Source organism: Lampetra fluviatilis, chromosome 49 (assembly GCF_964198595.1).
Source record: "Lampetra fluviatilis chromosome 49, kcLamFluv1.1, whole genome shotgun sequence".
NCBI lineage: Eukaryota > Metazoa > Chordata > Hyperoartia > Petromyzontiformes > Petromyzontidae > Lampetra > Lampetra fluviatilis.
In genome coordinates this window covers 3,101,417-3,162,364 of record NC_136323.1, presented here as the reverse complement: position 1 = coordinate 3,162,364, position 60,948 = coordinate 3,101,417, and the positions used below count along the sequence as shown (strand labels likewise).

The window sequence follows — 60,948 nt, the reverse complement described above, 5'->3', positions numbered from 1 at the left end:
TCAAATTTTCTTGCTGTGGATTTCACACCTGATGATGATTGCTTGTGTTGCAGTCGAAACGTCGTGAGAATTTTTATTGTTTTATCTTATTTTATTATTTCCCTTCTACGTGACTTTACCGAAAGAACCAAGAATATGTGCAGTCCCGTTATCAACCACTCTACCTCTCCGCTGGCCAATGTACTGTGAAGAAGGGCCATTGCCTGAAACGTCGCCAATTATATATAAACAAATCAGTGTAAGGCCATACAAACAAAAACAAAACAAAGATCCCCCGTACAGCCTTAACAGATTGTTGGGGCAAGTGCTGTTAGCGAGCACCTATGAAGGCCGGCAGGGCACACGAGGAGGTGGGTGGCCAACACCACGCCCGGCCGCCTTTGTCTCCCCAGTGGCGATGTTTACACATCGCCCCAGGTACTCATTTGAGGCCGAGTCGACCTAGCGGAAGCCCAAGGACCGCTTCAGATAATCGTCACTGGGTGTTTGGCCGTGAACGGGAGTCGAACCCGGGTCGCCAGGTTCGTAGCGCAACGCGCTAACCGCTACACTACCACATCGCCACAGACACACACACAGAGACACACACACAGAGACACACACAGAGACACACACACAGAGACACACACAGACACACACACAGAGACACACACACAGAGACACACACAGACAGCGACACACACAGAGACACACACACACAGACACACACACACAGAGACACGCACACACGGAGACACACACACACGGAGACACATACACACACAGACACACACAGACACACACACAGAGACACACACACACAGAGACACACACAGACACACACACAGAGACACACACACACACAGAGACACACACAGACACACACACAGACACACACACACAGACACTCACACACAGCGACACACACAGAGACAGGCGGAGTTGTTCGTTAGAGACACCGGCGGAGCGTGTCAAGTGGTTGTCGCGTGCTTGTGCACCAGGTAAGGGGGGGAGGAGGCAGGGAGGCTGCTGCGTTTGCTCTGCCCAATAAGAGAAGTGTGTGGCCTGGAGGAGGAGGAGGATGGAGGAGGAGTTATTGTGACTCCCAGTCTGTCGCAGTCAGAAGTTACGTCTGTGTGTGTGGAGGTGTGATTGTGTGTGCGGTGGGGAGACCGAGCGAGTAGGAAGTTAGCGCGGCGAACACAGACGACCCGCGTTCGACTCCCGCTCGCTCACGGCCACAGTGACGATTTATCTGAAGCGGTGCCGGGACTCTCCTAGGTCGACTCAGCCCTTAAATGAGTACCCGGCGCGGTGTGTAAACATCGCCACTGCGGAGACGAAGACGGTCCCGGACGTGGTGCTGGCCACCCCAACCCTTCGTGTGCCGTGCTGGTTTGTTTTTGTACAGGTGCTCGCTAACAGCACTTGCCACGAAAGTCTGTCAAGGCTATCCGGGGGACCTTTATCGTTTGTGTTCATCCAGCCGGGGAGTGGGGGGGCTGTCGATCTGGAGCTTTAGAAACTTTGATCGTCAACTTCCGAACTCCTGGCACGCGTGGTCTCGCGACCGGCGGTCCGTCTGCCTCGTCATCATCATCATCCTGGCCACGGTCACCGACCTCGGCGAGGATTGTGCTACGGAGCGCGAAAGCTGCTAACTCGGCAGTAACGACTAAGAGCGACTTTGTCGTAGCAAAGACGAATGTGCATGTGTGTGTGCTTAGGGAGGTAGTGCAGTGGTTTGAGTTGACGGTGTGAGTGTATTTGTTTTAACTGGGGGGGGGGGGGGGTATTTATACTGACGGGAAAACCCGTTTCTTTTTATTTATATAGATTGTGTGCTGTGCATAGAACCTGGGCCAGAGATTTAAATCAGGGCTCTCAGTTGACACGCATACACACACAGCGCATCATCATGATCATCATCATCATCGCATAGGTACACATAGCACACCTAACAGGCAAAGCGCACCCGGGTAGCCTACGTAGTGCTGTCGGGGCAAAGTGCTGTACACGAGCACCTATCACAACACACAGAGAGGACGTCACACACAGAGGGCACGTCACACGCGCTCCCGCGAGAGGCTCCATCCAAGAGTGGGAGACCCATCTCTGAAGAGGACAGCGCCAGTCACCATCCTCAACCATGAAGAAGAGGAAGTTCAGATTCCAGGTGACATTCGACTTGGACGAGTTGACGTGCGTGCCCTTCGTGAACGGAGTCCTCTTCTGCAAGCTCCGTCTCTCCGACGGGGGCAGCTTCACGGCGCAGTCGAGCAGGTGAGCCGGTGTCTGTGTGTGGTGGTGGTGGTGGTCGGGGAGTGGTGGTAGTGGTGGTCGGGGGAGTGGTGGTGGTGGTCGGGGAGTGGTGGTGGTGGTCGGGGAGTGGTGGTGGTGGTGGTCGGGGGAGTGGTGGTGGTTGTGGTAGGGGGAGTGGTGGTGGTGGTGGTCGGGGGAGTGGTGGTGGTGGTGGTCGGGGGAGTGGTGGTGGTGATGGTCGGGGGAGTGGTGGTGGTTGTGGTAGGGGGAGTGGTGGTGGTGGTGGTCGGGGGAGTGGTGGTGGTGGTGGTCGGGGGAGTGGTGGTGGTGATGGTCGGGGGAGTGGTGGTGGTTGTGGTAGGGGGAGTGGTGGTGGTGGTGGTCGGGGGAGTGGTGGTGGTGGTGGTCGGGGGAATGGTGGTGGTGATGGTCGGGGGAGTGGTGGTGGTGGTGGTCGGGGGAGTGGTGGTGGTGATGGTCGGGGGAGTGGTGGTGGTTGTGGTAGGGGGAGTGGTGGTGGTGGTAGGGGGAGTGGTGGTGGTGGTCGGGGGAGTGGTGGTGGTGGTCGGGGGAGTGGTGGTGGTGGTGATGGTCGGGGGAGTGGTGGTGGTCGGGGCAGTGGTGGTGGTGGTCGGGGGAGTAGTGGTGGTGGTGGTCGGGGGAGTGGTGGTGGTGGTGGTAGGGGGAGTGGTGGTGGTGGTGGTCGGGGGAGTGGTGGTGGTGGTGGTCGGGGGAGTGGTGGTGGTGGTGGTCGAGGGAGTGGTGGTGGTGGTGGTCGGGGGAGTGGTGGTGGTGGCGTTCGAGGGAGTGGTGGTGGTGGTGGTAGGGGGAGTGGTGGTGGTGGTGGTGGTGGTGGTAGGGGGAGTGGTGGTGGTGATGGTCGGGGGAGTGGTGGTGGTCGGGGCAGTGGTGGTGGTGGTCGGGGGAGTGGTGGTGGTGGTCGGGGGAGTGGTGGTGGTGGTGGTCGGGGGAGTGGTGGTGGTCGGGGCAGTGGTGGTGGTGGTAGGGGGAGTGGTGGTGGTGGTGGTGGTCGGGAAAGTGGTGGTGGTGGTGGTCGGGGGAGTGGTGGTGGTGGTGGTCGGGGGAGTGGTGGTGGTGGTGGTCGGGGGAGTGGTGGTGGTGGTTGTGGTAGGGGGAGTGGTGGTGGTTGTGGTAGGGGGAGTGGTGGTGGTTGTGGTAGGGGGAGCGGTGGCGTCGCTGCGCTACCAACCTGGCCACCCGGGTTCGATCCCCGCTTACGGCCAACGCCGGTGACGATTATCTGAACGGGTCATGGGCCTCCCCTAGGTCGACTCAGCCTCAAATGAGTACCTGGTGCGATGTGTAGACATCGCCACTAGGGAGACAAAGGCGACCGGGCGTGGTTGCTGGCCGCCCACCCCCACGTGTGCCGTACCGGCCTTCATAGGTGCTCGCTAACAGCACTTGCCCCAACAGTCTGTTAAGGCTACACGGGGGATGTTTGTCTTGTGGAGGGGTGGCGCAGCGGTTAGCGCACTTCGCTACGAACCCGGCGACCCGAGTTCGACTCCCGCGTATGATCTATAACTTGTCCCGGGCCTCCCTCAAAGTCGACACGATCTCACCTGAGTGCCCGTGGCCTCACCTGAGTGCCCGTGGCCTCACCTGAGAGCCTGCGGCGGTGTGTGAACATCACCACCGGGGAGTCAAAGGCGGCCAGGCGTGGTGTTGGCAACCCGTATCCAGTTCCGGCCTTCATAGTCAGCGGCACCCTGGAATGCATTGCCGCCACCCATCCGAGCACTGTCCAGGCTCAACTCAGCTTAGCTCGTGAGATGTGTCGTGATAGGGCGCAGTGCTGTGCGAATATCGAGGGACTGCAAATGAATTTTACGAGGTGTTATATCCAGCGCTGTATATAATAGGCGACGTTTCGGACAGTCACCCTTTTGCATAGCACACACTTCATGGATGAGCTTTATGAAGGAAGGGCTATTGCCCGAAACGTCGCCTATTGTTTTTTTTTATAATTGTACATCGAGCTTGCAACTGTGATTCGCAACTACGATTTAATAACCGTGCATTTGCAATCGTCTAATTTGCAACTGAGATGTTTTTTTTTAATTGTCGCTGTTTTTTTTTGTTCTTCAAAAAATGTAGGTGAGTATGTTGTGCCGTGGAGTTCACGTTCGAACGAGTTCACGAGCGAGCGATTTCGCACGTGGACGAGGTCACGAATTGAGTAGTTCATGGGTCCACCCGTGTAACTTCCTCTCAACATTTCCACTGTCGATGCCCCCCAGCTGTGGACTGGAGAGTCGCGCACCAGATTGCGGGTTCATCCAGCCTCTCTTATCGCGTGTCCCTATCTAACCCCCATACATGTGTCGCTTCCCTTATCGCTGTCTCTCCACCGCGCGCGCGCACGGGATCAGTTGACTCATGCGAAGGTGGGATTCGCAAGGCTGATGTTATCGGCCCATCCATTTCGATGTCACAACCGTGACAATCATGAAACATCACACAAACTCATCACCACCGCCACCACCACCAGTGCTGCCAATATCTCAACTTTCTCCCTTTGATGATGCGCGCGAGTCTCCTGACCACGTCCCGTGACTTTCGGGAAACACGCCACGACTTGCACCCCCTCGTGTTTCCCACGGTACAACTCTCCGCCTCGATTCCTGCCGGTCGTGGCCCGCTAAAACAGGTGACGTTTCGGGCAAGGGGCCTTCGTCAAAGCACCTAATTATAGAGGCCAGAGCGACGGTGTTCCAAGAGTTGGATACTTCACTTTACACCACGGGGTCTGATATACAAGCAACGGGTTCCCCCCCCCCTCTATTCGTTTCGCGGCTATGCGGATAACCCATTTCTACCCAACATCACTTGCGGGTTGAATTCACTCAGATGCGGCTATGCGGTCGGACGTGGGACATTGCGTGCGTACTGTGTGTGTACTGTGTGTGTACTCTGTAAGTACTGTGTGTGTGCTGTGTGTGTACTCTGTAAGTACTGTGTGTGTACTGTGTGTGTACTGTGTGTGTACTGCGTGTACTGTGTGTAGTGTGTGTGTACTGTGTGTACTGTGTGCTGTGTGTACTGTGTGCTGTGTGTACTGTGTGTACTGTGTACTCTGTGTGTACTCTGCGTGTACTGTGTGCTGTGTGTACTGTGTGTACTGTGTGCTGTGTGTGTACTGTGTGCTGTGTGTACTGTGTGCTGTGTGTGTACTGTGTGCTGTGTGTGTACTGTGTGCTGTGTGTGTACTGTGTGCTGTGTGTACTGTGTGCTGTGTGTGTACTGTGTGCTGTGTGTGTACTGTGTGCTGTGTGTACTGTGTGCTGTGTGTGTACTGTGTATGTACTGTCTATGTACTGTATCCGTATCCTCGTGCGGTTTTGCTTTGTGTTCCTTTTTTTTGGAACGCATCTACTACCGCACACAGCGAGGGGGATACCTGTAATCAGGGCCCACGGGCCATTGCTAGAAACGTCTTTGAAACGTCAAGTACCTGGTGAGGTTTGTATACATTGTCACTGTGGCAATGCTTAACAAAGGCGGCCGGTCCTGGTGACCCAGCCTATCGTGTACCCTTCCAGCCTTGGTGCCAGCTAAGAGCACTTGCCCCAACAGTCGTTTAAAGCTATCCGGGTATTGACACGTGTCTATGCAGTATATTATATTATTGAAAAATAAGAATACCTATTTGCAAAAGGTATCGATTTGGTGTTTGGGCATCTTAGCACACCTGTTGTATTGCCAGAAAGGGTAAAACCTATTCTTATTCTTCATACTTTGATACTGGCGAAAAGGTCCCATCTAATGTTATTATAATATATTGAAGATATTGCCAAAATAGCATCGCAACGATGGGGATGCCTTCATCCAACAGTGGATTGACCATGGCTGCTGCGGCTGCTGCTGCTGAGCTTTAAACACTTCCTAGGTGGGGGGCACGGTGAGCAGAAAGGAAAGGGGGGGGGGGGTGCAGCCTTGAGTGGCCTCATTGTGAGCGAGCGAGAAGCGATGCGGTGCCAAGAAACCCGACCCCAAGTTGCGGCTCGCCGTTCCGCAGGTGCAGGGGAGGAGAATGCTGATCGCAGCGCTCCCACCAATAGCAGCGGCCAGTCACGAAGATGTTGGCATCGGTGGACTTGTTCTTCTTGGTTCTTTCGGTAAAGTCACGTAGAAGGGAAATAATAAAATAATAAAAATAAAACATAATAAAATCATTCTCACGACGTTTCGGCCACAACGCAAGCAGCCGTCCTCAGGTGAAGAACAGGTCTGTCGGAAAGACAGCGTCTTCACCTGAGGACGGCTGATTGCATTGTGGCCAAAACGTCGTGAGCATTATTTTATTATGTTTCATTTTTATTATTTTATTATTTCCCTTCTACGTGACTTTACCGAAAGAACTAAGAAGATGAATCCCTGCAGTCACGAAAGTTTTGAATCGAAATAAAATAAAATAAAATATTTTCTTATTATTTTATTATTTCCCTTCTACGTGACTTTACCGAAAGAACCAAGAAGATGAATCCCTGCAGTCACGAAAGCTTTAAATCGGTAGACTTGTGGGGCAAGTGCTGTTTACCCAGCACCTATGAAGGCCGACAGGGCGCGCGAGATGGGTGGCCAGCACTACGCACCCACGATTAGCCCGATTGGCGACGTACAATGCTCTCACTGTAAGCACCACCATCATCATCAAAACTGGTATCATCGTCATCATCTTTACTTTACTCATCATCATTACTGCTGTAATCATCGTCATCCTCGCTGTTAATCACCAATAACATCCTAATCAATATTGTCATTAGCTATTTCAAGTGTTGCAATAATCATCATCATTGTCATCATCATTACAATCCTAATCATCATCACTCTTGGGGTCATCTAATGCCCTTTAAATAATCACTTCTGTCATCATCATCTAATATTTCAACACGCTTCCCACGTCATTGGAACTGCTTTTTGTGTCTAGTTTGTTGTCCTTCCCCGCACCTCCGATTAGCACGGTTGGCTACGTACGGTGCGAAAGAAGTTAAACATACACACATGTCCGGCCGCCTTTGTCTCCCCAGTGCTGATGTTTACACATTGCACCAGATACTCATTTGAGGCTGAGTGGACACGCCGCACCACACAGGCAAGGGTCCCCCGTGTAGCCTTAACAGATTTTTGGGGCAAGTGCTGTTAGTGCAGCAACGACACACGCGGGGGGGGGGGGGGGGGTGACCAGCACCACGCCATCGCACGAGGTCCAGGACTCATTTCAGGCTGAGTCGACCTAGGGAAGGAGGAAGGTGGGGGGGGGTCACTGCCCTGGAAGAAGGTGGGGGGGGGGGGCTCTGCCGAGTGAGAGGTCACGTGGGCAACGCATTCCTCACGGCCGGCCACGGGGGGCGATGACCGAGAGGGAGCAAGGGGGCGAGGGAGAGAGATTCGCTCGCTGCAGCTGAACCATTAATGGGCAGCGGCAAGAGCCCCCGCTTCTCGCTCTCACTTCTTGTTGGGATGTCCGCTGCCGCGGTTGGAAATAAATAATGGACCCCGAAGTGCTGAGCGGCCAGCAACAATCAGCGCCGTCGAAGGTGTTACGGTTCGGGGTGGAACGCGTCTCTCAAATCGAGCGAGGGCTATTGCTGTAAGTGCTTTATAGAAGGCGAAGGGACTGCGACGGTGATGACAATGGGATGAGGGATGTGCAGAGAGGTTGTACAGGTCGAGGGAAGCAGCAGAAAAAGAAGTGTTGTGACCTGCAGTGTGGTGAGTGGCTGGGTGAATGTGTGGGTCAATGGGTGATTAAGTGTGTGAGTAGGTGAGTGAGTGGGTGGGTGTCTGTGTGTGTGTGAGTGAATGGGTGGGTGAATGGTTGAGTGGGTGAGTAAATATGAGAGTGTGTGGGTAGGTGAGTCAGTGAGTGGGTGGCTGAATGGTTCAGTGGGTGTGAGTGGATGGGTTAATGGGTGGGTGAGTGGGTGTTTGTGAGTGGATGAACGAGTGGGTGGGTTAGTGGTTGCGTGTGTGAGTGAGTGGGTGTATGAGTGGATGGGTGAGTAGGAGGAGCGGTAGTGTTGCGGTTAGCACGCTTCGATACAAACTTTGCGAGCCGAGTCGATTCATGCTCACGACCAACACCAGTGACGATTATCTGAACTGGTCCTGGGCCTCCCCTAGGTCGACGCAGCCTCAAATGAGTACCTGGTGCGGTGTATACACATCGTCACTAGAGACGACCGGGCGTGGTGCCGACTACCCACCAGCTATTGTTACGTGCCGGCCTTCAAAGGTGCTCGCTAACAGCACTTGCCCCAACAGCCTGTTAAGGCTATACTGGAATCTTTGTTGGGTGGGTGAGTGTGTTGTTCTGGGAACACGGTGTGGAGGAGACGAGATGGTGGGTGGGCGAGTGTGTGAGTGGGTGGGTGAGTGGGTGGGTGGGTGAGTGGGTGGGTGAGTGAGTGGGTGAGTGTGTGAGTGGGTGAGTGAGTGGGTAGGTGGGTGAGTGGGTGAGTGTGTGAGTGGGTGAGTGTGTGAGTGAGTAGGTGAATGAATGAGTGGGTGAGTGAGTGAGTGTGTGAGTGGGTGGGTGAGTGTTTGAGTGGGTGAGTGAGTGGGTGGGTGAGTGGGTGTGTGAGTGTGTGAGTGGGTGAGTGAGTGGGTGGGTGGGTGGGTGAGTGTGTGAGTGGGTGGGTGAGTGTTTGAGTGGGTGAGTGAGTGGGTGAGTGAGTGGGTGGGTGAGTGGGTGGGTGAGTGGGTGAGTGGGTGAGTGGGTGAGTGAGTGAGTGGGTGAGTGGGTGGGTGGGTGAGTGGGTGTGTGAGTGTGTGAGTGTGTGAGTGAGTATGTGAATGGATGAGTGAGTGAGTGAGTAGGTGAGTGAGTGAGTGAGTGGGTGAGTGGGTGAGTGTGTGAGTGGGTGGGTGAGTGTTTGAGTGGGTGAGTGAGTGGGTGAGTTAGTGGGTGGGTGAGTGGGTGGGTGGGTGAGTGGGTGTGTGAGTGGGTGGGTGAGTGTTTGAGTGTGTGAGTGGGTGAGTGTGTGTGTGTGTGAGTGAGTGGGTGAGTGAGTGAGTGGGTGGGTGAGTGTGTGAGTGGGTGAGTGAGTGGGTGAGTGAGTGAGTGGGTGGGTGGGTGGGTGAGTGTGTGAGTGGGTGAGTGAGTGGGTGAGTGAGTGAGTGGGTGGGTGGGTGAGTGTGTGAGTGGGTGAGTGTTTGAGTGGGTGAGTGGGTGAGTGAGTGTGTGAGTGAGTGAGCGGGTGAGTGTGTTGTTGTGGTAACACGGTGTGGACGAGGCGAGCGAGTCAACTGGGTCGACCGCCGCGTGTCACCGGCTGCTGCTTGTCGTGGCTCTGGGCGGGCTGCAACAGAAAGAAGACCTGGCACAGCACCGTGAAGGCCACGCACCTTGGACATAGGCATTGAAGCCCTCGGGCCCCTTGGCGTGCCCGTACAACCGATGGCAGTGGGCAGGGCCGCTTCCCAACCCAGAGCCAAAACCATCAATCGCCATGCCAGCCATGCGTGGACTTTGTTGTTGTAGCAGCCAACGTAAAGCGTGCCGGCGTTGCCGAGTCTCGGAAGTGGAAGCCAACAATCGTGCTTACTTCAAACGCGCCGCGCGACTTTCTGCTGCTCAGGTGATCACTGAGGCATCGCCGCTCATCTCGCGTTTACAGCCCTGGAGCAGTGCGGAGGGGGAGGATGAATTCCACATTTCGATGACGGGGGAGAGTCTATCCGCAGGACATCCGTTGTTTATTTTTTCACAAAGTGGTACTCATTTTAGTGATCCCCCCCCGCCCCGGAGGGAGGGATGATGAGCTGGGTCAACCCTCACGTCTGGGCCACGTGTTTATTTCCCCACAAAGTGGTACTCATTTTAGAGACCCCCGCCCCGGAGGGAGGGATGATGAGCTGGGTCACCCTCACATCTGGGCCACGTGTTTATTTCCCCACAAAGTGGTACCGATTTTAGTGACTCCCCCCCGCCCCGGAGGGAAGGATGATGAGCTGGGTCAACCCTCACATCTGGGCCACGTGTTTATTTCCCCACAAAGTGGTACCTATTTTAGAGACCCCACCCCCCCGGAGGGAGGGATGATGAGCTGGGTCAACCCTCACGTCTGGGCCACGTGGCCGGTACTTGCTGAGCCACGCGCTGTCGTCTCGTTTCAGACGTCAGTGCACGCGCACAGCCCCTTTGTAAATCCACTGCTGGATGAGGGCCTCCTCCCAGGGTCGTGGATGGGGGTGTTATTTGACCATACTTCCCCACACCGGCGGTCAGTGCGGGTGGGGGAGGGGGGTTGTTAAGCCCCAAACACGGTTCAGATATCACTCGCCACTGATGTTAGCCGTGGCCAGGAATTTTAATTTAAATGTTGAATAATATTAAGAATGCATGATGTATGGGCGTATTTAGTTCCACCCTTGCATAACAGGTGTGAACAGGTGAGCCGAGGCGCGCTGCCAGTCCGTGTTGTACATGAACAAGAGACAAAGTGATAGGTCCATACATCCATGACGATGCCATCATCATCATCATCAATCACCACGTGTGACCACCACCATCGCTACCCTCACCACCAGTGCCGCCACCGTATCGATGTTCTTACCAGTGATGGTTACGGATGATAATGGCGGTGGTGACGATGGTGATGATGATTCAGGGCTAAGGAATGAAAAGGTTCTATGTAGACATATACTTCATGCCTTTGTGTGTGTCTCACAAAGACAAAGATCCTCAGTGTGGCATTAGTAGACTTTTGGGGTGAGTGCTGTTTACCGAGCACCTATGAAGGCCGACACGGCGCACGAGGGAGTGGGTGGCCAGCACCACATACCTCCGATTAGCATGGTTAGCAACGTATACTGCGAAAGAAGTTCAACATACATACATTCTCGGCCGCCTTTGTCTCCCAAGTGCCGATGTTTACACATTGGAGCAGGTACTTGTTTGAGGCTGAGTGGACACACTGCACCACAAAGATAAGTGTTTACCGTATGGGGCATGTTAGCGCGCACCTATGAAAGCCGGAACGGCACACGAGTGGGTGGGGTCAGCACCACACCCGGCCACCTTTGTCTCCCTAGTGGCGATGTTTACACACCGCAACCAGGTACTTATTTGAGGCTGAGTCAACTTAGGGGAGGCCCAGGACTGATTCAGATAATCGTCACTGGTATTGGCCGTGAGCGGGAATCGAACTCGGGTCCCCCGTCCTAGCGCAGCGCGCTAACTACTACCCTACCACTCCCCCACACCGCACCAAAGACAAAGATCCCCCCGTGTAGCCTTAACAGACTGTTGGGGCAAGTGCGTTTAGCGAGTAGCACCTATGAAGGCTGGTACGGCACACGAGGGTGTGGGTGGCCAACACCACACCCGGCCGCCGTTGTCTCCCCAGTGACGATTTTTACACATCGCACCAGGTATTCATTTGAGGCTGAGTCGACCTAGTGGAGGCCCAGGACCAGTTCAGATAATCGTCACCGGTGTTGGCCGTGAGCCAGAATCGATACTCTTTGGTCTTTTTCGGAGGAGTCACGTAGCGACCCGGGTCGCCAGGTCTGTAGCGCTGCGTGCAAACCGCTACACTGCCGCACCACACACGCACGCACGCACATACACGCGCGTACCGACACGCTGACGAAACACGGTGAACACGGAGCATGCGTTGCCGCAGGGGAATTCTTCCCCGCGTCGCTCCGCGCTCAGAGACGAGCGCCCCTGGGGCCCGGCTGGCATTGGAATCTGTGCCGTCCTGTTCGTGAGGAGCAACCTCTCCGAGAGCCACATTCCTGCGGAGCATCCTCCCAGATCCGCGCGATCACGATCCTCGTACAGGTAGATAGTAGTACTAATAATAATTAATTAAATTTGCAAGGCGCATTTCATCTGCAGATCCCAGCGCGCCGTGTATGGGCGGCAGAAAATAAAACCGAACCAGGGCAAAACGGCCAGAATGCCGGGGGGTAAAGGTCAATTTGAAGAGGTGAGTTTTCAAGACAGAAATTCAATCGTACCCCTCGTGACTGATTGCCCCATCAGCGAGGGCAGAGCGTTCTTGCACCGTCCGGGAGCTGGGCTGGCAGCAGCGTGACCTGCCCAGTGACAGGGCCTCGACCTCGGCGGTCCTTCGAGTAGAAGGGGGTCCGAGGTTGGATGAGCGATACAAACATGGATCAGTTCCTGCAGCCATCGTGGGCCGAACCCATGGAGAGCCTTGAAGCTTCAGCAGCAGCAGGAGCAGCAGCAGGAGGATCTCAGTGTCCACTCGAACCCCGCCTGCGAGCCAGCGGTGTGAGATCCCAAACAGGAATGCGTTGCAGGAATCGAGAGGGAAGAACTCAAAAGCGTGCGCCAGGTCTCTCCTCCATCTCTCTGTAAGTCAGTAGGCGACAGGAAACAGCGCGGCCTGGCAATGTTTCTATGGCGGAAGAGCGAAGTTATAACCACCCTGGGAGTTGAGATGACTGCAGAGGGGGCCCCGATGAGCATGGTCTCAGCGTTGTTGGCGTTCGGTCAAAATAAAATGTCACTGCAACCCAAGATTTCACGAATGTTGATGATGTAAAGGTGAGGCTACGGCAGCAGCTTCCCTGCAGGATCTTATACGAGTAAGGGAGGTTGTAGATTGCACGTGAGTTGTTGGCAAGCTGAGAAATCGAGACCCGACTTTTTCAAACGTGATGTCGAAGTTGTCAGGGACAGTGGAGAAGTGCACATTTATGCCTTGCTCAGAAGACGACTGGCGGTAGAGAACGAGGTCCGGGGATAATTCTTCCTCATCGCAGCACAGGAGGAGGACTTTGCCGGTGAGATGTCGGTGGAGTGGGCACGGAGTTGCAATTACCGAAAAAACCTAAGAGTATGAATCCTTGCAGTCACGAAAGCTTTAAAATCTGGAGTTGCAATTCTCCGTGAGGCTTGCGCAGCCCTGGCACGGCTCACTCACCGCACTGCTGGTGGAAGGGGCCTCTTCACCCAGAGGGAGCTCTAGCGCAGGGGTCCCCAACCCAATGGGCCGCAGACCGGTACCGTTCCGTGGCCTGTTAGGAACCGGGCCGCACAGCAGCAGGAGGTGAGAGCGGTGAGTCCGTGCGTGGCCCGCCCCCATTGTTCTATTATTCACCACTTCCATCCGTGCCTCTTTCCCGCACTGCGCGCTTGTCTCAGTCACAGTGTTGGTTAGCCCACAAGCTGCTAACCCCTAGTAGCCAGAATGAGTAAAAAACAAACGTCGCCGGAGAGCTTCTTTGAAAAGAGGGAAATACCCAATGATGACCCCCCTCACCCTGGTCCGTGAAAAAATTGTCTTCCACGAAACCGGTCCCTGGTGCCAAAAAGATTGGGCACCGCAGCTCTAGAGGGCCCCGTCTTAGAGGGTGTTTGACCTTCCCTCCCACCGCAGCTCTAGAGGGCCCCTGTCTTAGAGGGTGTTTGGCCTTCCCTTCCACCGCAGCTCTAGAGGGCCCCGTCTTAGAGCGTGTTTGGCCTTCCCTTCCACCGCTGGCCGGGATGTCATGAAAGAGGTTGGAGTGGAGATTTTACATTTGGGGGAGATGAAGGCGCAGCTCTGCAATGGCTTGTTCACGCCATTGCTGGTAGAAGGGGGGCTCTAAAGAGCTCAACTAGAGGGTACGTTGGCCTACTCTTCCAAACTGGCCAGTACGTCCTGGAAGAAGTGGGAGTATCCACACTTCAACCCACTACACGCGACCAGCCCGATCATAGACTGTGGCACTCGAATTCAGTCTTGACGGGTGGAGAGAGGCAGTGAGGGTGATTTAAGAGTCAGACAGAAGCCAAGTTTATATATATATACCTCGTATATATATGCACACTGTACGTCAATCTCACATTTGTTTGGCAAGCACTGGAGTGGGATGTTGCACACTTACACAGGTGTGTTGTCAGTGCCCAGCAAAGCAAAGGTTGCATTGTTTAATACAAACACAAAAACTCCGCCTTGCCCTGGAGTGTGATATCTGAAATATAATACTGGTAGGAACCTCCTGGTTACACCAGCCCACAGGGGATTATTGTGTCCGTCCGTCGTGCAGGGAGGGGCTGGGTGGGGAGGGAGGGGCTGGGTGGGGAGAGGAGGGTGGGGAGGGGCTGGGTGGGGAGGGTGGGGCTGGGTGGGGAGGGGCTGGTCACCCCGTGGTGCCCTTATAAAACTCAACGTTTAACCTACTCACGCCGGCTTGTGCCCGCCCTCACAGTCGGGCATATTTGCGGAATACACCACGCCGCAGTTGACCCTGGCCATTGACCGAGCAACCCAACGCTCCTACCAGCTCCCTCCGCAGGAATGTGTTCCGGTGTGAGCACAACTCCAGTCCCGTGTGTCCACAAGTAACTAAAACGCGTTTTCGTCCATCAGCCAAGACGTCCGGCCAGCGTGGAAGAGTAGACCAAGTACTCCACAGCTCCTTCTAGCGGAGAGGCCCTTCCTCTGCCAGCGGTGGCTCGGGGCAGCTGCACGATGTCGCGTTGCGTGTGAGCCTCGATTCCCGCTCACGGCCCCCAACACCAGTGACGATCATCCGAATCGGTTCCTGGGCCTCCCCTAGGTGGCTGTAGCCCAGAGACGACGATGTAGGCTGACTACCATGCCCCGGCGAGGGTTTGCCGTGCGTCCCCCGGATGCCGGCTCGCCGAATCGTCGAATCGTCGTCGAGTCGTCGTCGCTCCGCGCCGCAGAACTCGCGCCGTGGGCCGTGCCCCGTCCAGCGAGGGACGTGTCACGCCGAGTCGAGCGCCAGGGTTCAGCCGCCCCGCCTCGAGTCTCTTGCCTGCAGCCGCTTTCGTCCCGTGCGCGTAAAAGACCGGGGCCCCGGTTGCTTTCGTTGAAGGGAAAAGCGAGATTGATTAATTTTTTTTTTTATATAAATAGATTTCAACTACAGAGGGGCGTTCGGAGTGATTCAGCTGAGCTTGCGAGCCTCGGGTGCTTTGAGATGCTGGGGCATCTAAGCCACGTGCTGCTGTGGGGGAGGTGAGGGGGTCCCTGCAGGTCAGGAAATCCCAGCGACGGCTCGTTCGCCGCTCGGTGATGAGGTTCGCAGTTCAAATCCGGCGGCCACCCCGGTTAATACTGCGGTGTGTATTGACTGCAATGATACTATGTCGCGCCTGCGTCACTCACAGCGGACGTTAAACGAACCCGTGGCGTCATTCGGCAGGAGTTGGGCCATCGTGTGCCACTGGCGTTCGCGTCAAAATGAGTACAAATTCGAAAATGTACACCGCAAATTACTCAATTGGCATCACACAGCAGCAGCAGCAATCATGGCCCCACTGCTGGCAGAAGACTCATGCCCCAGGTCACAAATGAGACTCATCCTGGCCTCTTGAGTTCTCACCTGGTTCAATACAATCAACTTGACACTTCTCGGTGAGCACGGGAGGGCTGCCGGGGCCGGCGCGTGGTCGGTTAACGACGTCACACAGCGAGCCGATAACTGCGATGCACATTGAGTCATTTATCGCAATATACAACTATACATAATCCGAATGATGTGGGGTGGGAGGCGGGGGGGTGAGATATATTCATTATAGATTTGAAGCTTTCGTGACTGCAAGGATTCATATTCTTAGGTTTTTTTCGGTAAAGTCACGTAGGTAAAAAATTCAAATTAATAAAAGTAAAATATAAAAAAATATAAAAATCACGACGTTTCGGAGCCAACACAAGCTTCCGTCTTCAGGTGGAACCGTCACAGCACGACTGCTGCATGTGCACAGATAAAAAAAAAACGCAAAACCCTACAGATGTGGCTGTGAGAGATGGCATCGAGTTCAAGATGTCAGCGAGTGACGTAGGCAGTTCGCCTGGCCTTGACGTCACTGAGGCTAAATAGGGGGCTGGAAGTGGCCGACGTTTACCCTCCAATTCCTGTGCCCCCCCTCGCCCGCACCGCACGGCGCCACGTGTCTGCTTGGACGAATCTCACGGAATGTACAGAGTGGCGGCCCAAACAGCTAGGACACACACGGTTATTTCATTAATGTTAACATTGGGATGAAGGAAAAAAAAAACATCTTTATTTTTGATTCGTTAATATTTCATCCATTGGCGTTATTCATTTATCTCCTTCTTCCTGTGGGGGGTCACCTCGAATTTGTCGTTTGCGAAACTCGATCAAGAACCCGGAGTGAATTGAGACGGCGAAATGTAACCGACAGACGTTCAAAGATGACACCTGTAGCCTTTCATTTGGAAATGAGAACGAATGAGAACGCAGTGGATGGACGTGAATGGAAGTCCGCGTGAACGTTTGTTAAAATAAATGAAATCACCCGATGTGATGTGTTGCCGTATCCTCAGACGTGACGTGAGCCCTTCGGCCCACCAATACAATCAGGGCTGTATGGACTCTACTTTGAACTTCTTTCGCACCGTACTTAGCCAAAAGTGGGGTGAGGAACCTTTTTTCTGCCAAGGGCCATTTGTATATTTATAACATCATTCGCGGGCCATACAAAATAATCATCTTAAACATTTGCCTGTTATATTTGGTCAAACGTTTAATTAACTCAACCATAATACGATGGCTGGAACTGCTTCTCTTTGGCTAGGCGCGTGATGATATTAGCTGGTGTTGATGTTGCTGCTACTCGCAACTGCTTTTCAAGGTTTGCTTCTAGATTCATTGAATTTCGAGTCCCGCCGGCGGTTGCCTTGGCAGGGCCAGACCCAAATGATTTCACGGGCCGGACGTTTTCCACCCCTGCTCTAGAATGGCAAAGTGCCCTTTGGTCGAACGCGCTCTAAGCAGAGCCCCTGGTGGCGGCAGCGTTGGGCAGCCACGAACCACGCTCTGGCAGAGATGGCCTCGGCAGAGGTTCAATGAACCCACGGGCTCGATTCCCGGTAGGCGGTGTCGAAATCTGAGTCGCGAAAAGAGTTACCAGTTTGTCGGCGTGTGAACATCGAGCGCTGTGGAGGCAACGGCGGACGGGGCGTGGTGCTGGCCACATCACCCCCTCGACACGACTATCGCAACCCCCCCCACCTCTTCTTCGTCTTCATCCCCCTGTAGCCCTAACTCCGTGTGCGTGTTGGGCTCCGTGGGTGGGGCGAGTGCGGGCCGGTTGGGGTCGAGTTGACAGTGCGCAGGGTTGCTGTGGGAGGGAGGCAGCCTCCTTTGTTTCTTGGAACTTTAGAGAGACTTATTTCGCTCGGAAAACCAACAAATACCTCGTGTTCCTAAGCGCCGCACACACACACAACACACACACAACACGGACACACGAATCTCTAACACACACACGACACAGACACACGAATCTCTAACACACACACAACACGGACACACGAATCTCTAACACACACACAACACGGACACACGAATCTCTAACACACAACACGGACACACGATTGCCTAACACACACACACAACACGCACACACGAATCTCTAACACACACACAACACGGACACACGAATCTCTAACACACACACAACACGGACACACGAATCCCTAACACACAACACGGACACACGATTGCCTAACACACACACACAACACGCACACACGAATCTCTAACACACACACAACACGGACACACGAATCTCTAACACACACACAACACGGACACACGAATCTCTAACACACACACAACACGGACACACGAATCTCTAACACACACACAACACAGACACACGAATCTCTAACACACACAACACGGACACACGAATCTCTAACACACACACAACACGGACACACGAATCTCTAACACACACACAACACGGACACACGAATCTCTAACACACACACAACACGGACACACGAATCTCTAACACACACACAACACGGACACACGAATCTCTAACACACACACAACACGGACACACGAATCTCTAACACACACACAACACGGACACACGAATCTCTAACACACACACAACACGGACACACGAATCTCTAACACACACACAACACGGACACACGAATCCCTAACAAACAACACGGACACACGATTGCCTAACACACACACACAACACGCACACACGAATCCATAACACACACACAACACACACAACACAGACACACGAATCCCTAACACACACACACATATACCCCCAACAAAGACAACGATCCCCCGTGTAGCCTTAACAGACTGTTGGGGCAAGTGCTGTGTGCGAGTAGCACCTATGAAAGCCAACAACCACGCCCGGCCGCCTTTGTCTCCCCCAGTGGCGATGGTTTTACACACCGCACCAGGTACCCATTTGAGGCTGAGTCGACCTAGGTGAGGCCCAGGACCGGTTCAGATAATCATCACTGGTGTTGGCCGTGAGCAGGAATTGAACCCGGTTCGCCGGGTTCGTAGCGCAGCGCGCTAATCACTACACCACCGCTCCCCCCATACCCCCAACGCACACATATACCCCTAACACCCCACACAGAAAAAGTTCCCCCGTATAGCCTCAACAGACTGTTGGGGCAAGTGCTGTTAGCGAGCGCCTACGAATTTATAGGAGCAGCCAAATCATCTAAGCGCGAGTTGATTATCAACGTGGAGGAGGAGGAGGGCAACATCCGTAGGAAATCACAACAACGCAGACATGATTCCTTGCAAAAGGTTTCAGTTTGGTGTCTCAACATCCTAACACACCTGTTTTATTGCCAGAAAAGCTAAACACCAATTACTTATGTAAGGGTGTAGCCCTGCAATTGATTGGGAGAGGCCTTCATCCAGCAGTGGATTGACAATGCCTGTCAACGACGATGATAGCGACGATGATCTGAAAGCGCCCAACACCCGCGGTGGTTGCGTTCGACAGCTCCCCTCTAATCTCTGTACCACGCAGCGCGCATTCCGAGCCGAGCTCAACGCACATTTCGCAGCGCTGCTGCTGAAGCGGCGTCACGCCATGTCCCTCTGTAATCCGCCGCGCACAATGCCGCGCGAGGAATTTGTTTCTCCCCGCTAATCCACGCGGGCCGATGTTGTCCAAGCGACCCGGGCCGCCTGGTGGAACGAGCGGCTCCGTCACGCAAAAGGTCAGCGGGTTCAAGTCCTGGTTGCGTGCCTGGGTTGACGCGACCCATCATCTCACTCCCAGCCGGGGTGGGGATAAATCGGGAACAAGTTTGCGAGGAAGATCAACGGTGCCTCTTTTACGGGGAGGCTCGTCCCTGTCATAGGAATGTGGAATTTCCACCACTGGACCTCAAGTTCAAGTTCATTTATTAGGTATAGCCCTGTGAGCCATTGGGCTCTTGAATCGGGTGCAACCGCAACAAACAAAAAAAACATGAAAAAGAATACATCTTAAAGTGACTATGTGCAAACAGAAAATCCAAGAAAAAATCACGGTACACCAACCAACCACTGGACCTGCAATGGCTGTCAACGGGAGATGTCCACCGATGCCTCGATGGTCATTCGAGCAGCGAATCACCAATGTTCACAATAATTAACACGAATTGTCGACGATGATTTACTCTTCGTTTGTAAGTCCACTGCTGCATGAGCGCCTTCTCACACCGGATGCTGATGGCGTAGTAGGTGGTGGTGGTGGTGTGACCACAGTCTTCGGCCACTGCCGTTGAGGTTTTGTTCTTCCATTTGTGCATCATCATCGTCATCATCATCGTCGTCGAGTATCACCGCATCTGCTGTTGCTGCGGCCATGGTTTGTGCAGTGGACACAAACTCACACAGAGGCACAGCCTCAACACACAACCATAGACACACCCCCCCCTGCTATGGCAATGGGACAGGGTCTGTGTGTTGCCACCACAGGCTCTTACACTTGTGCAGAGTCGTTGGGGATGGGGGGGTGTCTATGGTGCACATTTTTTTTTATAGCAGCCAAATACTCTAAAACGCGTGATGTTGATTATAATCCACGGGGAGAGCGTGCAATACGGCAGGCTTCAGCTACACGAAAGCGGATGACCAAACTTTAAAACGCAAGAGAGATGCTGAACGAAACGCTTCGGCGAAGACGTGGAGACGTTTTGGCTGAGATGCAGAGACGTCTCCGTTGGAGCGGAATGGAGTTCGGGTTTCTATCCACATTGTAAACACGAGCGGACGAGGAGGGCCCTGCGTGTGACAAGTTAAACCAACAGACAATGACGGACAAACATAAGAATAGGCTTTACCCAACTGACAATAAAACTGGAGGTGTTAAGATGTCCAAACACCACATGGATATCAAACCTAATTCAAGGCGTCAATTCTGCATTAACCAACCACACGTATTCATCTCCTTGGTTCTTTCGGTAAAGTCACGTAGAAGGGAAATAATAAAATAAGTAAGATTAAACATAATAAAATGCAATTCTCACGACGTTTCGGCCACAACGCCGTCCTCAGGTCTGTCGGAAATCGAAATTTAACCACACGAACTTGTGGCACAACAGGCACACAGACACGCTCTCCACACGCATTGTCTTTGACTCTGATTGACCCACACCAGAGGCAGCCTTCTGCAAGGCCTCGTCTCACCAGCGCTGGACCAGAGGACGATCATAAAGGCGAGGGGCACAATGCGCGTACGGATTACGGTGTTAGAACCGTAGTCGCGGCGCCCGAAATCAAGAGGCGTTCTCGCAGAGGCAGGGCAGGGCGAAGGATATCACTCGGCAAAAGTCGCCTCCTTCACAGAGCCGTCTCTGCGCATGCGACGCACGCGCCTTGCTCGGCCCAGCGGTGGCACGGCCTTCTGGAAGTGACTCAATTTGAGCGGCATTGGATTCAATACAAGAAAATCTCTGGACACACACTGCCTCGTCAGCAGAAGTCACGCTTCTCGCTTGAATCCCCTCTGGTGTGTGGCCCATCGCAGAGGCGAGGATCGCCTCTTTAGGCTACAGGGTGGCGGCGCCCAGGCAATGGCAACGTTACGAGGTTATGGCTTCCCAAGTGCGCGAGTCGGTAAGAACGGTGGGTGTGCAATAGTGTCTGTGGTAACAAATTGTGGGGAGCGGTGGTGCAGCGGTTAGCGCGCTGCGCTACGAACTCCCGCTCACGGACAACACCAAGTCATTGCACCGTGGGAGAAACGTCGTGATTTATAATTTTACTTTTATTAATTTTAATTTTATTTTTTACCTACGTGACTTTACCGAAAGAACCTTAGAGTATGAATCCTTGCAGTCACGAAAGCTTCAAATCTAGAGTACAATGATGACGGTGATGATGATAACGATGATGATTATGGCGACGAAAATGATGATCACGACGACGATGATGATTATAATGATGACGTCGATGATGGCGATAATCGTGATAGTGACGATAATTTATTCATAAACTCATCTTGCCCCCCACCCCTCTCCACCTCCCCCCACCCCACCCCCGATGTCTCCGTGACGAGCGCAGGGAGCAGGTGGAGGAGAACTCGGTTCAGTGGCGACAGAAGTTCGAGTTCCCGTGCAAGATGACGGCCAACGTCACCACGGGGGTGCTGGAGCCGTGCGTGCTCCGCGTGTCCGTGCGCAAGGTGCCCGCCGCCGGCGTGCGCTCCCTCCGCCGACCCCTCCCCCCCCCACCCGCCTCCCCCGATTGGTTTCACGGAAAGAAAAAAAAAAGCCCCCATCACTAGTTCCTGAGGAACTGCACGCATCGTGGTCCCGTTGCCTTCTTAGATTTGCCACCAAAATCAATTCGAGCAAACGCTTCCGTGGAAGCGGCGGTCGCGGGATCGCGTCAGACGCGCCCTCGTCTGATCTGAGCTTCCTTCGGCCCGTCACCCCTCACCTCGATGTTTGATCGAAGTGTCAACCCCCTGCACGTTCCTCGCCATTGACCCCGTGGCCCTCAAGGGACAAGGGTCTTCCTCTCGCTGTCTCTCTCCGTGATGTGACTCAACGGATTCTCCTCCAAGTTGCATCCAGACGTTTCAGATTGCTTACGCGACTTAATTCGCCATTTTCCTCGGCCGGCCCCTTGTACTTTTCAATAAATATAAAACGTATAAAAAATTATATAGCGTAGGTGACGTTTCAGGCTATGGCCCTTCTTCATGGCAGATTGCAGAGAGGTGCTCTACAGAAGGGTCAGGGACTAAAACGTCACCGATACACGTGATCCATCCAGTGCCACGGCGTGACTGATGATCTCGTTGCGGTGTCGTCGCTGTCCCCGCGCGAGCACCACGCCGCCACGGTTGTCTCGAGTCATCTGTTCCACTCCTCCATCGTCTGTCTCTGTGCCTCCCCCGTCCGCTGTAGGAGACCAAGGGTGGGAAGACCTACTCCAAGGTAAGACCTTGAGGTTGCCGTCTCTGCTGAAGTCCCGAGGTCACGTCGCTATCGTGCCGCAGCCGCCAGTCGATCACCCCGTGTCGGAGACTAGTCCCGGAAGTTTATACGCCAGGACTAGAAATCAGAAAGGGTTTTTTATTCGCCATGAAAGTTCGCACAGACAAGGAATTTACTTTGGCCGGAAGGTGCATACATTCAACATTGAGGAATCTTAAATCTTAAATAGGTGGTTTACAAGTCTAACTATACTAAAGGTACAAGTCTAACTAATACTAAGGAGCATGTAAAAATTGAATAAAATAAAATCTAAAATATACAATAGCTATAATAAACAATATAAAATTCGAACAAGCTGTGCATTCAATGGCAAGTCGTGTGAGTCAAAGAAGTCAAGCAAATTTCACTGCTCACGTGAGCCTCGATGCATCGGTGGTCACATCCTGTTGACAGTCCTGAGCCAGCAGTGGAAATTACACATTCCTATGGCGGGATGATGGGCTGAGACAGCCCCCCCCCCATCACTCCCCAACCAGGAATAGAACCCGCGACATTCAAATATATTAACTGCCTTGCCTGTTATGCAGGAGGTCGATCTCGATCCTGACAGTTCTATACAGTAAAACCTTGGATTGCGAGTAACTTGGTCTGCGAGTGTTTTGCAAGACGAGCAAAAATTTTAAGTAAATATTAATTTTACAAACGAGCGAGGTCTTGCAATACGAGTAGTACGTGTATACACTTTGTCTGCCGAGCGTCACGTGATCACAACTGATATTCGAGTGCTTTGATGTACGAGTGCTTTGGATTACAAACACGTTTCCGGAACTAATTATGCTCGCAATCCAAGGTTTTACTGTATTTGGAATTTGCATGTTCTCCCCGTTGGTTGCGTGGATTTTTCTCCGAATCTTCCGGTTTTTCCCCTCCACATTTCGAAACGTGGGCTTAGAGTATTTGGCTGCTCCTATAAATAAGCCACTTCGTTGAGCTATCATCCGTGGCCAGGTCGCTTCTGAAAAAGAGCCGTACAGCTCAGTGGGCCTCACCTGGCTTTAGTTTTTAATCGCGAGCCGCTCGTTCTTCACCGCTCGTCCGGCGTGTGTCAGAGGCGTTGACGCGGCCTTGGCGGAGGTCGCCGTCCGGGGGGGTTTTACGAGCGGTTCGTCGGTGCGTCCGTCGCACGGGGAAGGAAGTGTCCTCGCAACAAATCGTTGGGGCGAGGCTGCCAGTGATAAGCTTGCGCCGTGCAAATGGCGGGGTCGTTGGGGGCGAGGGTAAAGTCTGTGGACGAGTCTCGCAGTTACAGTCAAGATAAGGTTGTTGGATTGTTATGACCGGAAAGGCCTCGCCGAGTCTCACGGCTCTTCCAGCAGGGTCCTGCCGAGCGTTCGCAGGAGTGTGGGCCGCGACGGTTGCTGCCTGCGCTCCCCCGATTGAGTGATTTGACGGCCGGCACACGACGGCCCACTCTCGCGAATTGCATCGCGGGATCTTCGACGTCCGCCGTAAGGCTACATGGATACTTTACCGCGCGCCGCAGTGTTAACCGGGGTGGCCGCTGGTTTCGAACCGCGAATATCGGCGACGGAGCGGTCGACGCGCTGCTGCCCGTTTCGGGAGCGATGCTCTTCCCCCACGTGCCGTGTGGCTGCCCCCCCCACGTGTTCCCGGCTGTGCCGTGTGGCTGCCCCCCCCCCCCCCGCGCGTTGCCGGTGCTGACCGCGCGTTGTTCCGCCCCGCAGCTGGGCTTCGCCGATGTGAACCTGGCGGAGTTTGCCGGCTCGGGGAGCACGTGCCGTCGGTTCCTCCTGGAGGGCTACGACACCAAGCACACGCGCCAGGACAACTCCACGCTCAAGGTGATGCCGACGCGGCAGCGGTTCGGAATCCCCGCGGGTCGCTCTGGTTAATGCTTGCGGCCGTGTTGACCGTAAACGTCGGGGTTGTGTTTGCTTGCTTGGCTGCTTGTAGAGTGAGTGGCTCGTTGTTGTGTTTGTAGATCTAGGTTCACACGCAGAACAATGTCGCGAGAGCTTTGTAAACGAGTGCCTGGTTGCGTTGTGCAAACATCGCCACTAGGGAGACAAAGTCGGCCGGGCGTGGTGCTGACCACTCACTCGTGTGCCGTTCCGGCCTTCATAGGTGTTGCTCGCTCACAGCACTTGCCCCATACGGGGCACACTTATCCTCGTGGTGTAGTGTGTCCACTCAGCCTCAAATGAGTACCTGGTGCAGTGTGTAGACGTCAGCGCTGGGGAGACAAAGGCGGCCGGGCATGTTTGTATGTTGAACTCCTTTCGCACCGTACGTAGCCAACCGTGCTAATCGGAGGTGCGGGGAAGGACAACAAACTAGACACATAAAGCAGTTCCAATGACGTGGGAAGCGCGTTGAAATATTAGATGATGATGACAGAAGTGATTATTTAAAGGGCATTAGATGAGTGATGATGATTAGGATTGTAATGATGATGACAATGATGGGGATTATTGCAACGCTTGAAATAGCAATTATGATAATGACAATATTGATTAGGAGGTTATTGGTGATTAACAGTGAGGATGGCGATGATTACAGCAGTAATGATGATGAGTAAAGTAAAGATGATGACGATGATACCAGTTTTGATGACGATGGTGGTGATTACAGTGAGAGTGACGATGACAGCGACGAAGATGATGAAGATGGCAGTGATGATTTATGTTGACGATGTTGACGATGATAACAGTGAAGATGACGATGATACTCTTTGGTTGACGGCAATGATGACAGTGATGTCAACAGTAACAATGACGATGATTATAACAGTGTTGTCGATGATGATACCAGCGAAGATGATGATGACGATGATACCGTTGATGATGACGACGATGTCTTCATCCTTGACCTTCAGGTGACCATCGGGATGCACCTCCTCTCCGGTGACCCGTGTTTCAAAACGTGAGTCCCATCGTCTCCCACGGCGACCGCACAGACGCAGCGGATAGAACCTGACACTCGGTTACAGGGGACGGCACCACGGCACGTGGCACGCAGACGCGGTCGTTCCCCGGGAAACAAACGAGCAAAAAAAATGAAACAAATAAAATCGGAAAAGTGCGTCAAAGAAGCGTGGAGAGTGACGCACGCTGGTAACGACACCGGGTGATGGCAGGGAGGGGAACACCACGTGGGTTGGAGAGCGTACGAAGGGCTACACGACACTGTCGCGGGGACGATGGTGCAGAAATACGACGGCCAAGGAACGGAACGCGCCCCGGAGGACGCGAGACAGAGCGGTGAAATCCGATTGTTGCATTACTGGATCGTGACGGATGGCAACAACATGGGGAGGAGTCCTTTGTCCAGCAGTGGAATGACCATGGCTGACAACGACGTCATCACAGGGAGGCCGGCTCCAGTTGTTTCTGTTCCGATGCCGCAGGGCGGTGACCTCCTCACTTCACCAAATATAGCAGAGTGCACGAGCGGAGTGGAGCTCTCTTATCGCGCGGCCACTCCTGCATCGACCGCCAAGTTCACGCCGGGTCCTGTCCACGCGCCCGCTGCCCCGACGCGTTTTTGCGCCGCGCTGCTCTGTGTTGTTCGGCGCGATGTCTGACGTTTTGCTCAGGAACCTTTGGCCCGTTGACCCTCCGCAATTCTACTCGCAACGATTACCACCGAACGGATAGGGGTTTCCGATGAGCCTTTTCGGCCAAGGCGATGAAGTCACTCGCCTCCCCGCGTGACGTCAACTCGTTATGATGCCACCCTGCTATGACGTCATCTCGCCGTGACGTCATCTCGCGGTGACGTCACCCGGCCGTGCCGCTTGGCAGCTGATCGCCGTCGTCGCCGATTGAAACACCTCCGGGGACGAGCGCTTGCCGGAGGGCGTTGCTTCCATGCGCGTGCACGGTTTTAATTCCTCGCTCTTGTTTGTCCGGTGCCGTGGCTCTAGTCCGCCGGTGGCCAGCGCCGTCGGCGCCGCGGTCGAGGAGCCTCTGCAGCCGGCGCTGCGCGGCGAGTCTCCCTGCGCCAACTCCAGCGCCGCCGTCAACGCCGCCTCCGCCACCGCCGGCGCCTCCTCCGCCCTGTCCCGCGGCTTCAGCTCGCTGAGGCTGGCGCGAGCGGCCACCCCGCGCCCGTCCGTGCTGCCGCTCGGTGAGACGAGCGCCGCACCAGCGTCACCCCAGCGTCACCCCAGCGTCACTCTCACGTCACCCCAGCGTCACGCCAGCGTCACGCCAGCGTCACCCCAGCGTCACGCCAGCGTCACCCCAGCGTCACTCTCACGTCACCCCAGCGTCACCCCAGCGTCACCCCAGCGTCACGCCAGCGTCACGCCAGCGTCACCCCAGCGTCACGCCAGCGTCACGCCAGCGTCACCCCAGCGTCAGAGAGAGGAAGATGGGGGTTAGGGAACGCACGCATGCACGCACCCCGGCCGGCCGGCCAGCCAGCCGCACGTTGGCCTTACAGAGGAACGTGGAGTGGGCTTGGGCAGGATGCGTCGGCCTCGGAGGAGACGGTGAGCGAGACTCGTGAAGTTGATCTCAGATCAGAACGCGGGGTGGGGGGCGGGGAGCGAGTGGAGCGTTTTGGGGTGGCCGCGGTCTTCTCGTTCAGCGGCGGCAACAGCTGTACTACCAGGTGTAGCAGCAGCTGTTGCAGCTGTAGCAGCAGCTGTAGCATCAGCTGTAGCGGTAACAGCTGTAGCAGCTGTAGCAGCTGTGGCAGTGGCGGCAACAGCTGTAACAGCTGTAGCATAAACAGCTGTAGCAGCGGCGGCAACAGCTGTAGCGCCTGTAGCAACAGCAGTGGCAGCAGCAGCTATGCCGCCCGGAGACACACTTTATTATTTCCAGGACGGGCAAAAATGTGACGAAACCGCAACTTACAAAACATTCCAGAACGGGGACGCGTTTGTAAACAAGATGGGGGGGGGGAGCGTGACGGATCGCCCGGAAAAAAAGTAAAACCTCGCACGGAATGAACGAGTAGACGTGAGTTCTCTCGCACGCGTTCTCGCCATAGGAATGTGGAAATTCCACCACTGACTCAGGGCCACTTAGCGGAGGCGCAGCGGGACACCGCAACTTGGCCGTGACCTCGTGGATAAACGAAAACACAAACGAACACATCGTCGTCGTCGTCGTTACCACCACCATCGTCATCATCATCATCACCACCATCGTCACCACCACCATCGTCATCATCATCACCACCACCATCATCACCACCACCACCATCATGACCACCACCATCATCGTCATCTTCATCACCACCACCACCATCATCATCACCACCACCACCATCATCGTCATCTTGATCACCACCACTATCATCACCACCACCATCATCATAACCACCACCACCACCATCGTCATCATCACCCTCATCTGCTCTTCAAGTGGGGCGCGGTGTTCCTATGCCCCGGGGGGTGGGGGGGGGGCTGAGGGGGCGGTGTGTTTGCCAACGTCCGTGGTGGTGACCCTGGCCGGCTTGGAGCGGCGACGTCGCCACGCCGAATACCGGCAGCCTTCACCGCCCCCTCCTCCTGCTCACTCACCGCCACCCCCACCATCTCCCGCCTCTTAACCCTCTAACCCACTCACCCACTCACCTGCTCACCCACTCACCCCCAACATCCCTCCCTCCTCTAACCCACCCCACCGCCCTCCCCCGTCTCCGGAGCGCGCCCACAATGCCGCGCATCTCTCCGGTCTGGCTTCATTCCAGCCACTATTGTCTGCCTCTTCTGAGAGAATGGGCACTTGAGGCACTCCGTCGCCTCGTGGTGAGCTCACACGGTCCCCCCTTGGATGAGTGGTTCTCAGTAGGATCAGTGGTTCTTGGTAGGTTTAGTGGTTCTCAATAGGATGAGTGGTTCTCAGTAGGACGAGTGGTTCTCAGTAGGATGAGTTGTTCTCAGTAGGATGAGTGGTTCTCAGTAGGATGAGTGGTTCTCAGTAGGATGAGTGGTTCTCAGTAGGATGAGTGGTTCTCAGTAGGATGAGTGGTTCTCAGTAGGATGAGTGGTTCTCAGTAGGATGAGTGGTTCTCAGTAGGATGAGTTGTTCTCAGTAGGATGAGTTGTTCTCAGTAGGATGAGTGGTTCTCAGTAGGATGAGTTGTTCTCAGTAGGATGAGTGGTTCTCAGTAGGATGAGTGGTTCTCAGTAGGATGAGTGGTTCTCAGTAGGATGAGTGGTTCTCAGTAGGATGAGTTGTTCTCAGTAGGATGAGTGGTTCTCAGTAGGATGAGTTGTTCTCAGTAGGATGAGTGGTTCTCAGTAGGATGAGTTGTTCTCAGTAGGATGAGTGGTTCTCTGTAGGATGAGTGGTTCTCAGTAGGATGAGTGGTTCCCCCTAGATCAGTGGTTCTCGGTAGGATCAGTGGTTCTCCGTAGGAACCAACGTTCGTGAATGTTCAGACACTGACGTCCGTGCCCCTTCCGAATGCCCAGGCTCGCGATGCAGGGCGCGCGCCGGGAGACGGAATCGAACCGGCGCGGTTGAAACGACGGTGGCGAGTTTCTCAAGATGCCGCCTGCACGCCTCCTCTGCCCGGGGCCCGTCGCGATCGCGCCGTCCGTCATGGCGAAGCATCGCCGAGTGTTTTGATGACAATTCCCGACACAAATGTCCGTGGATGTAGTTGATGCGCAGGTGCAGGTGCTGGATTGCGAGAGGGTGGCGCAATGTCTCTTGTTGAATCTCACCGCTCGCACTCTCCCGCTCTCACCCTCCCTCTCTCTCTCTCTCTCACCCCCTCTCTCTGTCACCCTCTCTCACCCTCTCTCTCCCTCTCGCCACGGCCACAGCCCTTGTGAACTCGTCGCAGTCACCGCTGCCGAGCCCCGAGGACGGCTACTTCACGCTGCCGTCCCGCGGCCCCAGCCACTGCAGCCGTCAGCTGTCGCGTGTGTCCAGTGAGCGGTCGCGTGTGTCCGGTGAGCGGTCGCGTGTGTTTGGTGAGCGGTCGCGTGTGTCCGGTGAGCGTGTCACGGCTCGTGGTGTCACTCGTGGTGTCACTCGTGTCGTGGCCACACATGACGCTGCTGGGATAAAAAAAACTACCGGCAAATCAGCGCTATTGGGATCACACAGCGTCGTCATGCGCTCCCGCGAACACTGGGCAGGACCTTACTGAAAAGGAGTCTTGAGACTCTGTGAGCGAGGCTCTCCTGGGTAAACGAGCTGAGTCATTAAGATGCAACAGCGCTGCGTTGCTCGCTGGACATTTCCCCGAACGCTGCTGGGCCGCCTTGGGAGTATAATGCGCTACTACTAGCGTACAAAGTATCCCTCTCCATTATAACACTTTATTATTGTACCTCCTCCATTCCTCGAATTCTATGAACAACAGCTTTGTGGGAATTCTATGAACAACAGCTTTGTGGGAATCTAGGGCACAGCGAGGACAGAATTAGGCTAGAATAATGTGGCGTGCCGACGCAAGTTCCCGGTAACAGCTTTACGGACCGCCCCGGCTGTCAATATGAACTGAGCTGTTTTTACTTTAACATGGAAGGCCCCACTGAGTTATGTAGCTCTTTTTAGAAGCGACGTGGCTATCACAAACGATAGCTCAACAGAAGTGGAATTATCATCGAGTGGAAATTTACAGCAGCAGAATACTCGAAACGTGTGTTTAAAAATGCGGACGGACAAACCGGGGAGAAATCCACGCGACCGCAGGGAGAATACGCAAATTCCAAATATACAGCAGCAGGCGTCAGGGTCTAGATAAAACCCACGACCTCCTGTATACCAGGCGAGGTAGTTAACATCTCCTAGCCACCGTGATGATGATGATGATGATGATGTGAGAGAGACACGCAAATTCCAAATATACAGCAGCAGGCGTCAGGGTCGGGATCGAACCCACAACCTTCTGTACACCAGGCGAGGTAGTGAACACTTCCACCTCCACCCCTCGGTGCTCCGTTCACGCGGACGGCACGGCACGGCCCCTCCCTGGCAGCGGGGGTCACGCCGCACGTCGCGCAATCGACAACCAGCGGGGGAAATTGATTTCGGAAAAGTTGGGCCAAGTGTTTGTAGAACAGCTGCGAGCTTTACACCGCCATCGAGTGGCACGGTCTCCGCACATCCGGTAACGCGACGCCCGCCCGCCCGCCGGAGTCCCGGGGTTTCCACTCACGGCCGACCCTCCTCCGGTGTGGAGCTCGTGCCTGGGTTCGTCACCCGTCCCCACCACAGACCCGACCCTCGCGCGCTTCTGAGTCAGCGGCAGGCCTGCCCTGTCTTACACTGCATTTACGGAGCACCGAAATTCAAAGGCGCTTTGCAGCAATTATGAAATTGTACATAAGACGAGAGTGGTCGGTAAAGCAGTGGGGTTATTAAAAGTGGTGAAGTTATGGTGACAAGTTAGGAGGACAGGTGGGAGTGGTTAAGGAGGCGTAGTGATAGGGGTTGGGGTTGTGATAGGGGTTGGGGTAGTTATAGGGGTTGGGGTAGTGATAGGGGTAGTTATAGGGGTTGGGGGAGTGATAGGGGTTGGGGTAGTGATAGGGGTTGGGGTAGTGATAGGGGTTGGGGTAATAATAGTGGTTGGGGTAGTGATAGGGGTTGGGGTAGTGATAGGGGTTGGGGTAGTGATAGGGGTTGGGGTAGTGATAGGGGTTGGGGTAATAATAGTGGTTGGGGTAGTGATAGGGGTTGGGGTAGTGATAGGGGTTGGGGTAGTGATAGGGGTTGGGGTAGTGATAGGGGTTGGGGTAGTGATAGGGGTTGGGGTAGTGATAGGGGTTGGGGTAGTTATAGGGGTAGTGATAGGGGTTGGGGTAGTGATAGGGGTTGGGGTTGTGATAGGGGTTGGGGTTGTGATAGGGGTAGTGATAGGGGTTGGGGTAGTGATAGGGGTTGGGGTTGTGATAGGGGTTGGGGTTGTGATAGGGGTTGGGGTTGTGATAGGGGTTGGGGTAGTGATAGGGGTTGGGGTAGTTATAGGGGTTGGGGTAGTGATAGGGGTAGTGATAGGGGTTTGGGTAGTGATAGGGGTTGGGGTAGTGATAGGGGTTGGGGTAGTGATAGGGGTTGGGGTAGTGATAGGGGTTGGGGTTGTGATAGGGGTTGGGGTAGTGATAGGGGTTGGGGTAGTGATAGGGGTTGGGGTAGTGATAGGGGTTTGGGTAGTGATAGGGGTTGGGGTAGTGATAGGGGTTGGGGTAGTTATAGGGGTTGGGGTAGTGATAGGGGTTGGGGGAGTGATAGGGGTTTGGGTAGTGATAGGGGTTGGGGTAGTGATAGGGGTTGGGGTAGTGATAGGGGTTGGGGTAGTTATAGGGGTTGGGGTAGTGATAGGGGTTGGGGTAGTGATAGGGGTTGGGGGAGTGATAGGGGTTGGGGGAGTGATAGGGGTTGGGGTAGTGATAGGGGTTGGGGTAGTGATAGGGGTTGGGGGAGTGATAGGGGTTGGGGGAGTGATAGGGGTTGGGGTAGTGATAGGGGTTGGGGGAGTGATAGGGGTTGGGGGAGTGATAGGGGTTGAGTTGAGTGGGAGGGGTTGGGGTAGTGATAGGGGTTGGGGTTGTGATAGGGGTTGGGGTAGTGATAGGGGTTGGGGTAGTTATAGGGGTTGGGGTAGTGATAGGGGTAGTGATAGGGGTTTGGGTAGTGATAGGGGTTGGGGTAGTGATAGGGGTTGGGGTAGTGATAGGGGTTGGGGTAGTGATAGGGGTTGGGGTAATTATAGGGGTTGGGGTAGTGATAGGGGTAGTGATAGGGGTTTGGGTAGTGATAGGGGTTGGGGTAGTGATAGGGGTTGGGGTTGTGATAGGGGTAGTGATAGGGGTTGGGGTAGTGATAGGGGTTGGGGTAGTGATAGGGGTTGGGGTAGTGATAGGGGTTTGGGGTAGTTATAGGGGTTGGGGTAGTGATAGGGGTAGTGATAGGGGTTGGGGTAGTGATAGGGGTTTGGGTAGTGATAGGGGTTGGGGTAGTTATAGGGGTTGGGGTAGTGATAGGGGTTGGGGTAGTGATAGGGGTTGGGGTAGTGATAGGGGTTGGGGTAGTGATAGGGGTTTGGGGTAGTTATAGGGGTTGGGGTAGTGATAGGGGTAGTGATAGGGGTTGGGGTAGTGATAGGGGTTTGGGTAGTGATAGGGGTTGGGGTAGTTATAGGGGTTGGGGTAGTGATAGGGGTTGGGGTAGTTATAGGGGTTGGGGTAGTGATAGGGGTAGTGATAGGGGTTGGGGTAGTGATAGGGGTTTGGGTAGTGATAGGGGTTGGGGTTGTGATAGGGGTAGTTATAGGGGTTGGGGTAGTGATAGGGGTAGTGATAGGGGTTGGGGTAGTGATAGGGGTTGGGGTAGTGATAGGGGTTGGGGTAGTGATAGGGGTTTGGGGTAGTTATAGGGGTTGGGGTAGTGATAGGGGTAGTGATAGGGGTTGGGGTAGTGATAGGGGTTTGGGTAGTGATAGGGGTTGGGGTAGTTATAGGGGTTGGGGTAGTGATAGGGGTTGGGGTAGTTATAGGGGTTGGGGTAGTGATAGGGGTAGTGATAGGGGTTGGGGTAGTGATAGGGGTTTGGGTAGTGATAGGGGTTGGGGTTGTGATAGGGGTAGTTATAGGGGTTGGGGTAGTGATAGGGGTTTGGGTAGTGATAGGGGTTGGGGTTGTGATAGGGGTTGGGGTAGTGATAGGGGTTGGGATAGTGATAGGGGTTTGGGTAGTGTTAGGGGTTGGGGTAGTGATAGGGGTTGGGGTAGTGATAGGGGTTGGGGTTGTGATAGGGGTTGGGGTAGTGATAGGGGTTGGGGTAGTGATAGGGGTTGGGGTTGTGATAGGGGTTGGGGTAGTGATAGGGGTTTGGGTAGTGATAGGGGTTGGGGTAGTGATAGGGGTTGGGGTAGTGATAGGGGTTGGGGTAGTGATAGGGGTTTGGGGTAGTTATAGGGGTTGGGGTAGTGATAGGGGTAGTGATAGGGGTTGGGGTAGTGATAGGGGTTTGGGTAGTGATAGGGGTTGGGGTAGTTATAGGGGTTGGGGTAGTGATAGGGGTTGGGGTAGTTATAGGGGTTGAGGTAGTGATAGGGGTAGTGATAGGGGTTGGGGTAGTGATAGGGGTTTGGGTAGTGATAGGGGTTGGGGTTGTGATAGGGGTTGGGGTAGTGATAGGGGTTGGGATAGTGATAGGGGTTTGGGTAGTGTTAGGGGTTGGGGTAGTGATAGGGGTTGGGGTAGTGATAGGGGTTGGGGTTGTGATAGGGGTTGGGGTAGTGATAGGGGTTGGGGTAGTGATAGGGGTTGGGGTTGTGATAGGGGTTGGGGTAGTGATAGGGGTTGGGATAGTGATAGGGGTTTGGGTAGTGTTAGGGGTTGGGGTAGTGATAGGGGTTGGGGTAGTGATAGGGGTTGGGGTAGTGATAGGAGTTGGGGTAGTGATAGGGGTTGGGGTAGTGATAGGGGTTGGGGTTGTGATAGGGGTTGGGGTAGTGATAGGGGTTGGGATAGTGATAGGGGTTTGGGTAGTGTTAGGGGTTGGGGTAGTGATAGGGGTTGGGGTAGTGATAGGGGTTGGGATAGTGATAGGGGTTGGGGTTGTGATAGGGGTTGGGGTAGTGATAGGGGTTGGGATAGTGATAGGGGTTTGGGTAGTGTTAGGGGTTGGGGTAGTGATAGGGGTTGGGGTAGTGATAGGGGTTGGGATAGTGATAGGGGTTTGGGTAGTGTTAGGGGTTGGGGTAGTGATAGGGGTTGGGGTAGTGATAGGGGTTGGGGTTGTGATAGGGGTTGGGGTAGTGATAGGGGTTGGGGTTGTGATAGGGGTTGGGGTAGTGATAGGGGTTGGGATAGTGATAGGGGTTTGGGTAGTGTTAGGGGTTGGGGTAGTGATAGGGGTTGGGGTAGTGATAGGGGTTGGGGTTGTGATAGGGGTTGGGGTTGTGATAGGGGTTGGGGTAGTGATAGGGGTTGGGATAGTGATAGGGGTTGGGGTAGTGATAGGGGTTGGGGTAGTGATAGGGGTTGGGGTAGTGATAGGGGTTGGGGTAGTGATAGGGGTTTGGGTAGTGATAGGGGTTGGGGTAGTTATAGGGGTTGGGGTAGTGATAGGGGTTGGGGTAATAATAGTGGTTGGGGTAGTGATAGGGGTTGGGGTTGTGATAGGGGTTGGGGTAGTGATAGGGGTTGGGGTAATAATAGTGGTTGGGGTAGTGATAGGGGTTGGGGTTGTGATAGGGGTTGGGGTAGTGATAGGGGTTGGGGTAATAATAGTGGTTGGGGTAGTGATAGGGGTTGGGGTTGTGATAGGGGTTGGGGTAGTGATAGGGGTTGGGGTAGTGATAGGGGTTGGGGTAGTGATAGGGGTTGGGATAGTGATAGGGGTTTGGGTAGTGATAGGGGTTGGGGTAGTGATAGGGGTTGGGGTAGTGATAGGGGTTGGGGTAGTGATAGGGGTTGGGGTAGTGATAGGGGTTGGGGTAGTGATAGGGGTTTGGGTAGTGATAGGGGTTGGGGTAGTGATAGGGGTTGGGATAGTGATAGGGGTTTGGGTAGTGATAGGGGTTGGGGTAGTGATAGGGGTTGGGGTAGTGATAGGGGTTGGGGTAGTGATAGGGGTTGGGGTAGTGATAGGGGTTGGGGTAGTGATAGGGGTTTGGGTAGTGATAGGGGTTGGGGTAGTGATAGGGGTTGGGGTAGTGATAGGGGTTTGGGTAGTGATAGGGGTTGGGGTAGTGATAGGGGTTGGGGTAGTGATAGGGGTTGGGGTAGTTATAGGGGTTGGGGTAGTGATAGGGGTTGGGGTAGTGATAGGGGTTGGGGGAGTGATAGGGGTTGGGGGAGTGATAGGGGTTGGGGTAGTGATAGGGGTTGGGGTAGTGATAGGGGTTGGGGGAGTGATAGGGGTTGGGGGAGTGATAGGGGTTGGGGTAGTGATAGAGGTTGGGGGAGTGATAGGGGTTGGGGGAGTGATAGGGGTTGAGTTGAGTGGGAGGGGTTGGGGTAGTGATAGGGGTTGAGTTGAGTGGGAGGGGTTGGGGTAGTGATAGGGGTTGGGGTAGTGATAGGGGTTGGGGGAGTGATAGGGGTTGGGGGAGTGATAGGGGTTGGGGTAGTGATAGGGGTTGGGGGAGTGATAGGGGTTGGGGGAGTGATAGGGGTTGAGTTGAGTGGGAGGGGTTGGGGTAGTGATAGGGGTTGAGTTGAGTGGGAGGGGTTGGGGTAGTGATAGGGGTTGGGGTAGTGATAGGGGTTGGGGTAGTGATAGGGGTTGAGTTGAGTGGGAGGGGTTGGGGTAGTGATAGGGGTTGGGGGAGTGATAGGGGTTGGGGTAGTGATAGGGGTTGAGTTGAGTGGGAGGGGTAGTGATAATGATGGGGCCTGGTCATAGCTGGGGGCGGGGGCAGGGAGTCGCAGTGTCAGGATGATGCTGGGCTAGGGGGGAAGAGATGGGGGTTGTTCTAAGGGAGGATCGGAAGCTGCAGCTTCTTGTTGTTTGTTGTTGTTGGAGTTCACCGTAATGCCGGTACAGTCCCACATCTCGGCACAAATCGATTCCCGCACTGCCCGGGTCAAACCACTGGGACAGGCGGCAACCGTGGCGATGTCTGAACCGTTCCGGGACCTCCCCTAGGTCGACTCGGCCCTAAATGAGTAAAGTACCTGGTGAGGTGTGTAAAACATCAGCACTGGGGAGACAAAGGCTGCCACGTGTGGTGTGACCTCACCACCCACTCGTGCGCTGTGCCGGGCTTGATAGGACTTTGTACTTGTCTGTACTTTGGATAGACTTGCGCCAGCCATAGCAACGTGGCATTTCCACCACGGTCCCCGCAGGCCTGTAACCAGGCACCAAAGCCTCGATGCGCCCTCGGGCGGGGGAGGTGACCCCGACCGTGAGCCGCAGAACGGCACCTCACGGCTCTTTGGGCCCTTCCCGCTCTCCCCGCCCGCTCTCCCCGCCCGCAGGCTACAGCACGGAGCACTCGGGCTCCTCCAGCACCTCTGACCTCGTGCCGGGCCCCGCGTCGCCGCTGCACAAGGCGGCGGCCATCACGGCGTCGGCGTCGACCCCGTGGATCGCGAGCCAGCCGCACGGCGCCGCACCGGCGCGGGGACGGAACCGGCTGCCTCCACGGCCTCCTCCGCCCGCAAGGTGCCACGGCTGCCTCCGCGCCGCACCGTGCCGCCACGCCCGGCCCTCTGGCGACGCCGACGCCACGGCCGTCGTGGCGTTTTTGACGCGGGGCTCGCGGTGTTAAATTTTTTATTTTTTATTTCACGACCAAAATATTTGCGGAGCGCGGTAAGTTCACGTGTAGCAGGTGCAGGATGGATTCGTGAGTGGTGGCGGAGGTGGCAACGGTGGCGGTGGCTTAGCGAGGCCTTCACCCATCAGTGGATTGATCATGGCTGACGATGACGGCGATGACTTAAATGTAGACATTAAAGCCAAGCACTCGGTGATGGAATCAGACAAACATCTTAATGCGGGGCCCTCTTGAAAATTATTCTTGAGAGTCACGGTTTTTCCTGGGTAAATAAAGGGGATTATTAGTAAAGTTCAGTTGAAGTGCAGCCCTGCACCAGGGTCGGTGGATCACAAAGAGGCTGAGTCGACCTAGGGGAGGCCTAGGAGCGGTTCAGATAATCGTCACTGGTGTGAGCGGGAATCGAACCCGGGTCGCCGGGTTCGTAGCGCAGGGCGCTAACCGCTACACCACCATAATACAGGTTTTGTGGGTTGTTCTGTTTAAGTGACAACTCTTACTATTAGCTGTGTCGGGTGGTGGCGGGTTTAACGACACATTTATGTATTTACGCGATCTAACCCAAAAAAAACCTGTATTATGAATATTGGTCGCGAAAGCCTAACATGTTAAACACTACACTACCGCTCCCCACAGTGATGCACACACACACGCACGTGTCAGTAACACTGTAAGTCTGGACCTTCAAAAGTAAAAGTAAAAAATAACGTTTCAGGCAATGACCCTAATTCATGTGCCATGAAGAAGGGCCATTGCTCAAAACGTTGCCCGGCCCACGGCGGTACCGACGAAGGCGTTGCCAAGGTCGAGGAGGAGGAGTCTCACTCCGTGGTGTCCTCTTCGGGAAATGGTGCAGCAGTGTCGCCCGGTGGCCATCCTTGGTAATTGCCCCTCTCTGCGAATCCAGCCGCCGATGAATGTCGCCGCCAGGGCCACGCGTGCAGAGAGAGGCCGGTGTTGTGCAGGTGCCGTGCACGGTGTGTGTCTGTGTGTGTGTAGCATACTCGTGCCACGCCCGGTGCGATGTGTAAACATCGTCACTGGGGAGACAAAGGCGGCCGGGCGTGGCGCTGGCCACCCACCCCCTCGTGTACCGTTCTGGCCTTCATAGGTGCTCGCTAACGGCACTTGCCTCAACAGTCTGCTGAGCCTATACGGGGGATCTTTGTCTTTGTAGCATACTCTCTAGCATAACCATGGATTCCTGCAGTCACGAAAGCTTCAAATCAAGATTGTGTGTGTAGCGGTCAGCGCTACCAACCTGGCGACCCGGGTTTGATTCCCGCTCACGGCCAAACACCGGTGACGATGATCTAAACCGGTCCTGGGCCTCCCCTAGGTCGACTCGGCCTGAAATGAGTTACCCGGTGCGGTGTGTAAACATCGCCACTGGGGAGTCAAAGGCGGCCGGGCGCGGTGCTACCCACCCACCCCCTCGTGTACCATTCCGGCCTTCATAGGTGCTCGCTAACAGCACTTGCCCCTACAGTCTGTTAAGGCTACAGGGGGGCCTTTGTCTTAATCTTTGTGTGTCCGTCAGCGTGCGCAGGCGTCCGCCGGAGGCGGCGGAGAGGCCGGAGTCGCGGGTGGACGAGACGCGGGTGGACGCGGTGGACGTGGTGGACCAGATCCTGCAGATGCAGGACTTCACGGCCAAGAGCACCAGCGAAGGTCTCTCTCGTGCCCTTTTTGTCCTCAACGTTTTTGTTTTTGTAGATTTTCGTCTCTTTCTCCAATTGCCGTTGAGGAATTTGTAACAAAAAATTGCGGGCGGGGGGGGGGGGAGGCGGAGGAGGTGGGGAGGGTTAAGCCCACGTGACCATCACATCAAATTCGTGTCGTCACGTCCCCTCCGCCGACCGACGCGGCCGAGCAAACGTGCCACTCGGCGCTATCGCCGCGAGCGTCAGGGTCGGGCCCATCCCCTTGTGTTCTGCTCGCTCCCCACAGAGGACGGCTTGACTCTCTTCGTCGGCCGAGACGGGACGTGGGAACTGCGCGGCCACCAGATCGCAAACGGGTAACCCGCGTCACGTGCACACGTGCAGCATGCGACATACACACGTGTAACGTATAATATAAACACGCGTGACATACATGTACACTGCATGCTGTACTCGCACCGCGTGCATTGCATGTGTGTGTGTGTGGCCTTGAAAAGAAAAATATAATATACCATGGGCCATAGCGCCAAATGTCACCTACTAATTCTGTTAACAGCGACCCAGAAAATATTTGCTCACCTGGCAAACTGCATCCAGTATACCCTCTCGCTGTGGATACTAAAGTCACCCACCACCTACCCCAGTCTATTATCACTCACTCATGCACTCACTCATTCACCCACTCACTCACCCACTCACTAACCCACTGACATACTCACTTACCCACTCACTCAACCACTTACACACTCACCCACTGACACACTCACCCACTGATGACATTCTCACTTACCCACTCATTCAACCACTAACACACTCACTCTCCCACTCCCCACCCACTTACTCACCCACTGACACAAGCACTCACCGACTCCGCTTCTTCCCTCGCACCGCTGCACTCTGGAATTCCTTTCCATCGTCTCTGTTCCCCCCAAGCTCTCATAACAAAACCCTCGCTCAGTTCAAGAGACGTGTTACACTCTCATCTACAACAGCTTTGACAGCACTGTTTATCGCTGACCGCTCAGCGCTTTGGGCCTTTGGACCGGCGCCCAGCAACTGTGTAAAAAAACACACACAAAACCCCGATTGCGACACCAGGATCGATCTTCCCATCATGCATTGCACATGCTGTGACATCACCTCAGCGCCCGCACGTAACGATGCCTGCCGGTCCCCGTGCGCCGTCTCGCCTGTCAGGATCTCGCCCGGGCCGTACGAGCCGGTCGTGATCAGCCGGAACGGAGACGCACGCTGAGCGCCGGCGGCGGCGGCACCGGCGAGGGCTCCTCATGGGCGCGTCGGACGCCACCCACGGACCCCGTGGGCCCCCGGGGGTAGAGGGCAGCGCCACGTCCGCTTCTCTGCCGCCCTCGCGCGGCTCGCTGGACGTCGCCGAACGCGAGGGCGGCGGGACGCTGGGCCTCGGGGGGGCACAGGCTTCAGCAAAAGCGTCACGGCCCCGTCTCCTTTCACCGGTCTGAGCCAGTGGTGGAAATTCCGCATCCCTATGGTGGGAGCCACACCATGCACGACGTGTCCACTGTTTGGTTGCCCACGAAGATGTATTCACTTTAATGAAGCCTTAGTGGGATGATGAGGTTATGAGTCGATCCCCAAAATTTGAATGTCCACCGTTCTGGCAGTGGGTCGGGTCTCCTGGCTGCGTCGACTCCAATGGATTTGCCGTTAATGCCCAGCCGCAGTGATTATCAGCAGCACAGATCTCTGTAAAATAAAACTATAGGTCAGGTGAGCATTTTCCACCGGCACATCTGAGCCGAGCCAGCCACGGTACAGTTGTTTTGTTTCCTCACTGGCTGTTTGCCGAGCCGAGCAGGGAGCCAAAACGTGACACCACCGCTTGCCTCACAATACGACGTCTGAATCTGGCTGGGGGCCAAGCAGGGCCAGGGGCGTGGCTAACGACGCGTTGGATGCGTGTGACGTTACAGTAGTCAAGAAAGTGTGACGTGTAACCGCGCCGTCTACGAGCGGGTCGACCCGTTCACGGGACGAGAAGTCGGTGGCACGGCACGGCACGGCACGGCTCGGATAAACCACCGGGCGCCTGTTGAACCGTGTGCCAGGCTGGCTCGGCACGGCCCCGGCACGGCTCGGTTGTGCAGTGAAAAAGGCATGTGGGATTTATCCGGTCGAAGCCGGCTCCAGCCAGCTGGAATATAATTTACCATTTCATCTCGATAACTGTAAAACGGTTAAAACAAATTACGTGAGTGTAACAAGAGGTTTAGGTAACTTTTTTTTAAACGAATAACAATTGGGCCGCTTTGACTTGACCAAGTGGGTCGTAGGGGCTTTTTCAAGCCAACAGCGAAAATTTGGGGTTTTCGTTTTGAGGCGTTTTAAGTTTCACCGTTGCCTACCGATTGTGCCGAGTGGTGGCAGGGTTACTGCTCGGCGTTTATATATTAAAACAAAGGTCGCCGTAGAGCTTGTAACAGGCTGTTGTGGAGCGGTAGTGTCATGAGCAGCGCATAGTGCTCCACACACAAACAATTTTCCTTTGCTACTGCAAGTGCCAAGGTGCCAAAGTCCTGTAGAAGGCCTCCACAGGGGGTAGAAGAATGCGTTCTCCGAAGCCAATGAATGCACTTTCCCTCTCGTGCCAAGAATCCAGAATTTCGATCAATTATCTGGGAGCCCAGCGAGAGACCGAACCTGCCCGGACTGCGCCCAACCTCGTCGTGTGCTCAGAAGCTAAGCAGGGATTTGAGCCTGGTTAGTACTCGGATGGGAGACCATCACCAGGGCCTTGCCAGCCGCTTTGGTGTAGACGTGAGTTGTCTCCGGGCTCTCCACGCTTTCTCCCACATGAAGCCGAACACTTCTTGGTCATCGTTGCTTTGGCCAAACATCCCATTGCAGGACGCTCCTGGTGAACGAGTCTTGAGACTCACCGCGGCATTTCCCTGCGTAATTTTTGGCTATTTTTTTCTACTTGCACAGGAGAGCTCCTCTTACCACGTGGTGATGTGGGGGACCGATGTCGCACGTCCTGTTATTCGCGATTTTACTCCCCGCTCGTTTGTGGCACTAAGTAATCGCGGACAATCGGACGGCCAGGGCCACGTACCCGTCCCGTCTTGTCTTCAGCAGCGGAGACCAAGCGTATACAGGTCGCGCACCCGTTTATATTCAGCGTCAGCAGTGGAAGAAAAAGCAGTGGATACACCGCTGCAGTCGCTACGTAGCGACTGTGCTTGTACGTATATCGCGGTGACTGGGTGATACCTGTTTCTCTGTTGTTTATTGCTCCGCGGTACAGTGGGGCATTCCGTGTGGGAACGTTGATTTGTAAGCGTACGTTCAGCGCGCGCGTGCGTGCGCGTCGCATACGGACAGCGTCGGTGCGTTAGTCTTGTTTACAGCGACGTCCCCGAGCCCTCTGCCGGTCCCACTTGCTGTGCTGCGTACAGCGGCGTCCGCTAGAGGGGTGTCCCATCGGCAGGCCACGCGCGGTGGCCGTTCCGGAGCGGGTCAAGCCCACCTCGTCCCCCCACGTGGGCCGCGTGGAGGATGAGTAGGCCAAAGCACCTGTACGGAGCGACTCTCTCTCGGGAGCTTGCCTCCAGGAGTTGTGGGGAAGACGGCCCTTCCGCCAGCAGTGGCGCGAGCAGAAAATTGCAGGGCAGCGCCTCTGCCGTTTTGGTGAGGACGGCGACGTCCCAGCGACTTTGTGGGCCACAACGCCGCTGATGACGGTTGTGATGGTGACGACGACAGTAGTTTTTTTTGTTTTACGCTTTCTAAGCGGCGCTCTGTCAGCCTCGTCCCCCGTTCCTGTGCAGGCACAGGGATGGAGATCGCGAGAAAGTTGTCGGAGGGTGGCGGAGTTTGGGGAATGTTCTAGACGAGAGAAAAAGAAAACGCTTGCTATTCTGCTGGTTCAGAAACGATGTTTACGCAACGTTAGAGGGGGGTGAGGGGTTAGTGGGGGAATAGTTACTAGTGGGGAGGGCTCAATGTGTTGAGACTCAGACACCGGGAAGGAGGATTTATATTGACACCGTCGCGTTGCACTGCGACACCCCCGTCTCTCCCGTGTTACCGATCGCAGAACTCGGCGAGAGCAATATCGACCAACCGGGGCCCACACGCGAGCGAGGAGTCGCGTGCAACCAAATTGCGCGCGACTCAATCACGTCTCTGCAACCGGTTGCAGGGAGCAGCGGCGCAGAACCTGTCGCTGCCGCTCTCGCGGTCGAGGCGGACGCGGCTGTCAAGCGTCGGCCTGGCTCGGCGATTCTTAGCGACGCTTCGCATCGCCGGTGCGACGCGTCGGCGAGCCGGCGATTGGTTGCTACGTTCCTCGGTGACCCGATCCGCTCCGCTACGCGACGAGCGAGCGGGTTTGATCGAGCAGCTTTGTCGGCTCGGCTGCGGACGCGGCTCCGGAGGGCATGGAATCGAATAACCCGAGCGGCAACTTGTAATCTGTCCACCTTGGAGCGAGCGTCTGTCTCGCTCGCTCTTCTGGTCATGTCGCGCCTTGGCCGGCACGAAATCCGACGTTTCGCGCCCTCCGGACGCTTGCCGGCACAACGCAGCAGAGACGGCGCAGTCGCGAACAATGATATTGACGCGTGTCGCTGTGGTAAGACACGGTGGCACGCGGCTAGTAGCCGCAGGCAAAGCGACGGGGTATACTGGATGTGGTGTGCCGGGTGCGGATATACTTTTGTTCGGGTCGGTGACCCCGGACACAGACCTGGCTGAAATTAAACCCCGCCCTCTGTTCATTTAAACTACTGATATCCTAAACAGATACTGTATATGGGAATAGGTTATGGGATTGTCATATGCGATATTAAACTCTGATAGGTTGTGTCTGTCTTGTGTTACATGGCCACTGCTTCGTTGTCACGAAACGTTGGACCACCCTTGATATTCCTGAAATAAAATAACTTACAAATCGACTGGTGTCCTGGAAAGACGCGTTAACCCACAAAACCTCGCTGCCCCAGAACGCATGTGGAGCTTGAGGTTTTTGCGTGGATTGAGTGGATGAAATGTGATGTTATATTCTGCCACATTCGGTCGTGGGGAAATGATGCTCCTAAACTCTTGAAACGCGGAGCGCAAAGAGTTCCAATGAAGCGAGCGATGGGTACTCTTCGACAAAAGAAACCGAGCGGCGTAGCGAAGTGTGGGCCGGACACCACCTCTCACGGCTCTAGCCCAGCAGTGATTAGAACAAGTTGGCCGCGCGCAAGTCGGAGTCGGTTCGCCCCGTCCCACCCACCACGCCAACTTTGGTTCCTGCGGCACCGTGGGCGAGACGGAGGCCCCCTGTCCTGAATCGGCGTCTGTGAGACTCATCTCGTCCGCGAGGACCTACTCGTACACACGTCAATACTCTCGGGACATCCCTCCGTCTCAGACCCCGCGCTCTCTTGACTGACGACAACGATTGGCGACGTTTCGAGCAGTGGCGTTTGTTGTTGACGAATGGTGCCGAGTTGTTGTTGTTGGCTGTGCTTGTGCCGAGTTGCTGCTGTTGTTGTTGTTGGCTGTGCTTGTGCCGAGTAGCTGCTGTTGTTGTTGTTGGCTGTGCTTGTGCCGAGTTGCTGTTGTTGTTGTTGGCTGTGCTTGTGCCGAGTTGCTGTTGTTGTTGTTGTTGGCTGTGCTTGTGCCGAGTTGCTGTTGTTGTTGTTGGCTGTGCTTGTGCCGAGTTGCTGTTGTTGTTGTTGGCTGTGCTTGTGACGAGTAGCTGCTGTTGTTGTTCTTGGCTGTGCTTGTGCCGAGTAGCTGCTGTTGTTGTTGTTGGCTGTGCTTGTGCCGAGTTGCTGTTGTTGTTGTTGGCTGTGCTTGTGCCGAGTAGCTGCTGTTGTTGTTGTTGGCTGTGCTTGTGCCGAGTTGCTGTTGTTGTTGTTGGCTGTGCTTGTGCCGAGTAGCTGCTGTTGTTGTTGTTGGCTGTGCTTGTGACGAGTAGCTGCTGTTGTTGTTGTTGTTGGCTGTGCTTGTGACGAGTTGCTGTTGTTGTTGTTGGCTGTGCTTGTGCCGAGTTGCTGTTGTTGTTGTTGGCTGTGCTTGTGCCGAGTTGCTGTTGTTGTTGTTGGCTGTGCTTGTGCCGAGTTGTTGTTGTTGGCTGTGCTTGTGCCGAGTAGCTGCTGTTGTTGTTGTTGGCTGTGCTTGTGCCGAGTTGCTGTTGTTGTTGTTGGCTGTGCTTGTGCCGAGTTGCTGCTGTTGTTGTTGTTGGCTGTGCTTGTGCCGAGTAGCTGCTGTTGTTGTTGTTGGCTGTGCTTGTGCCGAGTTGCTGTTGTTGTTGTTGGCTGTGCTTGTGCCGAGTTGCTGTTGTTGTTGTTGTTGTTGGCTGTGCTTGTGCCGAGTTGCTGTTGTTGTTGTTGGCTGTGCTTGTGCCGAGTTGCTGTTGTTGTTGTTGGCTGTGCTTGTGACGAGTAGCTGCTGTTGTTGTTCTTGGCTGTGCTTGTGCCGAGTAGCTGCTGTTGTTGTTGTTGGCTGTGCTTGTGCCGAGTTGCTGTTGTTGTTGTTGGCTGTGCTTGTGCCGAGTAGCTGCTGTTGTTGTTGTTGGCTGTGCTTGTGACGAGTTGCTGTTGTTGTTGTTGGCTGTGCTTGTGCCGAGTTGCTGTTGTTGTTGTTGGCTGTGCTTGTGCCGAGTAGCTGCTGTTGTTGTTGTTGGCTGTGCTTGTGACGAGTAGCTGCTGTTGTTGTTGTTGTTGGCTGTGCTTGTGACGAGTTGCTGTTGTTGTTGTTGGCTGTGCTTGTGCCGAGTTGCTGTTGTTGTTGTTGGCTGTGCTTGTGCCGAGTTGCTGTTGTTGTTGTTGGCTGTGCTTGTGCCGAGTTGTTGTTGTTGGCTGTGCTTGTGCCGAGTAGCTGCTGTTGTTGTTGTTGGCTGTGCTTGTGCCGAGTTGCTGTTGTTGTTGTTGGCTGTGCCTGTGACGAGTAGCTGCTGTTGTTGTTGTTGGCTGTGCTTGTGCCGAGTTGCTGTTGTTGTTGTTGTTGGCTGTGCTTGTGCCGAGTTGCTGTTGTTGTTGTTGTTGGCTGTGCTTGTGCCGAGTTGCTGTTGTTGTTGTTGGCTGTGCTTGTGCCGAGTTGCTGTTGTTGTTGTTGGCTGTGCTTGTGACGAGTAGCTGCTGTTGTTGTTGTTGGCTGTGCTTGTGCCGAGTTGCTGTTGTTGTTGTTGGCTGTGCTTGTGCCGAGTTGCTGTTGTTGTTGTTGGCCGTGCTTGTGCCGAGTTGCTGTTGTTGTTGTTGGCTGTGCTTGTGCCGAGTAGCTGCTGTTGTTGTTGTTGGCTGTGCTTGTGACGAGTTGCTGTTGTTGTTGGCTGTGCTTGTGACGAGTAGCTGTTGTTGTTGTTGTTGGCTGTGCTTGTGACGAGCTGCTGTTGTTGTTGTTGGCTGTGCTTGTGACGAGCTGCTGTTGTTGTTGTTGGCTGTGCCTGTGACGAGTAGCTGCTGTTGTTGGCTGTGCTTGTGCCGAGTAGCTGTTGTTGTTGGCTGTGCTTGTGACGAGCTGTTGTTGTTGTTGTTGGCTGTGCTTGTGACAAGTAGCTGCTGTTGTTGTTGGCTGTGCCTGTGACGAGTAGCTGTTGTTGTTGTTGGCTGTGCCTGTGACGAGTAGCTGTTGTTGTTGTTGGCTGTGCTTGTGCCGAGTTGCTGTTGTTGTTGTTGGCTGTGCTTGTGCCGAGTTGCTGTTGTTGTTGTTGGCTGTGCCTGTGACGAGTAGCTGCTGTTGTTGTTGTTGGCTGTGCTTGTGCCGAGTTGCTGTTGTTGTTGTTGGCTGTGCTTGTGCCGAGTTGCTGTTGTTGTTGTTGTTGGCTGTGCTTGTGCCGAGCTGCTGTTGTTGTTGGCTGTGCCTGTGACGAGTAGCTGCTGTTGTTGTTGTTGGCTGTGCTTGTGACGAGTTGCTGTTGTTGTTGTTGGCTGTGCTTGTGACGAGTAGCTGTTGTTGTTGTTGGCTGTGCTTGTGACGAGTTGCTGTTGTTGTTGTTGGCTGTGCTTGTGACGAGTAGCTGTTGTTGTTGTTGGCTGTGCCTGTGACGAGTAGCTGCTGTTGTTGTTGTTGGCTGTGCTTGTGACGAGTTGCTGTTGTTGTTGTTGGCTGTGCCTGTGACGAGTAGCTGTTGTTGTTGGCTGTGCTTGTGCCGAGCTGCTGTTGTTGTTGTTGGCTGTGCTTGTGACGAGTAGCTGCTGTTGTTGTTGGCTGTGCTTGTGACGAGTTGCTGTTGTTGTTGTTGGCTGTGCTTGTGCCGAGTAGCTGCTGTTGTTGTTGTTGGCTGTGCTTGTGACGAGTTGCTGCTGTTGTTGTTGTTGGCTGTGCTTGTGCCGAGTAGCTGTTGTTGTTGTTGTTGGCTGTGCTTGTGACGAGTTGCTGTTGTTGTTGTTGGCTGTGCTTGTGACGAGTTGCTGTTGTTGTTGGCTGTGCTTGTGCCGAGTTGCTGCTGTTGTTGTTGTTGTCTGTGCCTGTGACGAGTAGCTGCTGTTGTTGTTGGCTGTGCTTGTGACGAGTAGCTGTTGTTGTTGTTGGCTGTGCTTGTGACGAGTAGCTGTTGTTGTTGTTGTTGGCTGTGCTTGTGCCGAGTTGCTGTTGTTGTTGTTGTTGGCTGTGCTTGTGACGAGTAGCTGTTGTTGTTGGCTGTGCTTGTGACGAGTAGCTGTTGTTGTTGTTGTTGGCTGTGCTTGTGCCGAGTTGCTGTTGTTGTTGTTGGCTGTGCTTGTGACGAGTTGCTGTTGTTGTTGGCTGTGCTTGTGCCGAGTAGCTGCTGTTGTTGTTGTTGGCTGTGCTTGTGACGAGTAGCTGTTGTTGTTGTTGTTGGCTGTGCTTGTGCCGAGTTGCTGTTGTTGTTGTTGTTGGCTGTGCTTGTGACGAGTAGCTGTTGTTGTTGTTGTTGGCTGTGCTTGTGCCGAGTTGCTGTTGTTGTTGTTGGCTGTGCTTGTGACGAGTTGTTGTTGTTGTTGGCTGTGCTTGTGCCGAGTAGCTGCTGTTGTTGTTGTTGGCTGTGCTTGTGACGAGTAGCTGTTGTTGTTGTTGTTGGCTGTGCTTGTGCCGAGTTGCTGTTGTTGTTGTTGGCTGTGCTTGTGACGAGTAGCTGCTGTTGTTGTTGGCTGTGCTTGTGCGCCACTGCAGCAGCAGTAGCATCGCCAAATAATTTGTTTAGTCATACAAAAAAATTAAGCGTCACCAAGACGCTTGTGCCAGGCCATGTGCACCTTGAGGCCATGTGAAGTGTCGAACGCCCGCTGGCAAGAGGTCACGGGGCAGACCCAGGTGCCACGGGTCGACTGACTGAGACGACTGGCTGATGCCCCACCTGTGCCCCCTACTGTGACAACTTGCACACACACACACGTATTCTTCCACTCACGATTAATTGCTTCCCAACTAACCCCCCTTTCTTCTGTAATGAGCAATTTAAATTATAATCATAATGTCAATAAGTAATCGTGGTTATTAATGATCGGGGGGGGGGGGGGGGGGGTACGTGTGCACTGTGCATTGGTTCGAGAAGTCATTGTGCTCAGCTAATCGCGGAGCCCGTGTGTGATCATTGACAAACGACGGGGTTGATAATTGGTCGCGCCACAATCGATGGGGCAATAAGATTGTGTTGACGGTGGCAAATGCAGCCTCCCCCGCTCGGCGTTGAACCCACTTTGGCCCTGGCTGCACTTGCAACATGATGTCGCGCGCCACGCAGGTAAACAACGTGGCACAGTGACACGAAGCTGCGTCAGTCCTCTTCGAAGGGTGACCTCCAGGGGGCTTTGTGTATACGCGTCGCACACACGGGGAATTTAAATGAAGTATTTTCACGACGTCCAGTTGTTGGTTCGAGTTTGGTGAAGTTTGTGAAGCTTTGGAAGGTGGAGGCTAAACTGACAAGTAAGGCCTCCAAGGCAAAACTTCTTCTTGAAGAGGGGCTGTTTATATTGTGGGCTGCTAATATATTGAAATAACAGACACGTGGTTTAATATGTGAATAGTGAAGTGGAATACAGATTACGTGATGGTGTTATTTAAGTAATAGTTAAGATTAATAAGTTACTAAAGCCCTACACGAACGAGTCTTGTCTGACCAACTCTACACAGCTTAAATTTTGACTTAAAACTTTCGTGACTGCAGGAATTCATATTCTATGGCTCTTTCGGGAAAGTCACGTAGATAGAAAAATTATAATTAAAAATAAAGTGAAAAGAATAATAATAAAATATCAATAATAAAAAAACACGAATGTAGACTGTAACCTGGTTCTTAATCGGAGTGAGTGTGCTGGCAATCTATAATGTAGACTGTAGCAATGGTTAATACGTTTGGTGAGTGTACTGGTAGTCTATAATGTATACTGTAGCAATGGTTATTCGGCTGGGTGAGTGTACTGGCAGTCTATAATGTATACTGTAGCCTGGATATTAAGTTTGTTGAGTGTACTGGCAGTTTATAATGTAGACTGTAGCAATGGTTATTAAGTTTGGTGAGTGTTCTGGCAGTCTATAATGTAGACTGTAGCCTGGATATTAAGTTTGGTGAGTGTACTGGCAGTCTATAATGTAGACTGTAGCAATGGTTATTAAGTTTGGTGAGTGTACTGGCAGTCTATAATGTAGACTGTAGCCTGGATATTAAGTTTGGTGAGTGTACTGGCAGTCTATAATGTAGACTGTAGCAATGGTTATTAAGTTTGGTGAGTGTACTGGCAGTCTATAATGTATACTGTAGCCTGGATATAAAGTTTGGTGAGTGTACTGGCAGTCTATAATGTAGACTGTAGCAATGATTATTAAGTTTGGTGAGTGTACTGGCAGTCTATAATGTATACTGTAGCCTGGATATAAAGTTTGGTGAGTGTACTGGCAGTCTATAATATAGACTGTAGCCTGTCTATAATGTAGACTGTCGACTGATATTAAAGTGGCTGACGCCATGGCTGGGAAAGCTGATCTGTTGGGGCACACCAGTCCGATGAGTCACCCACCACTCACTGAGCAGTCAAAGGTTATTTCTGCCGCTGCAGTAGCAGCAGCAGTAGCAGCTACAGCTACAGCAGGAGTGGATGCAGGGGCAGCTGTTCCAGGTGATGAGCGACAGAGCGGAGAGGTGGGGTCCACTCAACACTCCCATGACGTTGTTGCACGTTGCGTGGAAATTTCATTGCGACATTTTTTTTGCCACGGTGTCAATGTCACCTCGCGGTGTCTGATGACCCCAACTGATGATTAAATGCCCTTTGTTTAGACCAAGGGGTCGGCAACCCAAAGTAACGAGAAGAGACATTTTTTTGGTTCGACTTTGGTAAGTAAAAATGAGTAATATTTCAAAATACTTTTTTTTAAACACGCTTTAATTAAATGTACCGTACGAGTAATGGCAGAACTCCACGACTCCAGGAAGTGGCCCCGAAGATTGCCATAACGTAAGGGACTGTGGTGATTTACAGCCAACGTCAGTTGAGCGTGGACAATTAGACCCAAGATTTCAAAAAGATTGCTTAAAAATATATATATATTATTTTCAATGATAGAATATAGTATTGCCATCAGTATGACATACGTATACCAAGTTTGCAGTCGATACGACATTGGGAAGTGGGTTAAAATCGGGTTGCAAGATTTGAGGATACAACAGTTGAGTGAATTCAATAAAAGCGTGTAAAAAGATAAAAACTCAGTCTCAATATTTCAAGATCCGCCAATGCGCGTGGGTGAACACGCGAGACGGTCCTTGATAAGTAACGTCACGAGGTCAACCTCAAAGAGACGCAGGTTTCTGACCCCTGAATTAGACCGTTGAGACCCACCCACTTGCTGCGCCCGGACACAAACGGGGAAAAACCGTCGGACGAGCAGCAGCAAACTGCACTTTCGAAGTTGTAATAGATGTGATAAGAGTAAATTAACGCGCTTCTGAAGCAGGGCGAGGTTGATAATTGATAATTGGTTTTTTACCCTTCTATCTGGCAACAAAACTGACACCTTTTTACAAGGAGTCATGTTTGCATAGACCACAATACCTTTTTGGCGTAATCTGGTCCAACCCATGTGAGACTAGGCTCTAAGGAAAGCTGTCTCGGGTGTGGACCAATCAACTTCAAGGACAGTGCACATTATCAGAGTTGTGTTTTTTGTTTGCATTATGACTGCAGGTATTGTGGTCTATGCAAACATGACTCCTTGTAAAAAGGTGTCAGTTTTGTAGCCAGATAGAAGGGTAAAAAACCAATTATCATATTTTTACTGGCAAATGAGGTTCCAATGGTGCAGGGCGAGGTTGTTTATTGTAGGGGCTTGTGGGTTGGGGAAAGAGGCCACGAAATTGCACAGAGGCTGTACGCAGAATAAGGAGCCCCGATGCCCCAAACGCGTCTCATTGTAAGCAGCAGGAATTCACTTTCATCGCGAGCTTTTCTTATTACACCACAAGGAAGACAGAGATCCATTATACATTTTACAAGCGATGTCGAATCGCGTTATAATATTTTGGTTATATAACGTGGCACAAGCCTGAATAACGAAAGCGTGCGATGTATCGTATCAAGATACATCTGACTTTAGGTAACCTCCTGAACCGTGTGTGAGCGCGCGCGTGTGTATATAATTATATATTATATCAATACCTGTCTTTGATCAGTCACTGCAACTGAGTCCAGCACCTGCTAAATTCATAAACCAACACCTGGTGTTGGGTGCACCCATCTCATGTAAAATTGATGCTCATTTAAACGGAGAAAAATTCGCGAACAATGTTGATCGTCACGCTCGCATTGTGCGGTCGCTACACGCCCGAGTGGCGCCATCTGCCACGTGTGTTTGAGTGGCCCAAAAATCAGGACGCATGGGGTAATTTAATTTATTTTAACACTGGCATTAAAACATTTTAATTATTCTTAAAGTAAGTGTTTGTTGTGTATCTCCTATCGTTATTCATATGTTTTTCTGATTCATGGGGGAGGGGGGTGAGGGGTCACCTTATATCCGTCGTTTGCGAAATTTGTCCAAGAAGAATCCTGCAATGAATCGAGAATGTTCACAGATCACACGATGGATCGTCTCCCGAGATGCCATGCAGCACCACGATGCACTTCCTCAAGAATTGACAATGCCAACACCAGACGCGGTGGCCTGTGCAGAATATTGGGGAAGAGACCCGTATAGGTTGGACAAGGGTACGTGACGAAGAAGACCGGTAGAGATTCCAGGGCTGCCCACGAGGCACGCATAATTCGGGCTCCTGCCAGAATTGGCAGCTGTCGTCTTGGGTTGGCTATCTGCCCGTCTGCACTGGCACATCCGAGCCAGCGCGAGGCCCTCACCGGTACGGGTGGTTTTCCACTGGTTGATTGCCGCACGCCACGATGAGCGAGCTGGCTTCACAAGACGTCTGAATTTGTGTCGGGGCCAAGCAGGGCCAGGGAAGGGGCTAAATGACTCGCTCGTGGTGTGTGACGTCGTGAGGAAGCGGCGTGTCTCGTTTGTTGTCCTTCCCCCACACCTCCGATTAGCACGGTTTGGCTACGTACGGTGTGAAAGAAGTCGAACATGCATCGTCCACACGCGTCTCGTTCATTGCGTGTGACGTCAGCGGCACGGCTCGGATTTTGCAGTGGAAACCCCCCCCACCCACGCCCTGTCACCTTCTAAACCGCTCGGTGATGTAACTGTGGAGCGAGTAGGTGGGGGGCGGGGGGGCATGATCGCTGTCCCCCATGGGACAACACCACGCTGCTTTGCTTGCAATGGACGCGTTACCGGCGCGCTCGGCATTTTCGTCAATTTGGTGGCTCGGGCGCCGCCGGTTGCGAACGCGATGATCTCGCGCTCTGCGGCTGTCCGGTTATCTTTGTTCTCTTGCTTCGCACGCTGTTTTGGGTGAAACGGGCCCCGCGGGGTGGCTGGGGGCAGGGGCGGGAGACAATACGGGCAAACACAATGGCTCGCCGCCATGTGTTTTGCAAGGTGCTTGCGCGCATTTCCACCGCAAACATCACGTTCACGTTCACGGCGCGGGCCGAGGGGGGTCAGAGTGTCGGGGTAATAATGGGACGCTCGGGGTCTCAGCTGACCGGTCGACAAAATTCCCTTTAAAAAAAAAAGAATTTTTTTTAAAAAGCCAAGTCACGGTGCAGTTTTAGAAACGAGCGGCGATCGTGTTTGGTTAAACACGTAGGCTTTCGCGATCTGTATTACGGCGGTCATATGTAAATGCAAATAGCCTTTTGTTTAGGATTCGCGTATCTGCAATAAACCTGGCCAGCACTGCTGTTGAGGACCGCTGCACTGCGTATCAGCAGTTGCCAGAGTTTTGCAGTGTGCGTCAGATGTAACCGGTCATTGTACGCGCAGATCTCTTTGTCAATCCACTGCTGGATTTTTTGTTCCCCTAAATGTGCCCGATCTCATAAAATCCCTACAAGCTAAGCAGTGTTGAGCCTGGTTAGCACTCCGATGGGTCACTGCCGCCAAGGCTTGCCAGGTGTTGTAGGCGTGGTGGCTGCGAGGTGTGGCCAGGAGATGACGGCGCTGAGTGCCACCCCCTCGTGTACAGCAGCGCGGTGCTGGGGTTTCTCCAGGTCCTCCGGTTATATCCCGCGCACAAATCCAAACTCCAAATTTAACGCAATTAGCCAAACATGCCATTGTAGCAGGACCCTCCTGAGAAAGCGAGGCTTTCCCGGCTCGGTAATTGCAGCCGGTGCTCTGGCAAGCAGCACTGCGATGTGGAACACTGCAACGACACTCGATGTCCTTGTCCTGAGTTTGAGGCCACAAAGGAGAGGGCCCTCTTGATGGAGGCCAGCACTATCACCGCTTGCCTCCACAACCCGAGCACTGCCACGACACTCGATGTCCTTGTCCTGAGTTTGAGGCCACACAGAAGAGGGCCCTCTTGATGGAGGCCAGCACCACCACCGCTTGCCTCCACAACCCGAGCACTGCCACGACACTCGATGTCCTTGTCCTGAGTTTGAGGCCACACAGAAGAGGGCCCTCTTGATGGAGGCCAGCACTACCACCGCTTGCCTCCACAACCCGAGTGTACCCTGGGAATCTCCCCCCCCCCCCCCCCCCCATGAATCCTGACCAGGCCCAAGCCCCATGCCGATTGGTAACGTCGCGTCCTCACGGTAGCTGCTTGGATTTGTTTCCAATTGTCGCTTGCTGCCAATTCGACAGTGATTGTCCTACGGCGAGACTTGCCCCAACCATAGAACTGCGACAGAGACGAGAACCCATTTTAGCATTCATAGCCGCTGGCTTTATATTCTTTACCCTTCCCCAATTTTATTCCGATTTCGCTGTCGGCGTTATGAGATGAGGAATCCATTAATGGAGCAGTGCAACCCTCTGTGTTGGAGAACGGCCCGTGGAAGTGGATGTGATGGATCTATCTCTGACATCCCTCCTAGTAATCCTCTGGTCCACATAGTACAGTACGGAGAAGTGCTGCCTCACCCACTCTGCATATGAGAGTAATGTTCATAGAATGGCAGTTAAACCAATACGGTATTTCATTGCCAAATCTGGAATTTAGCCAAATAAAGCACAGTCAGATTTAATGTGATGTGGGTTTTTTTTGCGTGCGGGCTGATACCATCAACTCGCCACACTCTAGAACCCAGTTTTATCACGGGCAGTGGCTGAAACCTGGATTCGAACGCTCACCACTATCACCTCCTGAGCCCCCTGCCCTCCCCTCCCTCAACATTTTACTCGAGTCACCGCCGTCTATTGTATATGATGTAATCCGCACGTTCCATTCGCCGTCATCTCGTACCAACCCCCCTCTCCCTCCCCACCGGGGGGGGGGGGGGGTCGGCAGCTTCGTGTTTCTGCGAGAAACGGAGATTGCTTAGGGGGTTGACGTCGTCGGTCAAACAAAAAAAAAACCGTTGACACCGGATCGGCGGCGCCAACGCGCGCCCGGAATAATTCGCGCGGCACTCCGCCGCGCTCGTCCGAGTGCGCTGACACACACAGCAGCGCGCGGAGGTCGTTTTAATTTTTTTTTTTATTATTTTTTGGGGGAAATTTCTGGAGGTGATCATCAACGGGAGTGCGCGCGCCACGGGCTATTTCTGCCGAGCTCCCCTTACCAGTTGCGCCCTCGCCCTCCGACTAAAGCGGGCTTTGGCAGCGAGCGTCGAAGAGAAACGCGACTCGCTGGCGATAATTTTAAACTCGGCGCGGGAACGGAACGACAACGGGGGGGGAGAGAGAGAGAGATGTCTGCTTAGACGAGACGGAGTGGGGTGGGGTGGGGAGAAGGTAGCGAGCGGTGTTCATGGTAAGCGCTTGAGTCGGATCTGCTGGCCAGCGAGGATCGAGGAGGCTCGGCGGATCGGACAAGGTTTTGCGGAACGTCGAGAAGCAGCAATGTCGGTAAGGGTCGCGCGTGCCACTCATCATCGCGAGCATCGTTCTCGTTACAGGCGGGGTGGGGGGGCGGTTAACGGGGAGCGGTGGCGCAGCGGTTTGCGCGCTGTGCTGTTCAGTTCGGCGACCCGAGTTCAATTCTCAACCGCCGGCTAAAGGTCAGGGGCGGGTGATACCTGAAGCGGTGCTGAGCCCACAATGTATCAGCCAAGTCGAGTGGACTGGGTGATTCGTGGTCAATGCGAACACGGCCGATTCCCGGCTTGGTCGTGCACAGTGCACCGCAGTGTCTGGTAACGTTACCGGATTATCTTGGTCTGTGCCTTCACTCGGACTCGAGGATTTAAACTCGTCACAGTTCGTCAGGCTGCAGTCGCGGGTGATGGCGGTTGTGGTGATGGTGGTGATGGTGGTGATGATGATGGTGATGATAATGGTGGTGATGATGTTGATAGTGGTGGTGATGGTGGTGATTTTGGTGATGATGATAGTGGTGTTGATGATGGTGGTGATGGTGGTGGTGGTAGTGGTGATAGTGATGGTGGTAGTGATGGTGGTGGTGATAGTGATGGTGGTGGTGATAATGATGGTGGTGGTGATGACGGTGATGATAGTGGTGTTGATGGTGATGATAGTGATGATGGTGATGATGATAGTGATGGTGGTGATGATAGTGGTGGTGATGGTGGTAGAGATGGTGGTAGAGATGGTGGTAGAGATAATGGTGATGGTGGTGGTGAATTTAAGGTGATGTTTTTGGTGAGCAACCGCAGCGGTCGTTATCGCGCTCGATGCGATTAATCCTATCATTGTCACCGTTGACTCGAAACAAAGCCACTGTGTTGATGAATATCTCCACCGCTGATTCTGTTCATCAAAACAAATGAACGCTGATGTCGTCACACATTCACGTGGCGAAGTATATGGCAACTCCATGACTCGCAAGGTGTTTTGGGGAAAGACTAATGCAGCTGTGAATTTTTGACAAAAAAAAGTCGGTGGCGCTGTCTAGCGGCAGCGTGTTGGTCGCTTTTATTGCAGAGTCTCGCGGTTCGAATCCAGCAGGCCGCTCCGGTTAATACTTGCATCACGGTGCATCACCGATGTAATACGCGCCCGTATGCTTCACAGTTGAAGTTGAAGGTCCCCCTGAATTAATTCGAGGAAGCAGTTTTTTTGCCGGCGTCATAATCCAGATTGGTTTTTATTTATTTTCAAATTCGAAAAAATAACTGAACTGGGATCATGCAGCAGCAGCAGCACCGCCATCCTCTGGGGAACCCAGCGCAGGCCGTGACCTTGCGACACAGCCGCGTCTTCCGTCGTGAGGATCGCCCTGCGCTAATTCCAATTGCACTGATTTATCATTGCTCGTTTATAATAAAACAAATCCCGCATGCTTGTTGTGACACAGTAACCGCCTCTGATGAAGGAATTTCGCGAATTTCATACTGCTGCCAAAGAAGTTCAACATACACCCATACATAAAACATCGTCCATGCCGCTGGTTTCCTGGCTGGCTGCTGTCACCGAAGCTAGCTGGGTAACTGGCTACACAGTATTTTCCGTGTCGCAAATAAACATTGAGTTTGAAACGGCGCAAGAGCAAGTTGGGAAGACGTTTAAACATAGATAGCGACACCGAACAGGCCACTGAAACTAGCTGGGTAACTGGCTACACGGAATTTTCGGTGTTGTTAAATAAACATTGAGTTTGAAACGGCGCAAGAGGAAGTTGGGAAGACGTTTAAAATAGATAGCGACACCAAAGAGGTGGGGTGGAACGAATACAGAAGGCTGACCACGGATCAACATTTCAATTTGTGCTCCTAATGAATGTCATTCTTTCGCCAGAGTTCTTTACATCCTAGAGAACACTAAAACAAAAACATCTCACGATACATATTATCTCGTCATTTTTATGATTACATGAAAAGACAGACGCACTCTGAGGTCTCCGAGAACCGGAGGCTCATGGGAAGGGTATGACCACGATGGCAGCTGTCCGATTCAGACCTGTCAACCCCTACTCAGTCGAGATTTGAAGCTTTCAGCAATCCATACTCTTTGGTTCTTTCGGTAAAGTCACGTAGGTAGAAAATACTCAGTGCCTAGCTTATTACAGACCGAATCAGACCTTATTGGTCATCCCGTGCCCTTATATATCTCAACGTTTATCCTATACACTACACTATACACTACACTATATACTACATACTATACACTACACTATACACTACACTATACACTACACTATATACTACACTACTACAGTACCTGTCAACCCCTACTCAGTGCCTAGCTTATTACAGACCAATTCAGACCTTATTTGTCACCCCGTGCCTTTTATAAATCTCAACTTTCATCCTACAAAGCCCCATCAAAAAGAAACACAAGCAGACCACTCAATTTCCCTGTACAAGAATACTGCGTGAACCGAATGGGTTGACAGATGTGCTGTTCGTTTTCATTTGCAGAACAACAACGTGTAGCACGCCTCGTATTTGTGTTGTTGTTGTTGTTGTTTTACCCTCATCACCCACCGCTCCGGCTGCATGGCTCTGTCCAAAAGACAAAGATCCCCCGTATAGCCTTAACAGACTGTTGGGGCAAGTGCTGTAAGCGAGCACCTATGAGTGGCCAGCACCACACCTGGCCGCCTTTGTCTCCCCAGCGGCGATGTTTACTGCACACCGCGCCAGGTACGCATTTGATGCTGAGTCGACCTAGGATGTGGGGAGCGGTAGTGTAGCGATTAGTGCACTGCGCTATGAACCCGGCGACACGGGTTCGATTCCCGCTCACGGCCAACACCAGTGACGATTATCTGAACCGGTCCCGGGCCTCCCCTAGGTCGACTCAGCATCAAATGAGTACCTGGTGTGGTGTGTAAACATCGTCACCAGGGAGACAAAGGCGGTCGGGCGTGGTGCTGGCCACCCACCCCCTCGTGTACCGTTCCGGCCTTCATAGGTGCTCGCTAACAGCATTTGCCCCTACAGTCTGTTAAGGCTATATGCGGGATCTTTATCTTTGTGTGTCAGTATGTCAGTGTGTGTGTGTCAGTGTGTGTGTGTCAGTGTGTGTGCCTGGAGCGGTGGTGGAGCGGTTAGCGCGCTGCGCTATGAACTTGGCGACCTTAGGTCGATTGCCACTGACGGCTACCACCAGTGACGATTATTTGAACCGGTCCTGGGCCTCCCCTAGGTCGACTCAGCCTCAAATTAGTACCTGGTGCGATGTGTAAACATCGCTGGTTTACGGGAGGCAGAGGCGGCCGGGCGTGGTGCTGGCCACCCACCCCCTCGTGTGCCGTGCCGGCCTTCATAGGTGCTCGCTAAACGGCACTTGCCCCAACAGTCTGCTGAGGCTATACGGGGGGGGGAATCTTTGTCTTTGGAGTCCCTATGGTGACGTTCCGTTGCTAGCCGGTGGGCTGTGCGTGAGGCTAGCGCTGGGAGGGAGGGGCAGGGGGAGGGGGGAAGAGGGGGATGGAGGGAGGAGGACCCCCCCCCACGGTCACCCACCCCCCTTCCCATTCGCATTCCGCCGGGGTTCCGCTGCTGCTACTGCTGCTGCAGCGGCGTGCGCTGCGGATCTACGGATCTGCCCGCCACCGGCAGCATGGAGAACGACAACAAGGTGATGGAGAGGTGGGGGGGGGGTGTGTGCTCGTTGCGTCGACTTCGCGGTGTTGAACTCGATGTGGTGTGCCGGTTGGTAAAACATTCACAGCTGTTCGTGTTGCGTTGTCGCTGTGAAGCGAGAGAGAGAGGGGGGGATGTTCCGGTATTGTGCAAGTTGAAGCTTTCCGTGGGTCATGACGATTGTTTGCAATGTTTATGAATTTAAATTACCAGTGTGTGTTTGTTGTGTCCATCTGCGGCTTAATTTTTTCGCTGGTTTATGTGTCACCGGGTCTCCAGTAAGTAGCAGTCGGCACGACCGTAGAGAGTGGAAGGATACTGGATGTGGTGTGCCGGATGATAAAACAAATTTTCCGGGTGTTTTGCTTTTGTCTCCTGCGTTGTGTAAACAACAGGAGATTAATTTCTCGCTGGTTTGTGTTTCGCCGGGTCTCCGGTAAGACTGGGGGCGTGTATCGATGGTGTGCTTGTGGTCTCCTGCGTGATGTAAACAACAGGGTGGTGGGGATTGATTTCTCACTCGAATTATTCCCGATTCGCCGGTATCGACTGCAATGTAGGCACGTGACTACACCAGGCACGTGACTATACCAGCCACAGCCGCCGCGAGGGCGATACTGGATGTGGTGAGGCCGGGTGTGCAGAATATATTTTCCTGGTTACCAAACATCTGAATAAAACCTTATGTATATACACAGGATGCACGTTATTTTCCCTGTGTGTATGTACTGCTGATACAAAGGCAGACACTATCGAGATACGATAATTAAATGATGGTTGTTGTTATTAAACATTGTATTGGGGTGTGGTCATCTACTCACGGTTACACACCACCGTGTACACAAAGACAAAGACCCCCCGTGTAGCCTTAACAGACTGTTGGGGCAAGTGCTGTTAGCGAGCACCTCTGAAGGCCGGAACGGTACACGAGGGGGTGGGTGGCCAGCACCACGCCCGACCGCCTTTGTCTCCCTAGTGGCGATGTTTACACACACACCGCACCAGGTACTCATTTGAGGCTGAGTCGACCTAGGGGAGGCCCGGGACCGGTTCAGATAATCGTCACTGGTGTTGGCCGTGAGCGGGAATCGAACCCGTGTCGCCGGGTTCATAGCGCAGCGCGCTAACCACAACACTACCGCTCCCCACAGACACACACAGAGAGACACACACACAGAAAGACACACACAGAGAAAGACACAGACAGAGACACACACACAGAGACACACACACAGAGACAGACAGACACACACAGACACACACACAGAGACACACACACAGACACACACACAGAGACACACACAGAGACACAGAGAGACACACACAGACACACAGAGACACAGACACACAGAGAGACACACAGAGAGACACACACAGAGACACACACAGAGACACACACAGAGACACACACAGAGACACACACACAGAGACACACAGACACACACACGTCTGTCTGTACACTGCGCTTAGAAGACAAAGAACCCCCGTATAGCTTGTACCAGACTATTGGGGCCGTGAGCGGGAATCGCCCCTACACTATACATCTGTTAAGAATAGCTTCATATCAGATTTCTCCAGAATAAAAGATCCTGAACTGGGGTTGTATCGCATTGCGTTAATCACTGCGCAACCGCTCTCCTTTATAAAGACGGTAAACACACGCATCTTCATCATAATTATTAGATTGAATACGGGTGAGATTTTCAGTTTTATTTCATCACAAATGACGATGTCTTGTAATGGCTATCGGCCTGCATCTATCCACTGCTGAATGACGGCCTCCCAAAGCCGAATGGCTACACATTAGAACGGTTGGCAACGTACGGTGCAAAGAAAGTCCACCATGCATACATGCTACACAATAATAGTAACTGACAGACCTTTGGGCGAAGGTGTTTTTTACTCTGTCTGCCATGGGAGTTGTTTGATCATACTTCACCACGGAAAGCAATGCGGATTGATGAAGTGGGGCAGGTGTAGGATCGTATCATTTACGTTAGCCATGACGAGGAATCGAACTCATGTCGCCGGGTTCGTAGCGCAGTGCGCGAACCACTGCGCCACCGCTCCATCCTATTTCCCGTTCAAATGAGCATCGATTGAGGCATTGGTGCTGGTCTGCTTACAGCCCTGAGCCAGCGGTGTACATTCCACATTCGTGTGGCAGGGGCGAGTCTCTCCATAACACACGCACCGTTGAGTGCCCCACAACGTGGTATCCATTTTATCGACCTGCGCCAACCCATCACAATCCGGTTCACTTGAAGCTCACAACCACCTCGGGTCGGTTGCGAGCCGCTCGCTCGCTCGCTCGCCCCACCGCCGAACTCACTTGGGGCCGTCGCTCGCAACGAGGCTACGGCAACACACTGCCACTACAACAACAGCAGCATCAGCAGCAACCAACAGCAACCAACAGCGGCATCCTGGCAACGCTGTTGGGATTTTGCCTGTTGCCCCGGGTGCTGGCGGCGTTTTGCTCGAGAGAGAGAGAAAGAGAGGGGGGCTCTGGGCACCGGGGTCGGCCTCTTGGAGAGAGTTCGGCCCTGCTGGGTGAGATACAAACGTGGTGAGGAGGAGGAGATTCGTGTGTGCAGGAATATCAAACCGCGT

At 53.6% G+C, this 60,948-nt stretch overlaps 2 protein-coding genes across 4 annotated transcripts in view; both read left to right on the top strand.

Annotated features, from left to right (window-relative positions):
• Positions 1 to 1,072: 1,072 nt before the first annotated feature.
• On the top strand, positions 1,073 to 43,255 carry EEIG1 (estrogen-induced osteoclastogenesis regulator 1). 3 transcript variants are annotated; one of them, XM_078877942.1, is made up of 11 exons: positions 1,073 to 2,262; positions 21,562 to 21,682; positions 22,413 to 22,442; positions 24,188 to 24,304; positions 25,339 to 25,385; positions 26,389 to 26,591; positions 29,254 to 29,361; positions 36,373 to 36,559; positions 38,215 to 38,345; positions 38,625 to 38,694; positions 39,536 to 43,255. In XM_078877942.1, the coding sequence occupies exons 1-11, from the start codon at positions 2,129 to 2,131 to the stop codon at positions 39,591 to 39,593; spliced, it is 1,206 nt and encodes a 401-aa protein (XP_078734068.1). In that variant the 5' UTR covers positions 1,073 to 2,128; the 3' UTR covers positions 39,594 to 43,255. The 3 variants fall into 3 exon arrangements, with proteins under 3 accessions (XP_078734068.1, XP_078734067.1, XP_078734066.1); XM_078877941.1 differs by having other exon boundaries at positions 29,254 to 29,382; positions 38,224 to 38,345; XM_078877940.1 differs by having other exon boundaries at positions 1,074 to 2,262; positions 29,254 to 29,382.
• Positions 43,256 to 58,242: 14,987 nt separating this feature from the next.
• PIP5KL1 (phosphatidylinositol-4-phosphate 5-kinase like 1) overlaps positions 58,243 to 60,948 on the top strand; it is a 19,183-nt gene continuing 16,477 nt past the window's right edge. The window contains exon 1 of the mRNA XM_078877801.1: positions 58,243 to 58,330. Coding sequence (XP_078733927.1) covers positions 58,313 to 58,330 — 18 coding nt within the window. The 5' untranslated portion in view covers positions 58,243 to 58,312. The remainder of the gene's footprint in view (positions 58,331 to 60,948) is intronic.

What these genes read in the sequence shown, in the direction of transcription:
- EEIG1 (XM_078877940.1), top strand. Translation starts at nt 2,129, where the DNA reads ATGAAGAAGAGGAAGTTCAGATTCCAGGTGACATTCGACTTGGACGAG. An exon ending in TCCGCGTGTCCGTGCGCAAG is followed by an intron (nt 21,683 to 22,412) that starts GTGCCCGCCGCC and finishes CGTCCGCTGTAG; the next exon opens with GAGACCAAGGGTGGGAAGAC. An exon ending in AGGACAACTCCACGCTCAAG is followed by an intron (nt 24,305 to 25,338) that starts GTGATGCCGACG and finishes CTTGACCTTCAG; the next exon opens with GTGACCATCGGGATGCACCT.